The sequence below is a fragment of the Micromys minutus genome, assembly GCF_963924665.1.
Source record: "Micromys minutus genome assembly, chromosome: 13".
NCBI lineage: Eukaryota > Metazoa > Chordata > Mammalia > Rodentia > Muridae > Micromys > Micromys minutus.
Genome location: NC_137982.1, coordinates 2,081,610 through 2,152,149, shown reverse-complemented (window position 1 = coordinate 2,152,149; position 70,540 = coordinate 2,081,610). Strand labels below are relative to the sequence as shown.

At 48.3% G+C, this 70,540-nt stretch overlaps 5 protein-coding genes across 6 annotated transcripts; 2 read left to right on the top strand and 3 right to left on the bottom strand.

Moving 5' to 3' along the window:
- Nucleotides 1-1,297: 1,297 nt before the first annotated feature.
- SOHLH1 (spermatogenesis and oogenesis specific basic helix-loop-helix 1) lies at nt 1,298-5,212 on the top strand (the record flags this gene model as incomplete). Of its 2 annotated transcripts, XM_080927434.1 has the most annotated exons (8): nt 1,298-1,362; nt 1,635-1,769; nt 2,142-2,289; nt 2,713-2,837; nt 3,089-3,222; nt 3,704-3,896; nt 4,379-4,455; nt 5,010-5,212. In XM_080927434.1, 8 exons carry the CDS (start codon nt 1,298-1,300, stop codon nt 5,210-5,212), a joined length of 1,080 nt encoding a protein of 359 aa, XP_080783560.1. The 2 variants fall into 2 exon arrangements, with proteins under 2 accessions (XP_080783560.1, XP_080783561.1); XM_080927435.1 differs by lacking the exons at nt 3,704-3,896; nt 4,379-4,455.
- A 15,323-nt stretch (nt 5,213-20,535) lies between these two features.
- Nucleotides 20,536-22,207, bottom strand: LCN9 (lipocalin 9; the record flags this gene model as incomplete). The annotated part of the gene is made up of 5 exons (XM_080927360.1): nt 20,536-20,552; nt 20,949-21,059; nt 21,420-21,493; nt 21,686-21,822; nt 22,112-22,207. The coding sequence occupies 5 exons, from the start codon at nt 22,205-22,207 to the stop codon at nt 20,536-20,538; spliced, it is 435 nt and encodes a 144-aa protein (XP_080783486.1).
- Nucleotides 22,208-41,204: 18,997 nt separating this feature from the next.
- Nucleotides 41,205-49,406, top strand: GLT6D1 (glycosyltransferase 6 domain containing 1; the record flags this gene model as incomplete). The annotated part of the gene is made up of 4 exons (XM_080927359.1): nt 41,205-41,278; nt 44,712-44,759; nt 48,206-48,343; nt 48,737-49,406. The coding sequence occupies 4 exons, from the start codon at nt 41,205-41,207 to the stop codon at nt 49,404-49,406; spliced, it is 930 nt and encodes a 309-aa protein (XP_080783485.1).
- A 7,848-nt stretch (nt 49,407-57,254) lies between these two features.
- Nucleotides 57,255-61,449, bottom strand: LOC308428786 (lipocalin 1-like; the record flags this gene model as incomplete). The annotated part of the gene is given in 7 exon segments (XM_080927358.1): nt 57,255-57,280; nt 58,020-58,115; nt 59,404-59,511; nt 59,720-59,793; nt 60,524-60,642; nt 60,646-60,657; nt 61,345-61,449. Coding segments are annotated over 7 exon segments (540 nt in total).
- A 4,681-nt stretch (nt 61,450-66,130) lies between these two features.
- LOC308428784 (major urinary protein 1-like) lies at nt 66,131-68,653 on the bottom strand (the record flags this gene model as incomplete). The annotated part of the gene is made up of 6 exons (XM_080927357.1): nt 66,131-66,159; nt 66,380-66,508; nt 66,676-66,783; nt 67,449-67,522; nt 67,730-67,866; nt 68,555-68,653. The coding sequence occupies 6 exons, from the start codon at nt 68,651-68,653 to the stop codon at nt 66,131-66,133; spliced, it is 576 nt and encodes a 191-aa protein (XP_080783483.1).
- Nucleotides 68,654-70,540: the final 1,887 nt, after the last annotated feature.

Genomic DNA, 70,540 nt, shown 5'->3' with positions numbered 1-70,540 from the left:
AGAGTAACCCCTGGCTCTTTCTGCACACCTCATTCCAGAGGCGTTGCCTCCCTCCCAAGGCAGCCTGAGCCTGTGAGCCCACGTCAGCAGTACCCCTGGCTCTCACCCTGCCTGGGCCAGCCAGTGTTTTCTTCTGGTGCCTGGGCAGAGCAAGGATGAAGAGAAGGGAACGACTGCTCCACTTACAACGTCAAAGTATCACCTTTGTCCAGCTCATGCCAGAGCCTTCTTCCCTGACTCCGCCCAACCGGAAGCAGAGGGGAGAGGTACCATGATGCATCCTTTCCTCTGCGGGTCCCCAAGAGAGGTTCAGTGATCTACATCACTGCCTGCATCCCTAGCACCTCTCACCACTTCATGTGCCTTCAGGCCCTTCCCTGTTTCTCCCTCCTGGCATCCAAGAAATATTTGCCAAAGGACTCCTGCCAACTAGGATTGAGCTTTTGACGACAGGCTCCAGACGGGGGTCTCCAAACCTTGGTACGGGCCCAGACCAGGAGGAGTGCAGGTGGCTAGCACTTCTGGCTGCGGGAGCAGGACCTGGTGCTCAAGTGGCTCAAATGACTGCAGCTCCGTTGTTGGCTGCTGAGTGGAGCCAGTCACTTTGGTAGCGGTTGGCAGGCCGGCTGAGTGCTCACCAGGGAAGGCCAGGTGCTGCCTGGCTCTGGTGATCCGGTAGGGTGGGTGATAACTGTGTACTTGGGAAGAACACCCACTAGAAGGAGCAATCTGAGGGAGCGTACCTGAATACCCTATAGTCCTCAGGAGACTGGCCAGGGTCCCACGGGTGTCACTTACATCGTGGAATAGCCTTCTTCTCCCAATTAGGTTGTGAGTTTCTTGAGGGCAGGGCTGGACTCCAAAGAGCCCTGGAGTCTGTCTGCTCCAATGAGTGTAGGCAGAGGGGTGGGCAGGAACAAAAGCTCAAAGCTCGTAGGCCTGGGCACCCCGCTAGCCACGCCCCTAGAAATCCGCTAGAGACCTGTTGAGTGGAACCATGTTGCTACTTTTTGGCAAAGGGGCCAGAAACAGAGCTGCAAGCTATCACGTGGGCTGTGATCAGGTCACGTGGTCTGAAGGCCTGCACGTGAAGCAGTGAGTCAAACACGAGGAGGGGCGGGGCAAGCCCAGCACGAGGTGGGCAGGCCTGGGAGGGGGGAGCGGCGAGAGGCTTGCATGAGAGTGGGCAGCGAGGTGCTGGTTGGGTGCGGAGCTCCTGGGGGTAGGCAGAGTGTGGGTGAGAGGGCAGGCTGGTGGGCAGAAATAGGAGCTCTCTGTGGCTTCCAGCTTTGTGCCAATGGCGTCTGGTGGCCATGAGCAGGCCACTGAGGATTACGGAGCCTCCGGCATTACGGGATGCAGGTAAAATTTGGGTTGACCGGCTCTGAGAGAGTCAGATTCCAAGGCCTTTGCCCAGGGGTTACTTACATCTTCACCTTAACTGGCACAGCCGGGCAGAGCTCCCCATCTTGGCATGGGGGGAAGGGGTAGGGGGTCATGAGCTGGCCAAGTGGTATTTCTGGGTGGCCCAGGTCGGTCTTCACTTCAGACATCCACCCCAAATGCCCTAGTTCCCCATGTGCACTGGTGTCTTTTGTGGGGTTCACAGGTGGTCTTGGCTCTTTTCTCTGTAGCAAGGCTCCTCAGCCTGAGACTCAGGACAGCTTGCAGACTCCCTCACAAAGCTCAGCCCTCTGCACAGCTCCTGTGGCTTCTGCGAATTGGGGCCCCTGCCTTCGGAGGAACGTGGTCAGCGAGAGAGAGCGCAGGTTCGAGTAGCCTCAGGGTGGGCAGTATGCCAATGGAGTGGAGTTTAGGTCGGTCTGTTGTTTAATTAGTTTATATCCATCTGGACCAACCAGGATTAAAACCAGATCCCCAAGTAAGCTCAGCTTTGTTGAGTAGGCCGGGGTGTTAACTACAGCGTGACTTGGATTCACCCTTTCTCGTACCAGAACAGAGTTGCTTCAGAGCTGTGCCATCAGCCCAGAGTTATGGTGTGTCTCCTGGGTTCCTTTGGGACAGGCTGCTGCAGGGCTGAACCTGCTGTTCTAGAGGTCTTAGAGGCTACTCAGCGGTGGCTTCCAGAGTTCGTTTGCTGTCTGGTGATGGTTGGATTTTTCTTCCTTGTCTGGAAGCAGGAGGCGGATCTCCTCGAGCTGTGAGCGCTTGCGGGCTCTACTGCCTCAGTTTGATGGCCGGCGGGAGGACATGGCTTCTGTCCTGGAGATGTCTGTGTACTTCCTCCAGCTTGCCCACAACCTGGATTCGAGCTGGGAACAGCTCTCTGTGAGTCATAATCAGGCAGGCCTTGTCAGGCCTCTGCAGCATGTCTGCTATGGGATATCCTTATCTAGGGGCCCTGCACCCCTTGTCTTCTTGGGCTTCAGACTTCAGCCCAAGGTGGTCACATGTTCTGCGCCACCATGATACATTCAAACCTTATCAGCAGGTGTTCTCCTTAGAGGCAGGTGTCCACTGTGTCTTCTCAGCACTACTGATGGATTAGTTGCCTGTATGTATGTATGCCAGTGTATAGGAGTTTCAGGGTCTCCATATGTCCAGTTCTGGCCATGAACACTCAGATTTCTCCCAAGTCGTTGAGCCCCTTGTACACTTGTGCCTGGCTGGATACAGCCTGACTCAGCAGCAGGGTGGGGTGTTTGAGGAGTGAACCCTGAGTTTCTGGCTGGCTGTGTATTTAAACTTCAGGTTCCTCAGCCCCCCCAGGAGATGTGGCACATGTGGCGGGGTGATGTTCTGCAGGTGACCCTGGCGAATCAGATTGCAGACAGCAAGCCGGACTCCGGGATCGACAAAGCATCTGCCATCACTCGGTTAGTCTCCCAGGGGCCTGTTCTTGGCCCTGGGCTCTGTCTGAGCAGTAATAGCTGTGTGATAGTATGCACACACCCGTGACATAGCTCTTCATGCTCAAATGTCTTTAGATGGTCCCTCGAGAGCCTGCCGCGACAGCGCATCACAGGGTGATTCTGTCAGCAGACTTGGGACAGTGGGAAAAAGGAGGATCACTTGGCTCTTCTGCTCTCTGGGGCTCTGAACTCCTTAATGTCTTACACTTTTTCAGGGTGCAGGACCCCCCATGCTGTGGGATGCTGGATACAAACCCAAGTCAAGCTACTGAGAGAGTGTCAGAGGTCCTGGGGAGGTCTTCCTCCTGCCCTGGTAAGTGCCAGAGCACATTGTCATTCAGTGAGCCCGGTGACCTATGGCCCTGAAGTGACTGTTGATGACAGGGCTGTCTCTTATGCCTGGGAAAAATCGGGATGGCTGTGAGGCCTGTAGCTTTTCCAGCTGTTCCTCCAGTGCACCAGGTCTTGTTCCCGGTGCCGAGCCCTGGTCAGGATGTACCAGTGAGTCACCAGGGGGCTGCTTCTCATGGCAGTTTGCCTTTCTTGGATGTTTGGTCGCAGGGGTTCTAAGCAGCCACGTGTATGGGGTGGAGAGGCAGCTGGTGTGAGGGAGGAAGGAAGTCAAGGTCATGGGAGCAGTGCTGAGGGGAACTCCTGGCTGGAGCCCATGTGAGTGACTCAAGGCCTAGAAACTACCTTTTCCAGGAACCTGCCCCACCCCGTTGGACACTCTCCTGCTTGGTCACCTGTTGTCAAGTACTTGTGGCTTTCACATGCACACGCTGTACCTGGCCTAAACCATGTGGGCTAACCTATCTTCTCCCTGTTAGAGTCTTCCAGCTTGGGTCCTGGGCTCCCACCCTGGCCTCCTCACTCCCACTGGGAGCAGCCAGCCACTCCCGAGGCGAGCGACATTGTTTCTGGTGGGTCACACCAGGTGGGATCCCTGGCCGGGGACACTGAATCTCCGGGCATGCTGGCTGAGGAGGCCAACTTGGTCTTGGCATCTGTGCCTGATGCCAGGTGGGTGCTTCTGAGTATGTGTGTCTCTGGCCTGACTTCAGCCCAGTGCTTGTCTGTGCTGTTCTTTACTTCCGGAAGCTTCTGTTCCTGACTTTTATTACCACACCGAGAGGAGGCCCAGGCAGCAGGCCCAAGCCAGACTCACCATGTGGCTTTCTGATATGTGTTTCTAAAACATTTTTGTCTCCTAATTGTCTTTTGTTTGGGCTGATGGTGAAATAATTTTGTGTTTGGGGTGCACACACCAGCTGGGGTGTGGGAGGCAAGGGGAGGGAGGAGGTTGTGGCTGGATAACCCAGCACAGATCTCGTCAGCAGAACCCTGTGGCTCTGCCTGTGCCCTTTGGCTGTGACTTCTACACTTGGTTCTTTTGGAGTGGGCCCCCGTGGAATCCGGAGGGCCTCTGCAGGGCTGGGCTGGGTGTCTGCTGAGCTCTAGTGTTAGGTGCACTCGTGGCCACTAGGGCATCTTCTCATCTCCAGGTACACCACAGGGGCAGGGGCCGAAGTGGTGGATGGAGCATCCTTTCTGCTGACCACCAACCCTGATTGGTGGTTGGGTGAGTGTGGCTGTGAGCCCAGGCTGCCTTTCCCGACACCGGCCCTGGCTCTGGGGAATGTGTCCAACCTGACAGAACCAGGAGACCGTACCCAACCCCAGCTTGCTCTCTGACCCAAGGTCCCTGAATCATCTCCCCCCTGTCTGGTGATGATCAGGATGACTGGCAGGGACAGAGGTAAAGTCTGACCATGTGCAACCACCTGAACACACATGATATGTGGAAGTGGCTGAGTCCTGGATGTCTTCAGTCATGTCAGTGATGGTCAGCACCAGGACAAGTCATGTGCAGTGCATCTCCTCAGCCTTTGGATCCAGTGCTGAGTGAACACTGCGGTGGTCCTGGCATGGAAAACATCTCCTGAGTCACTAGAGGCTGTCTCCATCCTACCTCCCCGGGAGGAGAGAACAGGGTTCACATTCCCTCACAGAGGGGCAACGGGCGTCCTGAATGGACACAGTGGTAGCAGCAGGGGGCCCCTACCGCACTCTAAGCAGTCTTCTGCCAGCATCTGGGACACATACCTGCCTTACTGGTATTTCCTTTCCTTCCAGGGTCAGTGGAGGGCAGAGGAGGCTCAGCTCTTGCCAGGAGCAGCCCAGTGGATGGGGCAGAGTCAAGCTTCATCGGAGACCCTGAGCCTTGCTCCCAGGAGCTCCAGGCTGGCCCCGTAGAGCTGTGGGGCTTGGATTTTGGCAGCCCTGGCCTGGCTCTGAAGGATGAAGCAGACAGCATCTTCCCTGACTTTTTCCCCTGACAGCTTAGTTCCCCCATAGTTTAGTTCGTGGAGAGAGCTGTCCCTTGCCTGGGTGTTGTATTTTGGGTTTGGTTTGCAGCTGCAGCCTAATTTGAGGGTGGTTGGTTGGCCGGGCTGTGAGTGGAGTTTGTATTAAAAAGGAAAGTGGTTTTTCTGGCAGAAGCAAAATTTCCCTGGCTTTTGAGTAATTAATCCAATTCATTGGGCACATTGCCCCAATTCCATTCAGAGCACATGCAGCTGCCTGGATCTTTGCAGAGAGGTTCTCAGCTTGGTAGGGTCCCTGAATAGCCTACTTCTGAGCCTCATTCCCAGTGCCTTCCTCCTCCTCTTTCCTGGGGTCAGGTATTTGAGTTGCATGGGGCCTTTCTAGGGATCCCAGTGCCCTCTCCCTCAGTGTAACATGTCCTGAGGAAAGTCTGGTCCCCCATTACTGCCAATCATCCCTGTACTTGCTGTACATGGGTTTTTGGGAACCCTCTGGGTCTGGCCTATGCCCTTCCACACTGGGCTGCTATGGGACAGACTGAAGATTGGTATGTGTCTTTCTCCTGTTCTCCTCCTGGGCAGGCTGAGGGCATGTTCTGCTGTCAACATTGAGAAGACACTCCAGGTCCCTGGGACTCCTTCCCCCATGAGTTCCCTGTTTCGGGGCCAGAGCAGCCCAGCCCAGCCCAATTCTTCAAGAACCTTGAATGTGAGATCAGAGCTCCCACAAGGCTGCCCCCACATCCAGTGGAATGTTCATTAATTCCCATGAGTCACTGCACACAGAAGCTCAGGAGCAGGTGGCGTGGGATGGAGCACTTGGGGATTGTGAACACTGAGATTGTCACACAACCCCAGGAGCTGAGGGGGCATAAGGTGGCCCAAGAGTGTTGGGCACTGAGGTCCAGGTGGGTGCTGAGCAGAGGCCCCACCTCAGGTTCTCGCCGCCACCAGCTCTCGTGGTTTACAGGGCTGAAGATCTTGTTCAGAGGAGGGAGTGGCCTCCAGACTCCTGGAACACAGGAATTGTAGCCTCACTTTGGTTGTCTGATGTCTGAGCTTATCCGTCAACTCCAACTGTCTGGATTCACATATCTACCAGAAGACTACCACACCTGTATGTGTTTTTATGTTGGATTGTTGTGTGCATACTGTAATGCTAAGGCATGCAGGCATGTGTGTTTGTGCACCCATATAGGTGTGTATGGACTTGTGTCTGTGTGGCATTTGCATGCCCATGAAGGTGTGTATGTGTGCATGCATGTTAAGGTATACATGTATTGGTGTGTGCACATAGGCTATGAAGGTCTTTGGAGGCACAACATCCACACTTACCCTGCTGTGTGACTGCTCCCCTGTCCTGGAACATGTCCCACAACTGATAATCATGTGATCTTAGTCTTGGCCTGCTGCTCTTTCTGATTTTGTCAACCTGGAGGCAGGTCGTGGAAGATAAGGAGCTGTTTTGGTCTTACTCTTCCCAGCAGATAGGCTGGACATGTTTAACCATCTCTCTGGCTTCTTCCCTGAACCACTTAAATCTTAGGTATCTCTTCGGTCAGGGTGGCTTCACCTGTGGTCCTAGGGAGGGAGTCAGGGAACTGAACTTGCCTTGTAGTCATGGCTTACGTCCTACGGGGACGGAAGCAATTCCCACAGGAATGCCAGGAGGCAGGGGCAGGTGATGGGCTTGGGACATCAGAGGCCACATCCCTCAGGGTCCTGGGACTGAGGTCAGCTTTCTCAATAGTACTTCAATGCAGGAGAGTTGGGGACTTCAGACCCCACCTCTCTAGCATATGAAAAGGGCTGCCTGGCTCAGCTGTGTGGCCATGGTGTCCAGCTCTGTTAGACTCTGCGGGTGTGGTCCCTTGTGTGGCCACACTTAGCCTTTTAATTTTTATCCAAACTATTAGTCTGGCTAGCTGGGTAAGATGGTTGTGGGCCCCAGCTCGAGTGGTCTGCTCCATGATCCATTTTCTTCTACAGAACCCTAGCATCTCTCACTTGGCTCCTCCCAGACCCCATAGTGTGCACCTTGCAATCTCTGAGAGCCCCTCCCTCTGCATGATGACCACTCTGCAGGGGCAGCTGCTTGGGGAAAAGGGTCCACCCGCCTGAAAGCTGAATTCTGGGGTGTTAATGGATTTCATTCCTACCACTATTATCTCCCAATGCTCTGCAACTGCCGTACCTCCAAAGTTGGAGACACGCAGTCCGGCATGAGGGGCACACTTCAGTGCTGTCTTCTCTGTGGGTTTTCCTCAGAGTGGTGTCTCAGAGTGGGAATCCCAGTGGGGTGGCCAGGGGGCCGGCACTAGCATTATGCTTTGCAGAGGAGCTGGTAATCATCCAAAGGCGCTGTTCATGATCACCTTTCAGACCGTGCATGGTGCTCTCTCTGGAAACTTTCAGACTGCCGGATTCCTTTGGAACCTCCCATGGTTTTGAGCAGCAGCGCCTATGTGTCTTCAGCCCATTTTGAGAACTCGACAGTGCCCAGAGACTATGTCAGACACTTGGTGAGGGTTAGGACTTCTCTGTCCATGGGCCATGACATGGGTTTGAGAAAAGCCTGCATGCTTTGTGAGGGTCGCTGAGCCACATTGACAGCACTCAAGAACATCAGGGGCGCTTCCGTGGGTCTTTGCAGTTACAGGTTTCAAGGATGGCGATGGGAAGGGGCAATAGGGCAGTTAGAAGTATGCCTCATTCCACATGTGTGTATGCGCGTGTGTATGTGCATGTGTGCATTCTGGGCTATGTTTCTATGTCCTGTCTTGGCTGTTGTTTTGGGATTCAGGCATCTGAAACCACAGATGGAGAAATGTAATTCCTGATAGGTGGCCCTGGTTTAGCTCTCACTGCTGAGGTTCAGAGATTCAGTCCATTATCATTAAGGTGTGAACATGGCAGCATCCAGGCAGGCATGGTATGGGAGGATATGAGAGTTCTACATCTTCACCTGAAGGTCACTAGGAGAAGATTGGCTCCCACATGGTTAGGAGGAAGTTCTTGTTGCCCACCCCCACAGTGACATACTTCCTCCAACAAGGCCACACCTCCTAATAGCGCCACTTGCTGGGCTAAGGATACACAAATCACATTCCACTCCCTGGTTTGTTCAAACACATGAGTCTATTGGGGACCATACCTAGACAGCATCATAAAAAATATATATAGCCCAGCCTCCAAAGTCCCATAGTCTATAATAGTCTCAACAGTGTTTAAAAGTTCAAAGTCTCTTCTGAGATACATCTAATCACTCACTTAACTGTAATCCCCAAAGCAAGACAGGAAACCCGCTGGGCAAACTAAACTCTGCATCTCCATGTCTGATGTCAAAGCAGTCTTCAACCTCCAACTCCTTTTCATCTTTGTTGACTGCAACAACCTTTTTTTCTCCTGGAGGATTCCACTCTCTGCTACCAGCTTTCCTCAGCAGATATCCCACGGCTCTGACATCTCGAACATCTTGGGGTCCCCAAGTTAACTTCAGCTTCACAGCTTCTTGTTCCAGTGTCTGGGATCCACACATGATCTTCTGGGCTCCTCCAAAGGGCTGGTGTCACTTCTCCAGCTCTGGCCTCTGTAGCTCTCTACGCTCAGGTTGATCCACTCCACTGCCGCTGCTGTTCTTAGTGATCGTCCCATGGTACTGGCATCTCCAATTCACTGGAATCTTCCACTGCAATGAGGCTTCACCAATAGTCTCTCATAGGCTCCCTTCATGTTGCCTAACCTCAGCTCCTTTGCGTGACCCCTGCAGTCCTGGGCCATCAACTGCAGCTGAGGTTGCACCATCACAGGTGGCCTTCTATGGCCTCACCTGCTCTTCACGGCCCCTTCATGCCTTCAAAACCTAAGAATTACCTTGGTTCTTACTCATTATCAAGACCAGCTACAGCAAGAAGGTCAGCCTTGGCTAAATCTGGAACATAGCTTCTTTTTGAACACAGAAAACACTTCCCAGAAGATTTCACCTCAATGATTTTGGTTTCTTCTTAATCACTGTTAATTTCTTAGCTCCAGCTGACCAGCATCAGTTGTCCCAGTAGTCCCTTCTATTCCAGACTCTAAAGCCAGAACCATGTGGCCAAAGCTGTCAAGTTTTGCCTCTTGCTGGGGTTGGAACACGCCCCACCCCTTGTTCTATTACATTGCCACCAGCTTTCTGTTTTCCATCTCCCTCACTGCCTAGGCTTGGCTGTTCTGGAACTTGCTCTGTAGATTGAACTTGAACTCAGAGATCTGCATGGCTGTCTCCTGAATGCTGGTTCCTGGGCCCCACTTGTGCTTGCCTTCAGACCCTGGGCCATCCTCCAGTGACCTTGCCTAGTGCTCCCCATGTGCTGTAGGTCCTCCCATGACTTTCAGCCAGCCAGATGTGACCCTGGCATTGCTCGAAGTCCTGGGGCTTGTGGCGCTCACAGCACATCTCAGGTGACATTCCTGGCTGAAGGATGCCCTCCAGAGATTAGCAGTCACAGAGTCTCAGCGAATGACATTCCTGGCTACAGTGTGGCTTCCAGCGTGTTAGCCCTCTGAATTCTTTCTAGTTTTTTACAGATGTGGCAGTCAGGTGATGCGGGGGGCCATTAGGATGTATATGAGCATGCCACTTTTGAAGCTTTGATCTCCACTGGCAGGCCCTCCAGTCCCTGCCTGCTGCCCCTCTTGGCTTTTCCTAGTAGGTGGCATTGGCTTAGCTCTCCCTGCCGGAGGAGGCCAGCTCTAAGTGTGCCCTCAGTTGGTCTGGCCTTCTTTGTTCAGGACTCTGCTCAGGCCATGGAGCGTGAGTGTGGGAGGGAGGAGGAAGAACGTTACCCTGACAGAGGCCATGGTCATCTCATCGGCTACTCCCTGCCAAGAGCTGCACCTCAGAAGGCCCCTCCTACAAACTTGACTAGCACCCTGGCACTTACCTAAAGGGGTTTCTACACCTCCAGCTCCCAAGAACAAAATCTTACACCTGTAAGAGTCTAGCCCAGACCTAGCCAGCCAGCACCTTGAAGCTGGAACAGAAAATGGCATTGCCAATCCTGTCCTGAGAGCCCAGTGTGCTTGCTGCCCTTCACCTTCCCCACGCTTTGTGGAAACCACAGGGCAGGAGACAGAGAATCAGCATCCAGGAGCTTTAAGGATGGCAGACTTGGTTCTGTAAAGAGTCAGGTGGTCAGTGGAGGGGGGTTACCTGCTCCAGAGGCAGGTGCTCAGCTAGGGCCATCCACACCTGAGGCAGGAGGTTAACGGGTCCAGTCTGCATCATCACTAGCTCATACTTGAAAGAGGTGTTTGTTCCAGTGGCCCTGCAGTCATCTCTCGAAGCCCTGGTCCCCAAACTCCAACTTGGGCTCTTCCTGACACAACCTCACTCGTGCCCCCCTGAAGCACTTGATCTGAAGCAGGTCTGTCTGTCTTCTAGACTGAGAGGCCTGCAGGTGGCTCTTGTCTTATTCTGAATAGCGCTAGGGTTGTTCTCTCTCTTCTTCCCATTCCCCTCTGTCCTTGTGTGTGTGTGTGTGTGTGTGTGTGTGTGTGTGTGTGTGTGTGTGTGTGTGTACTTTTGTCCTAGGCAACTGCTCAACTGAGAGGAGAGCGGTGTGTGGCCTGAGCTGAGCACCAGCGGCCTGCAGGTGGCAGTCACGTTTGCACTGCAGCTGCTGCAAGAAAGACAGGCTTCAGATCTGCCCAGGCCCTCAGCGGCCAGGGCTCAGCCTGTTCACTCAGTACCGAGGCTGCCAAGTGCGATCTAGCAGTTTCTACCGGCTCCGCATCACACTCTTCCTCCCCAGTGGAATCTCATAGGAGCTACCCCCCTGCTCCTCGTGAGTCTATATAATTCGTGTTCCTTATCACGGGACTTTTCTGTTTTCGAAATTTATATAAGCATCGTATAGGCAAACTCCCCTGATACCGGGTTTTCAGTGCATTTTTTCTCATTTTCCAGACCCTCTTTCCCTCCCCCAACTTTCTCTTTCCTTTTGCCTGAATGCTTGCTTTTTCTTTTTGAGAGTGTCTTATAATTCTAGGGTGGCCTCGGGCTCACTCTGTGTGAGTAGGACCTTTGCTGACCTTTCTGCATCTACCCTCTGCAGGGCTGAGCTTACGGGTTGCCTGGGCCACACCCAGTTTATGTAATGTTGGGAATCAAGCGGAGCCTGGAGACTGCTGGTCAAGAGGCTGCCAACTGACCTGTCTCCCAGCTGACCCACACTTTTAACTTACACTTTTCTCAGAACATGCTTTGTGATTGGTGTAATGTCTCCAGGCTTCACCCATGTTGAAATTTGTGTCAGAATTTTGTTATTTTGGTTCTTAGATTTATTTTATCTTATGTGTATAAGTGTTCTGCCTGCCTGCATGTATGTGTGTGCACCACATACATACAACATACATGCAGTGGCCACAGAAAAAGGTACAGATCTGCAACTGGAGTTTCTGGTGGTTGTGAGACCATGTGAGTGATTCTGGAGAACAGCTCTTGTCAGACACAATTTGCAAATAATGTCTCCTATTCTGTGTGTGTTTTTAATAAATTTGATGTGTGTGTGTAATTTAGTGTGTGTGTGTGTGTGTGTGTGTGTGTGTGAGAGAGAGAGAGAGAGAGAGAGAGGGAGGGAGGGAGGGAGAGAGGGAGACATATCGCGCACATATGGAGGTTAGAAGAACTCATAGAAGAACTCATAGGAGTTGGTTTGGAACTCAGATTGTCAGGCTTGGCCGCAAGCTCCTTTACCCAGTGAGCCATTGTGTGGTCCCAGGCTGTTGCCTCTTTACTCCATCCTTAGGATTCTTTGAAGCCTCAAGCTTTCAGTATGTGCTGCGATTTGTCTTTCCTGTTGCCTGCACTTGTGATGTCTGTGAGGGAGACCTCTTACAGGCTCGGCACCACAAGCTCTCCCTCCATGTCCAGGCTTGACTCGTTTTGACTTTGGGGGTGTGGTGGACAACACATTTCCCTTGATTCCTCTGTAGTGGGTTTCGAGTTTCCTGAGTGTTTGTAGAGTTCCGCGTGAACTGATCTGAGCACCTTTGCTGGTTTATGTTGGCTCCTCTGCCTCAAAGGCCAGACGCGCTTCACCAGCACCACACTGTCTGACAATGATAGCTTTGTAATATGCCTTCTTTGTCTGACATGTTTTCATTTGCTTTGTTGTTGTTTTTAGACAGGGCTCTGTATGCCAGGCTGGCCTGGAACTCACCGAGGCATGTCTGCTGCCTCCTGACTGCTGGAATTAAAAGCATATACCACACAGTCCAACTTGTAATATGCTTAGATATCAGGGTAGTTTTCTTTTTTTAATTTTAATTTTTAAAGTTTTGTTTTTTCTTATGGCCAGTGCCCCTTAGAGGGCTGATATCCCCAACCTTACAATGTGATTCTGAGAAGGACTTCAGTACAGCTGCGGGTCACACTGTGTGCAGCTATAAGGACTTCAGTACAGCTGCGGGTCACACTGTGTGCAGCTATAAGGACTTCAGTACAGCTGCGGGTCACACTGTGTGCAGCTATAAGGACTTCAGTACAGCTGCGGGTCACACTGTGTGCAGCTATAAGGACTTCAGTACAGCTGCGGGTCACACTGTGTGCAGCTATAAGGACTTCAGTACAGCTGCGGGTCACACTGTGTGCAGCTATCAGCAGCATCGGTCCCAGCGGCAGAGCGGCTTCTGTTTAGCTGTACCTTGTATTCTGTCTGCAGCGGTCTGTGCCTTCCTGGTTAAGTCTGTTCCCCGTCCTTTCTGCTCTGCTGCTATTGGATCTACAGCTGCACTCTAATCTCTGTCACTGCACAGTGAGTTCTGAGTGTTGGTTGCATGTCTACCAGAGCCCTCTCATTGACAGCTTCAGCAAACTTGAGACTAAAACTATCTGAGGACGTCCCAGGGGATGACCTCCATCAGATTGGCCCGTGGAACATCTGTGGTCCATTTGGTTGCTGATTGATGGAGGAGGACCCAGCCTGCTGTGGGCAGTGCCACCCCTGGACTGGTAGACCCAGGTTGTACAGGAATGCTGGCTGAGCAGGAGCTGTCATGGATAAGCCAGGAGTTTCTCCATGGTTTCTGCTCAAGATCATGCCTTCCCTCCATGATAGACAATAGTGCTGCAGGTACCGTGCTGTGCTGGAGGGATGCTGGGATACAGGTTCATGCTCAGCTGGATACAGAGATCTGTGGAGTACCTAAGGTCTGAATGGGGTACTGGATGCCCACCCCAGTGTGTTCTCTCTCAGCTTAGATTTGTGGAGAATCTGCATGTTGGGTGTTCTATATGTTTCTTCACACCTACATCTACTGACTTTGTTGTTTTGAGACAGGGATTCTCTGTGTAGCCTTCCTGTCCTGAAACTCTCTTTATAGACCATGTCTCTATAGAGGTGGTCTCGAACTCGCAGAAATCTACCCATCTCTGCCTCCCAAGTGCTGGGATAAAGGGCATCTGCTAATATAGCCTGGTATCTGACTTTTTATCGAATCCCCCTACCGTTGTCTGTATGGCTAGATAATAAAAGCAAAGATAAAGATTCTGAGTCTTGATAAATGGTGCTCTGAAAATGTAACTTTGTGTGCCAAAGTTGGCCATGGGATCTGATGGCCTGCATGGGGCCTAGATGTGACCAGAGGTGTGCTTTCAGGAAGAGGCAGGAGAGGCAGGAAGAGGCTCATAGCAAGACTGAGGGCTGTATACAGAGAGGGCCTCTGCAGTTTCAGTCTGTGAGCCTGCATTGGCATGTCTGAAGTGGAAGTTTCTGGATATGTCAAGCAATGCAGACTCATGTGGTGTTTGACAAGTATAAATAGGACTTTCTGGACGGCGCGCTTGCATAGCTGGCTTCCCAAAGCTTTGTTGGTCTTGAGTCTTCCATAATCTTTGCTTTTTTGAGAGAGGCACAGCAGAGAGCTTCTCCTGGATGGATGGTCCTGGTCGCTTCTGCTGACTTCACTGATTCAGTAGAGGCCTGGCTGTTTCTGCTGGATTGTGCCACCCACCGCTGCTGACTCCTGTTTGGCATCCTGACAGAGACCGGAACTGCCTCAAGGAACTGCCTCTATTCAGGTTCACATCCCCTGTCCCCTTTACCACCCTTTCTCCCCTACCTTTGGACAATGGGCTGGGGGGGACGTTTGAAAACCCTTATTAAAAGTAGGTTTTAAAATCTAAGCCTACAGATATCATTGTCACCCATGACTGCTGTCAATCTTGCTCTTCCTGGGTTTCCACAGATGTGTGATAATGACACACCTCTGTTCTGGTGTGATTTCAGGCTTCGAGAGGAGGGAAGAGACTAGGGTAACTGCACAGAGGACAGATGTGGCCGAGAGACTGTGACGCATAGACTAGATAAATCCACCAGGCCTACTGAGAGTAAACTGTTGGAGGCCATTGCCACCTCGTGGCAGCTCCCAGAGCTGCAGGTATCAAAAGGGACCCTGAGCTTTCCACAGGTCCTGGTCCATATCTCCTTCCACACCCATGTTGGCTCCTGTTGCTGCCTAGACTGTGACCAGGGCCACCAAGGTGTGGGCCAGATCGGTGACCATCCTTGGTCCCTTGGGTGGCCAGTGTGGACAGGGGTTCCAGGTCCCAAACTCTCCTTACTTCATCACATAGGCCACCAGCCTTTGTGACTGATCAAAAGGAATGAATTCTTTCTAAGGACACAGAAAATGCTACACCAACACATGCTGGCTGCATTTGGGGGTTCTCCTACAGCCTATGTGAAGGTTGGCTTCAGAGCTCAAGCTGATGGCCCATCTTGGGTGCCTGAAATCTGGCTCTAGTCCACCAGGGCTGTGGAGTGTATCACTCACTACCTAACATGACCACACAGACCTCACAGTACCTAGAGGGTTCATCCCTGATGGGCGTACCCAGAGAAGAGCACACGGCTCCAAGCTGAGAGAGCTCAGCCCCAAGGGGTCCAACCAGCTGGGAATACTGAGGTGTTCTACATCCTTGCCTCCTTTCATGTTGATCACCTAGGTAAGACCCATGATGCGCCACCTCCCTCACCCCACCCCCAGGCATTGGGCTTGCCCTTCCAGCCCCTGTTGAAACTCTGTCTTCTCTCCTCTGACAGCACTAACTCCAGTTGCCCAGAGGCCTTTCCTCTGTCACAGATCAATGCCTGGCCCAGCATCGGTAGAAGGAGCAACATCTCGCTGTTCCTGGTTCTGGGGAGAGTTGGGATTTACTGACCCAAGGATGCTGCCTGTGACAGCTTTTCTTGCCTGTCACTTGACCTTAAGTAAAACACCCACAAGGGAGCCTTTGCCAGTTTCTTCCTTCCTTTTTTCCTTCCTTCCTTTCTTTCGTTCTTTTTTTTTTTTCAAGACAGGGTTTCTCTGTATAGTTCTGGTTGTCCTAGAACTCACTTTATAGACCAGGTTGGCCTTGAGTTCACCTGCCTCTGCCTCCCCAATGCTGAGATTAAAGGTGTGTGCCACCACCACCAAGCTGAGTATTTTTTTTTTTCTTAAATAAATCGTTTGAAGTGGGAAAACTTTTTGTTGTTTGTCTTTCTGAGACAGGTTTTCTCTGTGTAGCCCTGGCTGTCCTGGAACTCAATAGACCAGGCTGGCCTTGAACTCAGAGATCCTGCTGCTTCTACCTCCCAAATGCTGTGATTGAAGGCATGCACCACCATCACCTCACTTTTAATCCAGATCTTTTGAGGTGAGAAGATCCACTGTTAATCTGGGCCCAATCTTCTGTTGGCACCTATGAAAAGACACAAAAGAAGGAACTGCTCTCTCTGATTACTGAATCTACTCCTCCACTGGCATGGAGGCCCACACATTTTGGAATTCTAGCATATACTAGAGAGCAGCTGAGACATCCAGCCTGCAAAAGTTAGAATCTAGGCCTGTGAATAAAATTTTAGACTTGAGCCAGTTTGCACACCTAGAACCCCTTGAGTGAAGGGTTACCCAGGTTCCCCTGGGGAAGGACCTTAGTAAATTACCTAGGAATTTTATTGCTAGCATTTTCCCAGAGGGTACTACAGCCTTTGACAAGGGTACACTGGGGTGAGGGAACAGTCAGACTCTCCAGAGTCTCACTGATACTAGGAGATCCCCAAAAACATTGTGGCCTCCAGTTAAAGTAGGAACTTATGGAGGCCAGGGGATTAATGGAGTTTTGGCTGAAGTCTGACTCACAGTAGGTCTAGTGGGTCCCTGAACTCATTCTGTGGTTATTTCCCCAGTTTCAGGATGTATATTTGAAAGAGATAGACTTAGAAGGTGGCAGAATTCTCACATTGGTTCCCTGACCTGTGGAGTGAGGGCTGTTATGGTTGGAAAGACTAGATGGAAATCTTTATAGTTTCCTCTGCCAGGGAAAATAGTGAATCAAAGCAGTGTCGCATCCCTGGGAGAACTGAAGTTCGTGCCACCATCAGGGACTTGAGAGATGCAGGGGTGGTGGATCCCAGCACATCTCCCTTTAACTCTCCTACCTGGGCAACGCAGATGACACATGGATCATGGAGGCTGACAGTTGACTATTGAAAGGTCAGTCTGGTAGTGACTCAGATTACAGCAGCTGGACAGATATGGTGTCTACTTGAGCAAATGATCACATCTCCTGGTGTGGTTCTCGGGTTTGTTGTGGGTTTTGGGATCTGCCTCTCTTTGCCTGCTGGTGGTGTCTGGACTCTGCCAGTGCACTGGCAGAGCAAAGTCTGGGGCAGGGCATCTGCAGCCCATGTTTTCCTCCCGTGGTGTGAGAATGCAGCTACACACCAAACTGGAGGAGATGAATGCTCAGGGTGCCCAGGCATGGAGAGAGGAAGTCAGGGATGGGGTGTGAGGTCTGTGTCTCCCTTTGGGGCACAAGAGTGTGGCTGCATGCCGTTTGAAGGGGAGAACAGATCAGGGAGCAAGTGCGGGGCCGGGAGGCTTTCTTCAGGAGTCTTAGTGTTGGGCTCTTTTAGACGAAGGCCTTCCCCACGGTGATCCTGAATGAAGCAGCTCTCTGAGACAACCTTAGCTTGCTCATACCTCTTTACAGGGGGTGGTTGTGAATGCATACAGTCTATTTGGGGTGAATCTGGGATTATATAATTTTGGGGAAGGGCGTGGGAATATCCAGGAAGGGAAGGTCATTGGCTGAAGGCTAAGATGGAGAGATGTTCCAGGTGCTGCATTATATGACTGACTCCCTGGGTCCCCTCAATTTGGGGTCTTTGTTACATGTTCCAGAACAGGCACAGAGGGTAGGGGGGGCAGTTCCACTCCTGCTGTCTAAGATCTCTGAGATTCCCAGATCACACCCCACCTTACCAGTTCTTATGCCTATCTGATAGCACAGCCCATGTGCCCTACAGCCTGGTACATGGTACAGAGCTATTGATCTAGCCAATGCCCTTGCCCAGTGCCTGTCTGTAAGACCCACCAGAAGTAATTCACTTTGAGTTGGCAAGACCAACAGTATTTCTTTAGTTTTATCTCAAGGATTTATTAACTCCAGCCCTGTGTCATAACTTAGAAGGAATCTTGATTATTTGTCTCTTGTATAAAATATTCCGTTGGTGCATGATATTGATGACGTTATGCTGATTAGACCAACTGAGCAGGAGTTAGCAACTGCTTTGGACTTGTTGGAAGCATGTAGGCTCTCAGAGCTTGGGACACAAACAACTAAAATTCAAGGGCTTCTACCTCAGTGACATTCTTAGGAGTCCAGTGGTGTGGGGCAGCAGATATTTATACCTGTCCTGTTTACTTATCTACAGGGGGCTGTGGGACAAGAGCCCATAAGGGTCAGTCCTAGAAGACAACATGGGAACCTGGGGACACTTGGCTATGGGATCATCTCCTTCATGAAGCCCTTTAGGAGAGGACAGAGGTCTCTCAGTGGTCTGCATCAGCTCCTTACCCCCTGCCACTCTTCAGAACAGCCATTATTCTGGTTCCCAAGTGCAATGATCAATACTGTCAATTTGACAGGATCTATAATCTTGGAAACAACCCTCAGGAGTGGCTGTGAGGGAGTTTCCAGATGGATCTCATTGAGATGGAAGACCCACCATACATATTCGAGGTCCCAGATGGAGTAAAAAAGTGAGGTAAACAAACACCACCATCCACCTCTCTGCCTCAGACTCCTGTTGGTGCTCCCTCCCCACCACAAGGAACCTTGACCTTGTGACCCAAAGTAAACTCTCTTTTTTACTCCATGACAGGCTTCAAATTGGCAGTTCAGGAGACTAGGCCTAAGTCTTTGTTTCCAAGAACTGGGCAAGTCCAAGCCTCAGAAGCTGCCCCCTTACCTGACCTGAGGCAAGGACAGTGGGTCAGCAGCAGTTTCCAGACTTCCCTAGCAACAGTTTCCAGGCCCCCTCACACCCCAGCAATGGTTCTGGAATGTTCCCTAGAGACAGAGGCAATGATTAAGATAGGGGTCACCCACCCCTCCAAGGAATTCCCCTATTGTACTTTAAATTGGGCCTGGTGTGTCTCCATCTTGGTAATGGGTGACCCCAGCATGCTGGACTTCTGCAGAATAAAATGGTCTTTGCTTTTGCTTACTGTTCGAGTCCGGCATCTCATTCTTTGGTGAATCGTGGGCTCCTAAAGCTGCAGGTACAGGAAAACTAACAGAAGCACTAATGGCTTCTCTCCTCCTCAGACGGCCTGAACATGGGTGGCTGCTGCACATCTGTCCATGCTGTGGTTGAGCTGCATTAAACGGTCCAGAGACTACCTGGGAGTGCCAGGCACTGTCCACCTGCGAATCCTGTCTGCTGGCCTGTCCTTAGAAGTGACTCAGACCCACCTAGCCCTGTGGTACCTCAGCTGGAGTGCTCCGGAGAGAGATTGCCTCCTAAGAAATGTTTTGAAGTAGGCCACTAGGCTCCTAGGTGTGTGCATGGATGAGTGTGTGTGTGTGTGTGTGTGTGTGTGTGTGTGAGAGTATGCTTGCATGTGTCCTGTGGGCATGTGTATATGTGAGTGTATGCATGTGAGCATATGAGCATGTATATGTATGTATATATGTGAGCGATCCTGTATATAAGCATACATTACACACATGTGCATATGAATGAATACATGTATGTCTGAGCAGTGTGCATGTTCATGCATGCCTGTTTTTGTGAGTGTGTTTGTGTGTGAGAACATGTGTTTGGTGCTGAGCATTTTGTCACTTGTGTACAGCTGTATCTACACCGCCTCTGTCCTTCAGAGACAACGCAGCTGGGATCATTGTGCTGCCCCTCAGGAGCCACACTCACTTCCTGACTCCACGTCCTCTAATCTGGCCCCTTTTCTACAACTTTGCCATCACGCCTTTATATGTTGCCCCAAGGCCCTGGCTTGCTGGACTGTGTCATGAGTGAAGCCGATGGGAACATCTTTGCAGACGGCTGTGTGGATACGGTGCTCACATCTCTCTGCTGCAGCCTAGGAGGGTCACCCCCAGCCCATAAAACACCATAACTCCTACCCCGTGTGTTCACCAACCCTTATCCCAGCTGGGCTGCTATCATTAGCCCCCCAGGGAATCTAGTTCCAGAAGTGGTCAAACAGGGTCTCAGCCCCACATCTGAGGACTACCAGACCTTACAGGCCCTGTCTCCATAGAACCTCATGGGCCTGTGTACAGAGTCCTTAAGAGGTGACTCTGGGGCTAGTCTCTTGGATGCTCTGAGGGTCATCTTTACTACCATGGAGGCCTGTTCCCAAAAAAGGATCTCGAAGTGCCAAGTGCTATGTCCCTAAACACATGCCTGTTTTCATTCTGGAACCAAAGGAGAAACTTTATTTGTCAAAGGTCTTCATACATGAGGTAAGATCAGTTTGGATGCCTGGGTGGCTTAAATCTAATGTCAGAGGAGGAAATGCAGACACAGAAGGTGGAGACATAGGCCGAGACTATAGAGATACAATCATGGGCCAGCATCAGACCGAGGATGCCCAGTGCTGGCTCCAAAGTGCCTAGGTCTTAGGTCTCTGGGGTGCAAAGCTGCAAGACAGGAAATCCCAAGCTCAATAGCACACAGCACCCAGGGTAGTTCCACAGGGTCAAGCTTTCCACTCTCCTCAGACACATTACAAAAGGCCCCACTACAATCCTGATTCTGGGAATACACTGCACAGTCTTTACAAAGAGCTGGGTGCTTCTTTGCTTCAGCAGGACAACCCAGAGTAGAGCAGAGTATAAACTTTGAGATGTGCAGTTCATGGTCATTCTAAGGTGGACCTTCCCAGCTTCTGACACTGGCTCTGTGCTACCCTGTTCCGTTCCCAACACCCCAGAGCTGCTTGTCCTGCACCCAAACCAAAATTCACATACCAGAAGGCCTGGCTGGCTCCTCCAATGCCTATAAGTAGCAAAAATCTGGAGAGACAAGGGGATGTCAGATGGCTTGCCGAGCCTCTCCCTGACCCCCACCCCCAACCCTCAGAGCACCTGTGCCAAGCACACCAGGCTGTGAGCTCCTCCTTTGGGCCTTTGAGTCAGAGAAGGGAACCCTACCTTTGTTTGTCATGTCGATGATGTTGTGTGAGCCCAGCCCATACTGTTTACAGATGTTTCTAAATCTTTTCTGGTAAGTCAAGTCAAGGTCTGTGAAGCGCCCTGGGGACAAATTTGGGATTGTTTTGTTGGGGGAGCAGTTCCAAGGAGCCATTCCATAATGTGTCTAGAACCCATGGGAGACGCCTTCCCAGTGGCTGGGCCTCCCACGCTGAGAGGGTTGGGTTAGCATAGAGCGCCAGCACTTGGCTAGATTACCATAGAGCGCCAGCACTTGAGTCTTGATGCCGTTCTTGATGTTCTGCATGTAGAAGATGATGTACATGGTGTAGTCGGTCTCCAAGAGCAGCACCCTGTTTTCCCCTTCATCTGCACAGAGATACAGCTTAGCACACCCTCTGCCCTGGCACTGGGATACCCCCTCACTTCTGTAACGAGTGCCATGTGACTTATGTAGCTTGTCAGAGCAAGCATCGGAGGGAGTGTGAGATTGGATGCCCAGTGTGAGCTAAGGAGACTGTGGTATGGAAGTGTAGATGGCCAGGTATTAGGGCCCCGTGTGCCACCTCCACAAGCCTGGGCAAAGTACTCTGGCTTTGTGGCAGTTCCCAGCTAGCCCTGTGCAGAGCGAGGGCCAGGCTGGGGCACTTGAGTTGTACGGCGGCTATGGGCAGGGCCTCCGCAGAAAAGACCCGTCTATCAGATCAGATAGAACAGGGCCCCACTCACAGGCAATGGAGAACTCCCCATTCTCCTTAGTCTCCTCACAGACCATGGTCACAGATACACATTCTCCTTGCACCCTGGAGGACAGCGAGGGGAGAGGCTCAGAGCAAGCACCAGCCCGTGACAGCTCCAGGGAGCACAGAGCACAGCAGCGGGTCAGGCACCCCCTGATCCCATCCCATCATCAGACCCACAGGGAAGAGCTGAAGTCCACACGCTGGCCCAAGCGTGCAGATGTGTGAGTGTGCGGAGTGTGGGACAATACGCACATGAGATGGAAATCAAACTGCAGGCTGCCGTTATTTAAAAGCTGGATGTTCCGGATGAAGAGCCTCAGGTCTCCATTTTCTTCAATGCACGTCATGTTATCTGAGGCCAGGGAAGCAAGGTGCCAGATCCCGGAAACCTGGAAGGAAAGGTGGAGTGGTGGGAGTCTTGTAACCCTGGGGCTGCTTGGCCCTCTCGGCCTCCTCACTCCTGGTGAGCCCCTAGACACTAGCTCCAAGCTGGGACCTCCTTCTGCCCCCGCAGCCCTCCCTCTGCCCCATTTCTCCCAAAGCTCCTTCTGCACCCTCTGGTTGCCGTCATGGCTGGGAATGTGAGGGACTCTCTTGTCCAGGGCAGGCCCCCCACCCAGCAAAGTGGGTCAGGTGCTCTTAACGAAGCCTGGCCTGGCCCTAGAAGGCTCGGCCCACCCTGGCCATGTTGTAGTTTCTCTGCACAGCAAACTGCAAGTTGAACTCGGCACTGGCCAGGCCCAGTGCCAGGCCCAGCACTAGTAGCAGTACCATTCTCTCTGGTGGAGACCTTGGCTGGCAGCTCCCTTATGCCCCTTTCTGCTCTGTGTCGTCAGCCTGTCCACACATCCTGTATCCTGTTGGAAAGCAGCCAAAGGCCCCCATGTAACTGCTCACATTCTAGAGCTGGCCACAGAACCCACTGGAATTGACGTGTAGGTGGATCAGAAAGTGACAGGGGAAGTCGGGACCAGAAGGGTTTGGCCATCAGTTCCCTGGACGCAGGCCAGCCTACTGGGACCGTGTGAGAGACTCTGGGCCCTTGCTCTGTCTCTAAGCTCAGGAGTTAAAGCTTAGAGCCTCAGTGATTGGGTCTTCTCATCTGACCTCCAAGTTTCTGTTCGAGGTCATCTGCATGGCTTGCAGCTCAAGCTGGCAACAGAGCCAGCCACCCTGTCTGGAAGATCTCACTGAATTTAGAGTGTGGCTACAAAACTCCAGGAAAGACCCTGAGAGAGGGGGTACTCATGGCCTCAGCCCCTGAGTTGAGGGGTCCTGAGAGATCAATGTTCTGGAGTTTGAGGGTACAGTTGTTCAGGAACACAGACACAGGATCAAACATAGTCCTTTCCTGGCTGGAGACCGACTGTGGGAGGTGGTGGTGAAATGTGTTCTGGAAATGTCTGCATAGCTCCACCAGGCGTGTCAGAGGACTGTGGCCCCCACGCCTCCGAGCACTGGTGCATTGGTGGCATTGAAGGAGAGACTATTCCTCTGAATGAATAAGGCTAAGCTTGGCAAGCAGCCAGGGCTGGAAGAGCTCAGCACCCCAGCAATCCAAACGGCAGACACCCACTGGCTGCCATTTCCCTGCGTGGGTAGTTCTGCCATTGATCTGTCCAGACGGATGTGGTTATGAGATAAAGGATGGGAACCCAGCAGTCCCCAGGGACCAGGCAGGCATCAGGCATTGTTAACACCACACACAGTTAATACCAATGATGGGCTGTTTGACATCTAAGCATCCTTTCTGTGGATAATCTTTCTCTGAAGGGGTTAGGGCAGGGCAGTATAACACTGCTGTCTGTTGAAGTCTCCACTGCTTTTCCAACTGCTTTGAGCAAAAGAACTGTCAGTCCGACCACGTTATATGACTCCACACAGGCTCTTGAGCCCTTTCTGGCTCTAGTCACTAAGCTTTAGTTCAACCCAGGACTGTTTGTGCTGGACTTATCCCGGTGAGTTCACAAGCTCCGGAGGCTTAGCGGATGGACGTCTGTGGAGCACGGAAAATAAACAGTGCTGTGATTGGTACAAACAGAAACCTTAATTTGCATAACAACTCTGCTATGACCGGAACAAAGCGCCCCAATCCATGGCTTGATGACTGTGTGGCACACAACCTCCTTTGCCGTCCACCCTGGTATGACAGCATTCAGCTGAATAAAAACCGTAAGTTTGTTTGAGACAAGGTTTCGTGTAGCCAAAGCTGACCTTGAACTCTTGACCACCTTGCCTCTGTTCCCCAACTTCTGGCATTTCGGGCATATGCCACCATGTTGTGTGGTTGTTCTTGCCCATACTCAGTGAGGGTTGAGCTCAGTCACACAAAAAGAGAAGCAGGAGAGACAATGGAACATTGGTGGCATCAGACACAGCAGGGCTGACACACCACACTGTAGAGGTGGCCGAGCAGCCAGCTGCTTCACAATGACAGTGACCGCTGCTGAGCAGTGGGCAGGCCAAGCCTCTGGCTGCATAGACACAAGAGAAGAGACGGAAACCAGGGGAGGATGAAAGGGCGAAGCAGAAGCAGAAAGCTGTAAGGATTTCAGGGTCTGGCTACCTAAAGCTACCCAAGATCTGAGACACTAGAGGGCGCCACTTGCTGTGGCTCCTAGCTAACATTTCCTTTCACTGCTGTGGAATTCTGAGAAACAGAGTTGCCAAGGCTAGCCCTCGAAAGACACAGTAAAGCAAACGGACCCCAAGTGGATGACGCACAGCAGAGTTAGGAGTGTCATAAAACGTGCCGCCATGGCCCATCCTGAGGGGAGGAGGGTGAGTGGGGCCGGGTAATGGTCCGTTCCCTGTGTTAGATGCTCCCGGAGTGTGCAGGAACCCGCGCCCCGCTCTGTGAGGCTCTGTGGCCCTTTCGCAAGCAAACTCGGGTTTTCTGTCAGAAGATGGAGCAGGTCAGTCACATGGGTCCCAGAGGGACTTTCTAAAAGGACAAGAATCATGCTTCAGGCAAGTAATGTGTAAACATCTCTCTTCACAGGAGGAAAATGTCTAAGCTTTCTTTCCAGGTCTTGTGAGAAGTCTCTCCACTGTGGAGAGTCCAGCCGTTGGTGGGTACAGGGAGATGTTTTATGCACGGGAGGGTATGGTGTGCCGAGCATTCATGTGGGTGAGCCATTCCCTTCATATTGTCACAGAGGCTCCACCATGGCTTCCGTCAGACGGTCCTGCCACATCCCAACTCATCTAACCCTAAGGAGCACAGTGCTCTGCTTGCTTCAGGCTGAGAGCAGGTAGGGACAGGCTCAGCGCAGGGTCGGAGCTCCTGCGGTGAGGCGTATAGAGGAATGAAGGAGGTCAGGGGATGTGAGCTTCCAAGGAAGGTGTCAGCGCACTTCTGTTTGCAGACGACATGAAAGGACACATAAGTGACCCAAAGTTCTACCAGTGAACTCCAGCTGATAAACACCTTCAGCAAAGTGGCTGCAAACAAGATTAACTTAGAAAAAACCAGTACTCGGCCTGTAAACCAATGAGAAAAGGACAGAAAGGGAAATCAGAGAAAGAACATTCTTTGCAATAGCTGAAAACAATATAAAATATGTCCATGTAACTCTAACCATGCAAGAGAAAGACTTATAAGGCAAAAACTTCAAGTCCCCAAAGGAAAGAAAATGAAGATCTCAGAAGGTGGAAATGTCTCCCCTGCTCATGGATAGGTAGAATTAACATAGTGAGACTGGCCATTGTACCAAAAGCAATCTAGAGATTCAATGCACTACTCCTCAAAATTCCTACACAATCCTTTACAGACCTTTAAAAGACAATTCTCACTTTGTATGGAAAAACAAAATCCCAGGATAGCCAAAACAATAAAAGAACTAGAGGTATTGCCATCCCTGACTTCAAGCTGTACTATAGAGTAACAGTAATAAAAAATGGCATGATATTGGTACAGAGACAGACATGTTGATCAATGGAATAGAATCAAAGGCCCAGAAATAAATCCACACACCAACGGATACTTGAATTTTTATTTTTATAAGGAAGTTAAAGCCATATAATGGAAAAGGGACAGGATCCAGCAAATGGTGCTGATCTAACAGGATGTCTGCTGTAGAAAAATGCAAATAGATCCATATTTATCACCCTGTCCAGTGCTCAAGACCAATGGACCAAAGACCTCATGTAAAACTGGATCCAGTAAACCTGAAAGAAGAGAAAATGGGGAGTAGCTTAGAATGCATTGCAACAGGAAACAACTTCTTGAGCAGGGCATCCACAACACAGACACCCACAGCACAGACACCCACAGCACAGACACCCACAGCACAGACACCCACAGCACAGACACCCACAGCACAGACACCCACAGCACAGACACCCACAGCACAGACACCCACAGCACAGACACCCACAGCACAGACACCCACAGCAGAGGTGGTAAGATAAAAAATCAATACATAATCGAATTTATGAAACTGCAAAGCTTCTATAAGGCAAAGGTCACTGTCAACAGGACAAAAGGTCACCGTCAATAGGCCAAAGATGGCAGCATACAAAATGGGAAAAGAGCTTCACCCAGTCCACATCTGACAGACGTCTGATACCCAAAATTACATAGAACTCAAGAAACTAGACAGCAACAAGCCAATAACCCAACTTTAAAAATGGGGTACAAATCTAAACATAATTCTCAACAGAGGAACCCAAGTGGCTGAGAAACATTTAAGGAAATGTTGGATATCCTTAGCCATTAGAGAGTTGCAAATCTAAACTCCTGTGAGATTCCATCTTAGACCTGTCAGAATGGGTATAAAGTCAGTGCCACACGTGGCAGCTCATGCTGGGAAGGATGTGGAGCAAGAGGAACACCCTGCTATCGATAGTGGAACTATAGACTTGTACAGCCACCATAGACATCCAAACGGAGGCTCCTCAAAACACCGAGAATCGATCTACCTCAAAGCCAGCTATACCCAAAGGAAGCTCCGTCCTACCACAAGGACACTTGCCCAACTATGTTCATAGCAGCTTTATTCATAATAGTCCGAAACTGAAAACAGCCTAGATGTCCCTTAACTGAAGGATGGAGAGGAAAATCTGGACAATACATACAGTGGAGTATTACTCAGCTGTTAAAAATGACGTCATAAAATTTACAGGCAAATGAAAAAAATGATTCTGAACAAAGCAATCCAGACTCAGAAAGACAAGCATGATGTGTGCTCACGTCTAACTGTTAGGTGAAGGCCCATCACGCCGTAGTCCACAGATCCAGGGAGGCTGAGTGACAAGGAGGGCTCAGGGAGGAGGGTGCACGGATCCCCCTGTGAAGGGGAATAGACTGGGGGTCGCGGTGGGGATGGCAACAGGGGGTCAGGCAGGAGAGGAAGGTGCAGAGGGAGAGCGTTCTGGAACTGAGGGCTTTGGGGGAGCTGTGAAAACCTCCTGGGACCCGTGAGGGTGACCTTAGTAATGAGGACTGTGGAGCCCGAGCTGTCCATCTCTGTAACCAGGCTTTCGGTGGAGGGACTGGGACTCCAAGCCAGTCACCAAAGCTTAGACCCATATCTGTCCTGCCTGAGGGATGTGCTGGGGCAATGGCCCCTCGGAGCTTGTGGGAGCGGCCAACCAATGACTGGTCTAATCCTGAATGGTCAGGTGATGGCCCAGAGACCGGCAGAGGAAACAAACACAACACACAGTGAAATGCCTCCTGTGCTACTCAGTACTCAGAGTGGTCACTAACCCACTCATGGTAAGGCTTCTTCCTCCAGCAGGGATGGGAGACCCACAACCAAACATCAGGCGAAGCTCAGGGGACGCTGTGGAAGAGAAGGAGGAGTGTAGGATCCAGAGGAATCTAAGACATGAGGAGAGCAGAACCCACAGAACAAGGTAAGTAGGGCTCACGGGGGCTCATGGGGGCTCACGGGGGCTCACGGGGGCTCACGGGGGCTCAAGTGTACCACAGAACTTATGTGGGTCTTCACTGGGTCCTCTGCATTCACATTGTGATTGTTAGCGTGGGGTTTCTATGGGACTCAAAACAGTGGGAATCGGGGAAGTGTCTGACTCTTTGACCTGTTCTTGGGTCCCTTTTCCTCTTACGAAGGAGGTTGCTTCGTTCAGCCCAGATAGGAGAATTTTGTGTCTAGTCTTATTGTATCTTATTACTCTGTGTTTGGTTGACATCCTGGGAGGCCTGTTCTCTCCTGAAGGGAAACTGAGGGAGGAGTCATGGATCTGGTGGAGAAGGGAGGTGGAGGGATGGGGATGGGAGGGGACTGGAGGAAGGGGAGGCTGCGGTTGGGGTGCATTGTGTGAGATGATGATGATGGTGATGTGTGTGTGTGTGTGTGTGTGTGTGTGTGTGTGTTCATTTCTAGGCTGAGCACAGTGCTTGTTGTTCCTATTGGGGTCCAAGAGTCTCCCCACCAACCACATGAACACGGTTCTCAGTTAAACAGGGATGGTTTATTGAATACACACCCCAAGACTGATTGGTCAGGCTGACAGCTCGGGCTGGAGAGCTGAGCACTGGACATTTCTCATGGCAGTTTCTAAAGGCTTAAACTGCAAACCCACAATGAGCTCATACACAGGCGCTGGAAGTGCTGCCTAGTGATCGGCCCTGACTCAAGTCATTTCGGACATAAAATTTATATTGACCTTTAACTTGATGGGTCCTGAGTGACACTTACTTATGGTTGTGCAATTTCTTAAAACGAACAAACCTCATACAGAACATCATAGAGACGTGGTTAGCAGGACTTTGCTCTGAGTCGAGTTACTTTTCTGTGTGACTGACTGGCAGGCATGTTCCAGCAACACTATGGACTAGCTGGGGGCATGGAACAAAATGGCTGCAGCTCTGCTGTGAGGGCAGACCTCAACAGTTCCTGCTTCTCAGGTTAAAGTGGAATAATCTCTTGTATTCGGGAGTTTGAGATTAGCTTTGGCAGCTTAAAATGACAAACCTGAAGTAAAACAAGAAAGGTCCCTGGGAGCCTGGGTTATGGCTCAGTTGGTTGCTTACTTGCCTGGATCCTATGCCCAGTGTGCTACACAGAGTGGGTATTGTGGAGTATTGTGTAATCCCAGCACTTGGGAAGTGGGCACAGGATATTCAGCAGTTCAAAACCATCCTCCGATACATAGCAATTTTGATAACAGCCTGGGCAACACAGAGAAATAATTTAAAACAGTTCAGACACAGACCTGCACCCTAATGACCAACCTAATCTCATCACCTCTCTCAGGCCACTAAGAATACCATAGTTGGGCTGGTTTCACCTTTAGGTAATGCCTGCCTGCCTGCTGCCTGCTGCCCGCTGCCCGCTGCCCGCTGCCTGCTGCCTGCTGCCTGCTGCCTGACTCGCTGCCTGACTCCCTGCCTGCTGCCTGCCTGCTGCCTGCCTGACTCCCTGCCTGCTGCCTGACTCCCTGCCTGCTGCCTGCTGCCTGCCTGCTGCCTGCCTGCTGCCTGCCTGCCTGCCTGCCTGCTGCCTGCCTGCCTGCTGCCTGCCTGCCTGCCTGCCTGCCTGCCTGCTGACTACCTGCCTGCCTGCTGCCTGCCTGCTGCCTGCTGCCTGCCTGCTGCCTGCTGCCTGCCTGCTGCCTGCCTGCCTGCTGCCTGCTGCCTGCCTGCCTCCCTGCCTGCTGCCTGCTGCCTGCCTGCCTGCTGCCTGCTGCCTGCCTGCTGCCTGCTGCCTGCCTGCTGCCTGCTGCCTGCCTTGGAAATTAACTTCCATTGTGAGTCTGGAAAATGCATTAATTCCCCAGTAGATAATGGACAGTAAAGCCACAATGGGTGGATACAGTCGGGCAGGATAGTATCAGTGCTGCTGCTGTTGGAAGCAGCTGGGAGTGTCACTGTGGCTGGGGGTGTGGGGTGAGCAGCCTGTGTAGGAGGCTGTGGACCTCAGTATTCCTGCTAGAAGAGTGTCCAGGTGGAGGGGAGAAAGAGTGAGGGATGCCAAGGCTACATGAGGTAGTGAGGGACAGGCACGTACTGGCATGGGAGTGCCAGCCTCCTGAGGATGGAGTATTGAGTGGGGATACTAGCATTCACCTCTGTTTCTTGACCTCAGACACAAAGGTAAAGAATAGAATCCAAGCAGTGCGTGGTGGCACATGACTTTAGGACCAACACATCAGAGGCAGAGACAGGCAGACATATCTGAGTTCAGGGCTAGCCTGATCTACAGATTGAGTTCCAGGGCCACCAGGGTTAGAAAGTAATCCTGTTTCAAAAAACCAAAACCAAAACAAAACAAAAAAAAAAAAACAGGTGTGTTACATCTGATAGAGGGCTAATATCCAATACATACAAAGAACTCAAGAAGTTAGACTCCAGAGAATCAAATAACTCTATTTAAAAAATAGGATAGAGCTAAACAAAGAATTCTCAACTGAGGAATCTCAAATGGCCGACAAGCACCTAAAGAAATGTTCAACATCCTTAGTCATCAGGGAAATGCAAATCAAAACAATCCTGAGATTCCACCTCACACCAGTCAGAATGGCTAAGATCAAAAATTCAGGTGACAGCAGATGCTGGCGAGGATGTGGAGAAAGAGGAATACTCCTCCATTGCTGGTGGGATAGCAAGCTGGTACAAGCAACTAGAAATTAGTCTGGCGGTTCCTCAGAAAATTGGATCTAGTACAACCTGAGGACCCAGATATAGCACTCCTGGGCACATATCCAAAAGATGCTCCAACATACAACAGGACACATGCTCCACCATGTTCATAGCAGCCTTATTTATAATAGCCAGAAGCTGGAAAGAACCCAGCTGTCCTTCAACAGAGGAATGGATACGGAAATTGTGGTAAATTTACACAGTGGAGTACTATTCAGCTGTTAAAAACAATGACTTCATGAAATTCTTAGGTAAATAAATGAAACTAGAAAATATCCTGAGTGAGGTAACTCAGTCACAAAAGAACACGCATGGTATGCATTCACTGATAAGTGAATATTGGGCAAAGAGCTTGGATTATCCATGATACAACTCACAAACCACATGAAGCTCACCAAACAGTGAATGCTTCAGTCCCTACTTAAGAGGAACAAAAAAAGCAAGGGAAGTTGAGAGTGGGAGGGGCTTGGGAGGAAGAGATGAGGGGGAGGGGAAATGGAGGGGCAGAATCAAGAATGAGAGGAGATGGAGGAGATGTACAGAGGGTCAGAAAATTGAACAGAGGCGTGTAGCAAGGGGGAATGGGGATCTGGGGATAGCAACCAGAAAGTCCCAGATGCCCCAGAAAAGCAAAAGCCTCTTAGGACCCTACAGGAATGACATTAGCTGAAATATCCCACAAATGAGAGGGAGAACCTGTAGAGACCATATCCAGGGGTTAGGCATGGTCCCCTGGTTGACGGACAAAGTCACCCACTCATCTCCAAATTTTTAACCCAGAATTGCTCCTGTCTAAAGAAAATACAGGGACAAAGTGAAGAACAGAGACTGAAGAGGCCATTCAGAGAGACTTCCTCACCTGGGGATCCATCCCACATGCGGACAACAAACCCAGTCTTGCTGATGTCAAGACATGTTTGCTGACAGGAGCCTGATACAGCTGTCTCCCGAGAGGCTCTGCCAGATCCTAGCCATACAGATGCAGTTGCTCCAAGCCTACTATTGGACTGATCACAGGGACCCCAATGGAAGAATTAGGAGAAGAACTGAAGGAGCTGAAGGGACCTTATCTTGCATCAACGAGAGGGGAGACCCTTGGTCCTGTGAAGGCTTGATGCTCTGGTGTAGAGGAATGCTAGGGCGGTGAGGCAGGAGTGAGTGGGTGGGGGAGCTCCCTCATAGAAGCAGAATAAGGGGGTGGAATAGGGGGGTTGCAGAGGGGAAGCCAGGAAAGGGGATAACATTTGAAATTTAAATAAGTAAAATATCCAATTTAATAATAAAAAAGACTCTCATCCTAGCTGCCTGGAAGCCAGTCTTCTGCTAGCAGCCTTCAGATGAAGATGTAGAACTCTCAGCTCCTCCTGCACCATGCCTGCCTGGATGCTGCCATGCTCCTGTCTTGATGATAATAGACTGAACCTCTGAACCTGTAAGCCAGCCCCAATTAAATGTTGTCCTTATAAGAGTTGCCTTGGTCATGGTGTCTGTTCACATCAGTAAAACCCTAGCTAAAACAGAGGTTTAAAAACATTCAGGCAGCATCCACAAGAAAAGAAAAGAAAAAAGAAAAGAGAATTGTTATATCTTCCCAAGTCTGGACTTAGAAGGGTAGGCAGACCCTAGCAGGAAAGAATTCTGGGGAAAAAAAGTATGACATTCTAAGATGAGCCCACATTCCTAGGGATGGTTCCCTGAGACAGGTCCCTGACCTGTCCACAAAAATCAAATCTTAAAGGAGAAAACCAGGGTGTGTCTCCACCTAGTGGTGAAGTCCATTCTCCCTCTCTAGAGCTTCCCATACCTGGTATATATATATGTATTATTGGATATTTTCTTTCCTTACATTTCAATCCTATCTCTTTTCCTGGTTTCCCCTCCAGAATACCCCCATCCCACTCTCCCCCCCCTGCCTCTATAAGAGTGCTCCCGACCCACCCATCCACTCCCTCCCACTTCCCCACCCTGACATTACCCTATACTGAGGCATCGAGCCTTCCCAGGTCCAAGGGCCTCTGTTCCCATTGATGCCAGACAAGGCCGTCCTCTGCTACGCATGTGGCTGGAGCCATAGATTTCTCCATGTGTACTAAACCATGATTGGTGGTTTAGTCTCTGGGAGCTCTGGGGGGGGGAGGGCATCTGGTTGTTTGATATTGTTGTTCTTCCTGTGGGGTTGCAAACCCCTTCAGCTCCTTCAGTCCTTTCTTTGCATTGGGGACAGTTCAATGGTTGGCTGAGAGCATCTGCCTCTGTATTTGTCAGGCTCTGGCAGAGCCTCTCAGGAGACAGCTACATCAGGCTCCTGTCAGCTTGCACCTCTTGGCATCCACAATATTGTCTGGTTTGGTGGCTGTATATGGGCTGGATCCCCAGGTGGGGCAGTCTCTGGATGGCCTTTCCTTCAGTCTCTGATCCACACTTTGTCTCCGTATTTCCACCTGTGAGTATTTTGCTCCCCCTTCTAAGAAGGACTGAAGCACCCACACTTTGGTCTTCCTTCTATTGAGCTTCATGTGGTCTGTGAATTATATACCTTGGGTATTCCAAGATTTGGGGCTAATATCGCCTTATCAGTGAGTACATACCATGCGTGTGGTTTTGTGACTGAGTTACCTCACTCAGGATATTTTCTAGTTCCATCCATTTGCCTAAGAATTTCATGAAGTCATTGTTTTTAATAGCTGAGTAGTACTCCACTGTGTAAATTTACCACAATTTCCGTATCCATTCCTCTGTTGAAGGACATCTGGGTTCTTTCCAGCTTCTGGCTATTATAAATAAGGCTGCTATGAACATGGTGGAGCATGTGTCCTGTTGTATGTTGGAGCATCTTTTGGATATGTGCCCAGGAGTGGTATAGCTGGGTCCTCAGGTTGTACTAGATCCAATTTTCTGAGGAACCACTAGACTAATTTCTAGTTGCTTGTACCAGCTTGCCATCCACCAACAGTGGAGGAGTGTTCCTCTTTCTCCACATCCTCACCAGCATCTGCTGTCACCTGAATTTTTGATCTTAGCCATTCTGACTGGTGTGAGGTGGAATCTCAGGATTGTTTTGATTTGCATTTCCCTGATGACTAAGGATGTTGAACATTTCTTTAGGTGCTTGTCGGCCATTTGAGATTCCTCAGTTGAGAATTTGTTTAGCTCTGTCCTATTTTTAAATAGAATCATCTGATTCTCTGGAATCTAACTTCTTGTGTTCTTTGCATATATAGGATACTAACCCTCTATTAGATGTTGGATTGGATGTAGATCTTTTCCCAATCTGTTGGTTGCTGTTTTGTCCTATTGATAGTGTCCTTTTCCTTACAGAAGCTTTTTAATTTCATGAGGTTCCATTTGTCAATTCTTGATCTTAGAGCATAAGCCACTGGTGTTCTGTTCAGGAAATTTTCACCTGTGCCCATGTGTTCGAGGCTTTCCCCCACTTTCTCTTCTATTAGATTTGGTGTATCTGGTTTTATGTGGAGGTCCTTGATCCACTTGGACTTGAGCTTTGTACAAGGAGATAAGAATTGATGGATTTGCATTCTTCTGCATGCTGACTGCCAGTTAAACCAGCACCATTCACTGAAAATGTCTTTTTTCCCATTGAATGTTTTTAGCTTCTTTGTCAAAAATCAAGGGACCATGTGTGGAGGTTCTTTTCTGGGTCTTCAATTCTGTTTCGTTGATCTACCTGCCTGTCTTTGTACCAATACCATGCAGATTTTCTCACTATTGCTCTGTAATACAGCTTGAGGTCAGGGATGGTGATTCCCCCAGAAGTTCTTTTATTGTTGACAATAGTTTTAGATATCCTGGGTTTTTTGTTATTCCAACTGAACTTGAGATTTGCTCTTTCTAACTCTATGAAGAATTGAGTTACAATGTTGATTGGGATTGCACTGAATCTGCAGGTTGCTTTTGGCAAGACGACCATTTTTACTATATTAATCCTGCCAATCCATGAGCATGGGAAATCTTTCCATCTTCTGAGATCTTCGATTTCTTTCTTCGGAGACTTGAAGTTCTTGTCATACAGATATTTCACTTGTTTGGTTAGGGTCACACTAAAGTGTTTTATATTGTTTGTGACTATTGTAAAGGGTGTCGTTTCTCTACTTTCTTTCTCGGCCCATTTATCTCTTGAGTAGAGAAGGGCTAATTTTAAAATTGAGTTAATTTTATATTCAGTCACTTTGCTGAAGTTATCAGCTGTAGGAGTTCTCTGATGGAACTTTTGGGATCACTTAAGTATACTATTATATAATTTGCAAATAGCAATATTTTGACTTCCTCCTTTCCAATTTGTATCCCTTTGACCTCCTTTTGTTGTATGAGAGTGGGCAACCTTGTCTAGTCCCTGATTTTAGTGTGATTTCTTCAAGTTTCTCTCTAGTTTGATGTTGGCTACTGGTTTGCTGTATACTGCCTTCTCTATGTTTAAGTATGGGCCTTGGATTCCTGGTCTTTTCAAAACTTTTAACATGAAGGGGTGTTGAATTTTGTCAAATGTTTTGTCAGCATTTAATGAAATGGTTATTTTTTTTCATTGAGTTTATTTATATAGTGGATTACATTGATGGATTTCCATATGTTGAACTATCCCTGCATCCCTGGGATGAAGCCTACTTGATCATGATGGATGATAGTTTTGATGTGTTCTTGAATTTGGTTTGCAAGAATTTTATTGCGTATTTTCACATAGATATTCATAAGGAAAATTGGTCTCAAGTTCTCTTTCCTTTTTGGGTCTTTGTGTGGTTTTGGTATCAGTGTAACAGTGACTTCATAGAATGAATTGGGTGGTGTTCCTTCTGTTTCCATTTCGTGGAATAGTTTGGAGAGTATTGCTATTAGGTATTCTTTGAAGGTTTGATAGAATTCTGTACTAAACCCATCTGTTCCTGTTTTTTGTTGTTGTTATTTTCTTTTTGTTGGGAGACTTTTAATGACTGCTTCTTCTATTTCTTTAGGGGTTATGGGATTGTTTAGATGGTTTACCTGATTCTGATTTAACTTTGGTACCTGGTATCTGTCTAGAAAATCATTTATTTCATATAGATTTTTACAGTTTTGTTGAGTATAGGCTTTTGCAGTAGAAGCTGATATATATATATATATATATATATATATATATATATATATGTATGTATATATTTTAATTTCTTAACTTTCTGTTGTTATGTCTCCCTTTTCATTTCTAAGTCTGTTAATCTGGGTATTGTCTCTGTGCACTCTTGTAAGTCTGGCTTTATCTATCTTGTTGGTTTTCTCAAAGAACCAGCTCCTGGTTTTATTGATTCTTTGTATAGTTCTTTTTGTTTCTACTTGGTTGATTTCAGCTCTGAGTTTGATTGTTTTCTGCTGTCTATTTTTCTTGGGTGTACCTGATACTTTTGTTCTAGAGCTTTCAGGTGTGTTGTCAAGCTGCTAGTGTATGCTCTCTCCAGTTTCTTTTTGGCGGCACTCAGAGCTATGAATTTTCCTCTTAGCACTGCTTTCATTGTATTTCATAATTTTGGGTATGTTGTACCTTCATTTTCATTAAATTCTAAAAGGTCTTTAATTTCTTTTTTAATTTCTTCCTTGACCAAGTTATCATTGAGTAGAGGTTTGTTCAGCTTCCATGTGTATATGGCCTTCCTGTTGTTTTTGTTGTTATTGAAGACCAGTCTTAGCCAGTGGTGATCTGATAGGATGCATTGGAATATTTCATTCTTCTTATATCTGTTGAGACCTGTTTTGTTACTGATTATATGGTCAATCTTGGAGAAGGTACCATGAGGTGCTGAGAAGAAGGTTTATTCTTTTGTTTTAGGATGAAATGTTCTATAGATATCTGTCAAATCTATTTGGTTCATAACTTCCATTAATTTTACTGTGTCTCTGCTTATTTTCTGTTTCATTGACATGTCCATAGATGAAAGTGGGATGTTGAGGTGCAGTGTGTGCTTTGAGCTTTAGTAAAGTTTATTTTATGAATATGGGCATCCTTGTATTTGGAGCATAGATGTTCAGAATTGAGAATTCATCTTGGTAGATTTTTCCATTGATGTGTATGAAAGTGTCCTTTCTTATCTTTTTTGATAAGTTTCTGTTGAAAATTGATTTTATTTGATATTAGAATAACTGCTCAAGCTTGTTTCTTGGAACTATTTGCTTGGAAAAAAAATTATAGCCTTTTATTTTGAGGTAGTGTCTGTCTTTGTCATTGAAGTGTGTTTCCTGTACGCCACAAAATGCTGGATCCTGTTTACATATCTAGTCTGTTAGTCTGTATCTTTTTATTGGGGAATTGAGTCCATTGATGTTAAAAGATATTAAGGAATAGTGATTGTTGCTTCCTGTTATTTTTGTTGTTAGTGGTGGAATTATGTTTGTGTGGCCATCTTCTTTTGGGTTAGTTGAAAGAACTATTTTTTAGGGTGTAGTTTCACTCCTTGTGTTGGAGTTTTCCATCTATTATCCTTTGTAGGGATATATTTGTGGAAAGATGTTGTGTAAATTTAGTTTTGTCATGGAATATCTTGGTTTCTTCATCTATGGTAATTGAGAATTTTGCTGGGTATAGTAGCCAGGGCTGGCATTTGTGTTCTCTTAGGGTCTGCATGAAGTCTGCCCAGGATATTCTAGCTTTCATAGTCTCTGTTGAGAATCTGGTGTAGTTCTGATAGGTATGTGTACTGGTTGGTTTTGTGTCAACTTGACACAAGCTGGAGTTATCACAGAGAAAGACACTCCCCTTGAGGAAATGCCTCCATGAGATCCAGCTGTAAGACATTTTCTCAACTAGTGATCAAGGGGGGAGGGCCCAGCCCATTGTGGGTGGTGCCATCCCTGGGCTGGTAGACCTGGGTTCTATAAGAAAGCAGACTGAACAAGCCAGGGGAAGCAAGCCAGTAAGCAACATCCCTTCACGGCTTCTGCATCAGCTCCTGCTTCCTGACCTGCTTGATTTCCAGTCCTGACTTCCTTTGGTGATGAATAGCAATGTGGAAGTGTAAGCTGGATAAACCCTTTCCTCCCTAACTTGCTTCTTGGTCATGATGTTTTGTGCAGGGACAGAAACCCTGACTAAGACAGTATGCTTTTATATGTTACTTAGCCTTTTTACTTTTAATATTCTTTCTTTGTTTTGTGCATTTGGTGGTTTGACTATTATGTAATAGGAGGAATTTATTTTCTGGTCCAATCTATTTGGAGTTCTGTAGACTTCTTGTATGTTCATGGGCATCTCTTTTGTTAGTTTAGGGAAATTTTCTTCTATAATTTCATTGGAGATATTTACTGGTCCTTTATGCTGGGAATCTTAATTCTTTTCTATACCTATTATCCTTAGGTTTGGTCTTCTTGTGTTCTGAATTTCCTGGATGTTTTGGGTTAGGAGCTTTTTGCATTTTGCATTTTCTTTGACTTTTGTGTCAATGTTTTTATGGTATCTTATGCACCTGAAATTCTCTCTTCTATCTCTTATATTCTGTTGGTGATGGTTGCGTCTACGACTCCTGATCTCTTTCCTAGGTTTTCAATCTCCAGGATTGTCTCCCTTTGTGATTTCTTTATTATTTCTATTTCCATTTTTAGATCCTGGGTGGTTTTGTTCAATTCTTTCACCTATTTGGTTGTGTTTTCCTGTAATTTGTTGAGATTTTTGTGCTGCCTCTTTAATGGCTTCTACCTTTTTACTTGTGTTCTCCTGTACTTCTTTAAGGGAGTTATGTCCTTCTGAAAGTCCTTTGTCATCATAAGACATGATTTTTAAATCAGAATCCTGCTTTTCTGATTTGTTGGGGGGGTATCCAGGGTTTGCTATGGTGGGAGAACTGGGTTCTGATGATACCAAATAACCTTGGTTTCTGTTGTTTATGTTCTTCCCCTTTCATCTTGCCATCTGGTTATCTCATGTGTTGGCTGGTCTTGCAGTTTCTGACTGTGCCTTGTGCCTCCTGTAAGCCTGTGTGTCAGCAGTCCTGGGAGACCAGCTCTCTCTGGGTGGAATTTGGGTATAGAGAGCTGTGGCACAGGGTCAGCTCCAGGCACAGATGGAAACCTAAAGGCTAGGATGAGGGTCTTAAAGCCCAGACCCAGAGTGACACACCTACTCCAACAGGGCCACACCTTCTAATAGTGCCACTCCCTGGGCCAAGCATATGAAAAGCATCACATTTCCTAACTCATACTTTGGGTTTCCTTATTGTTCAAGGATAGAACCAACCAACCAACAAACACAGGGTCATGTTATGATCTAACCATGTGGTGATAGTGGGCTCATGTGAGGCTTACAGAGAACACCTGTGCTACTGTCTGTGTGCAGAGAACACATAAACACAAGTCTGAGAAAGTATAAGGGATTCACTCTTTAGGGTAGTGTTCATGATAGGAAGGGAGAGGGAGGGCACCTCTCTGTCATACAAGACATGTGGTACACACGCACCACCCAAAAACTTCTGCACAAGGAAGAATCCTGAGAAGAAATGACACAATAAAAGAAGCAAGAACAACAGAATATTCTAAAAAGTCCTTTCGTGTTTCCAGTGGGACCAAGCCATGTCATCTTGCAATCAAGAGAGCTAACCAGAGAGGTGCCTTTGTGATGCTGCTGACATCACCATTAACACTGGGCACCACCAGGTACATCTTGGCTAAGTCCTAGAGCTTTACTCCCTGGAAAACACATCTCCTCCAGAGACAATTTTGGCTGTCTCCAAATACCACCCTGATCCAAGGTAAGGAGCCTTTGAAGGAGAGTTGTTGGGAATGTAGACACTTAGGTCTTCGAGCCTGGCTTGCCAGTGCACAGCTGTAATCCCAGTATGGGAAGCTGAGACAGGACGATTGTTTTGAGTTAAAGATGACTCTGGGCAACAGAATGAGACTCTGTTTCAGTTAACAAAACAAAACTAAACATTGTGTGTAGGCATCTTATCCTGACCTTGGCCTCTGAATTTGTTGTCGCTGCCCCAAGATATCAGAGACTCAGCAGCTCACTGGCTGGCCCACAGCTGACCCATTTATGTATTCCCAGGGCTAGTGAGTTTAAAAGATCTTCAAATTGCAGGGGCATCTGAGTAGGGAAGTGTTTCATGAGGAATTCAATGAGGGGTCGGGATATGAGCCATCTGTAATGCCCCATTTCCTGTAGCCCTGTGGCAAAGGGCAAAAGAAACAGGTGAGTTTAGTTTACACATTTGTTTCCTGAGTTTCCACATCTAGACCATGGCACCCAGACTGAGTCACATCAGAGAATAAGCAATGCAAGTTTACAAGAGGGTTACAAGAGACCCTGTGTTGTCAGGCTGTGCCTGTCTTCCTCAGCTGGTGTGTTCTGTGCACTTCAAGCTGAGCCCAGTTCAACTCAGGGCCAGCCCCACCCTCCCGCCAACCTCTCCCTTGGGAGCTTATTGGGTGAGTCTTAGCTGCAAGTCATCAGAACCATACTTCAAGCTGGCATGTGGCACATGATTCAAACAGATCCATGTGGAACCTCTGAACCTCTGGTGACTGAAGCCCAAATTCGGCTCTGGAGCCTCCTTCCTGCCTTCAATGTGGGCACTGACCCTCTTGGCAGTCCCTGGTTACTTGGGCCCAGTCGGTCTGTCTCACTATGCCTGCCAGGGAGAAATGACAAGGTCAACTTTGAGGGCAGAGTTTATCAGCTCAGCTTAGGAAGACACTGTTCTGATCTCACCTTGTTTCCATGACTGCACAGTAGGTATTCATGGCGGTTAGTTCTCGGGAGCAACCTGGAGCAGGCTGAGGACTAGGCTCAGTGGCTACTGTGAAAGCATGTGACTCTGGGTTTGATTCCCGGCACCCACGTACAAGCTGGGTGTGGCACATGGCTGGAGTTCCGGCACTAAAGTGGCTGAGATGGGTGGATTCTAGAGCTTTCTAACCAGCTGGCTTACATCAAATGAGGAGCTCCAGGCTCAGAGAAACCCTGTCTCAAAACATAAGGTGGACACCCAACATCAACCTCTCTGTACAGATGCACTTGCATCCCCAAGCAAACGCAAGAGGGTCAGCAAGTTCTACATCTTTGAGGATCTCTCCAAAGGCACTTTAATCAGGATAGAGATAACCTTAATCTTTCCCTCTGAAATACCGTAGGAGAGGCTGTGTTGTGTGTAATTACTAGAAAAAGCAGTCCACGCTAATGCTGGCTATGCGCGGGCAATGCAGTCTTCTCTCCCCCATTGGGAGCTGTAAGCCTTGGTCTTTCCAGGTTCCTGTGGTTAGCTTGCCTCCAAACTGCTCCACACTCCCAAGCCATTGGTCCCCTGCAGCTAGCCTGCTGAGACTGGCTACCCCTGGCTCTAAACCCCTAGTCCCATACAATGAAAACTCCAGAGGCTTGTAATGTACCAGTCAGATTTATAACAGTAAATTTTCAGCCTCCAAAATGCCCACACAACACAAAACTCATAAGCTGCTTACCAAGACTGGACAAACGTGCTGCCACTGTTGCCTTTCTATGATGGCCTTAGCCACCTGCAACTATTTCAGGCCATGTGGATCTGGTTCATCCTCTTCCTCCATCTTCTCTCTGTCCTCTCTCTCAAACTTTCAGCCCTGTCTTCTTTGTCCACTGCCCGCAGGCTCTAGCCTTACATTTCAACTGACATCACCTGCATACAGACAGTAATCCACAAAGCTGTTGAATTGGTGTCTGTCTCCCTCAGGGTTTCTATTCCTGCACAAACATCATGACCAAGAAGCAAATTGGGGAGGAAAGGGTTAATCAGCTTACACTTCCACATTGCTGTTCATCACCAAAGGAAGTCAGGACTGGAGCTCAAGCAGGTCAGGAAGCAGGAGCTGGTGCAGAGGCCATGGAGGGATGTTACTAGCTTTCTTCCCTGGCTGCTCAGCTTGCTTTCTTATAGAACCCAGGTCTACCAGCCCAGGGATGGCTCCACCCACAATGGGCTGGCCCCTCCCCCTTGATCACTAGTTGAGAAAATGCCTTACAGCTGGATCTCATGGAGGCATTTCCTCAGGGGAGGCTCCTCTCTCTGAGATAACTCCAGCTTGTGTCAAGGTGACACAGAACCAACCTGTACTGTGTCTGAGTGTGTACAGATGCTTACCCTTTGTCAGGGGTGTTGGGGTACATGGGTTCAACCCAGACTTCGGACCTCTTCTTTTTTTCTCTACCCAAAGGAAGGAATGAAGACTAAAAGAAAGATTTTATGGCTGACTTCCTGCCTTTTCCTGCTGCTCCTGGCTAAGATCCACTTCAGGTAAATACCAATGAACCCCAACCATTGGAAAGGCCAGTGCCTTGGATCAAATCCAAGATGCCACTGACACATGAGCAAACCAGAAGTTACCTCCTTGCTGGGGGACACCGAATGCACATCTTAATGCTTCCTGTTCCAGATGCCAGACAGACATTTGTTGAGTATTGTGTCCCAGACTCCATTCCAGATGCTGAAAATTAGCAGCCCTGCCTGCAGGGGTATCTCAGGCACAATGGAATTTCATGTGTTAAGTGACACACTGTTATGAAAATGGAATCAGGCAGAGGACAGTGCTCGGTCATTATTATTGTCCTGGGTATAGAACCCGGGCTTCCAGCATGCCAGCCCACTGCTCAGCCACCAGGCCACAGCCGAACTATAATTATATCAATTATAAACCACCTAAAATTCCAGATTTGTGGGCTGGCGATATAGCCAGATTAAGAGCACTGGCTGCTTTTCCAGAGGTCCTGAGTTGAACTCCCAGCAACCACATGGTACCTTGCAACCATCTCTATAATGAGATCTGGTGCCCTCTTCTGGCCTGCAGGCATACATGCAGGCAGAATGCTGTATACATAATAAATCCTAAACAAAAAGTTCCAGATTTGTGTCTTATATATACATGATTAAAGTTGACCTGCTAGAGTAATCTCAGTTAACCTGCCAACATTGTTTTCCTACAAATTCCTAATCTCTATCTCTTCTATGCCTGTTCCAGGATCTATTTATTTACTACTAATGGTGTTTGTAAGTGCCCTGGGAGAGCAGGAAGCTCACAGCCAGGGATGCTGGCAGATGTGTTAGCCCCAGAACATAGGGGGCAAAGGTTGGCCTGGACTACATAGAAAGTTCCAGGCTAGTTAGAGATGCACAGTGAGACTCAGTCTTCCTCCCTCTCTCCCTCCTTCATTCTCTCCTTCCCTCCCTCTCTTACTCTCCCCTCTCCTCCCCCCCACCTCTAAGGAGACAGGGTTTCTCTGTGTAGTCCTGGCAGTCTTAGAACTAACTCTGTAAGTCAGGCTGTCCTTGAACTCACAGAGATCTGCCTGCCTCTGCCTCCTGAGTGCTGGGATTAAAATCACATGCCACCACTGTCCAGGAAGAAAGGAAAGAAGGAAGGAAGTGCTATCATGAGAAAATGTCTTAAACTGAATTCTCTCCCCAGCTCCAAGTATTTAACGTCTGTATATCTTTTATGACAGAATAGACATTTTACCACTTTGCCCATATCATTTTTAATCAGACTGTTGTATTTTAGGTGTAAATCCTTTACTATATATTTACTGGAAGAGTTGATGTATTTAGGGGACAAAAGCAGAGGCTTCACAGATGCATGTCTGAGAAATGGCTGATCATTATTGCAGGAGTGAACCTCATGAAGAACTGAGACCTAGACACTTGACATGTGGAGTGCTTACCCTGGACTGTTTTTGTTCCATGTGTTTGCTTACATGGATGTCTGTACACCACATGCATGCCTGGTGCCAGAAGAGGAGAGAAGGTGGCCCCAGGTCCCTGCTGTGGGAGTTAAGTCTATGTGGGTGCTGGGAATTGAGTCCAGGTCCTCAGGAAGAGCAATAGGCTCTGCTAACTGCCGAGTTGCCTGCCCAGGCTCCATGCACTGGTTTCCTTAAACTCTCATTCTATGGCTATCCTGTATTTTCTCTGACACACACTCTCAGAAAAGATGCTGTCTTAAGGCATCACTAAAGAACACTTTATAAATTGGAGGGCAAAATTGTCGGGAACAGCGGTTCTTATGATGACAGAGGCTGGGGACAAAAAATTAAACAAGTCTGTAGAGGTGGCCAAATCTACCTACCTATGTGTAGGTTGGTAGGTATGTAGTATGTATGTGACCATGCACACGTGTGTGTGTGTGTGTGTGTGTGTGTGTGTGTGTGTGTGTGTGTGTGTATGACTATCTATGGATATGGGTATGTAAGTACAGGTGTCTGTGACTCTGGTCTTGGGTGCCCTGAAGTCACAGACAATTGTGAGCCACCTGACATGGATTCTGGGAAGTGAACTCTGGTTCTCTAGAAGACCAGGATGGCTTAGAGGTTAAGAGCACCAACTGGTCTTCCAGAGGTCCTGATGTTCTTACCCACTAAGCCTTCTCCCCAGCACCCCAAACTTGATGGGTTTTTAGCAAGTTCCCCACTTGCCATGTGTTGTCCGATAAGGGTCTCTTCATGGACTTTTGACTGTCCTGGGAAGCAGTCTATTTGGTGATGGGATATCTGTGCCAAGGCCACGCCAGATGCCATCAGAAAAGGATGAGCTCCAGAAGTGAGTTCTGTTACAGAACAGCCGTGGTGGTACACAGGAAGTGGCCAGGCTGGTGATTAAACAGTTAATATGAGTGACAGCCCTGACTCATAACCTATGGTAGGAAATTGGCAGCCATTCCCCTCCCTCCAGTTCCTTGATGCTGATCTAGAAGATGGAAGCCCTGAATCCTTTATCACTTTCTAACATGGCAGGCTGAGACTTTGCTCAATTGTGGGCATCTGACTGCTCTGAGCTTATTGAAGGTGGGCTAAGCTAAGCCATTATCTTTGGGTTATACTGCTTTTCAAACAGACAGTATCTTACAGTGTGTTTGTCTGGCTGTCACGCTGAAGTAAGCAAGAAACAGCTGCTCTTAAAAGGATCAAGGTAAATCTTTACACACCAAGAAAACTTTGACTATTTCCAGGTTGCATCTTGTTTTACATGTACTTTATGCTCATTGTTACTGGTGGGATCTTTATCACACTATCAAACCTTAAAAAAAAAAGTACTGACAAAAATGTATTGTATAATTTTATGCAAAAAAATGCTTAAAATCTGTACATTTATCTTTGTTTTGTAAAATAAAGTTGTTTAAAAAAAAGAAAAGAAAATTTCTTTTTATAAGCCTAAAAAAAAAAAAAAAAAAAAAAAAAAAAGGATCAAGGTAGCTGAGTGTAGTGGCACACACAGTCAATCCCAGCATCCCATACTGCCTGAAGGCACAGGCAGATGGATCTCTGTGAGTCTGAGGCCAGCTTAGTCTACATGGTGAGTTCTAGGACAGCCAGGGTTAGTTATATAGTAAGACCTGATCTCATAGCAAAAGGAGTGGGAATCAAATGCTCCTCCCAATGTCCTTCCACTACATAAACAACCCTTTTGAATTTACCCCTTTTTCCTCCCACCAAGTACCTTCTTCATTCTGCTGTTGTCTGTGGCCTCTCCCCCAGCCCCCTTATCTGTTCCCAGGAAGCTTGTCCCCTTCCTGACCAGGAGACACTGCATCTTCCAGCTGTGTCCTCTGCCCCAATCTGTCTGCCCTGGAGGCTGAGGCGGCAAGGGTGAAGAGCCACGAAGCTGAGACGGCCTTGTGTGGGCTGTGTGGGCTTTGTGGGCTCGGGATGCCATAGTAACCTGTTGCTCTTTGTTCTAGGAACCACCAGGAAGAGGAACTTCCACTCTCAGACTGGTTTAACCCCAGGTAAGGGCAATGACACAGGTCACTTAGAAGTGATAGGTTTTGCACAATCAAAGACTGTGGTTCTACTAGCACATCTAGAGTTTAGGAGTTTGTTCTCACTATTCTGACACAAGCCTGAAGAGTTTCCTGAGAAGGCTATCCTGATGCCATAGAGAAAGTGGGGTGCCTTGGCCAGGGCTCATGGTTAACCTTCCTGACTCTTCAGGGGAAGACATACGAGGCAAGCAGGAGTGTGTTCAGTGGCATTGTTGTGTGGTGATGAAGAGCAAGTCCGTCTCAGAACTTCCCCTTCTGCTCAGGGTTTATGGGTCCTTGTGGCTGACAGTGGGGAATAACTGGGAAGGTTGTGAAGCCTCTGGAGTCTCAATATGCCTGGCCAAACCTGACTACATGTCTACAACGCCAGCACTTGTGCCTTAAACTAATGGTGGGTGAAATAGTCAGGACCAAGGTTTCTTTGGAAGCAAGAGAAAAAATCAACTACTGACTCACTGGATCTGGATGTCACTGATTGGCTAGGTTGGCTGGCTGGTGAGCTTGAGGGGTTCACCACCCAGGTGTTAGGATTTATAGAAGAGCTACACTACACCTACTGCTGTTGTTTTCTTTTGCATTTATTTATTGTGGTGTGTGTGTGTGTGTGTGTGTGTGCACTTGTGTATCTGAGCTATGGCGTACATGTAGGTCAGAGGTCAGCTGCAGCTGTCACTCTCGCCTTCCACCCTGTAGCTCTGGGAATCAAACTCATCAGGTGTGAGGACAAAGTCTACCAAACAGCAATAGCACTAAGCACACGGACACCACGAAACAATCTAGAGAGCCAGAGCTGAAAGTGTGCTAAGTAGAAGAGGAAATCCAGAGAGCTCCTCCACTGCAAGAGCCAGCAGATTGGAGACCAGGGATCTCCGTGGACAGCATCACCCCACACAGTATTGGTGGAACTGAAAACAAAAACAAATATAATCATCTTAGTATATGCAGAAAAATTTGTCAAAATTCAACACCTTTTTATAGTATGGGCACCCAATGCTCTAGGAGGGGAGGAATTTTCTTAGTCTTGTACACACAGAAGGAAATACAGATCATTTGGGTTTAATCTGAACTAAAAATGCTGTAGACTATATGAAGATGTGAAGCCAGGAGAAGCCCTGTCTCAAAAAACAAAACAAAACAAAACAAGACAAAAGCTGAAGAGACAATCTGTACAAGAGGAAAAGTATTTTCAAGTAACTTATTTGATTAAAAACCCAGTATTCTGGACTGATAAACAACTCTTAGCAAGAAACAACAAAAAGCAAAAAAAAAAAAAAAAAAAAAAAAAAAAAAAAAAAAAAAAAGGCAAAGATCTGAACAGATATTTCCTCAAGGAGGATAAATTAATGCCCAAGAAAGACACAGAATACACTTAACAACATTCGACATCAGGGGAATAAAAATCAAAACCACACTGAGCCACCAATTCCAATGTCATGTGAAGAATGTGAGATGTCACCAGTGTACCTCTAATGTCATGGGAAGAGTGTGAGATGTCACCAGTCCACCTCCAACATCATGGGCAGTGTATGAGATGTCACCAGTCCACCTCCAATGTCATGGGAAGAGTGTGAGATGTCACCAGTCCACCTCCAATGTCATGGGAAGAGTGTGAGATGTCACCAGTCCACCTCCAATGTCATGAGATGAATAGAATGTAAAAACTAGACAAGAAAAAAAATGTTAGGACATAGAGACATTTGGACGTACAGGTCCAACTGTGGCATTATGAATTCGAGAATTACAACAGGACACAGCAGTTCCACCTCTAGACCCATCCCCCAAGACAACAAAAGCATGTTCACAAAATATTTTCATTGGAGCATCATCCCTAGTGTATCTAGGGAATAAATTAACTCAATGTTCTTCTACTAATGGATGAGCAAGCAAAATGTCATCTAGGAACAGGATGGGATAGCATTCAGAAATACCTCCATAGCAGAGGTGGCAAGGAGGCAGTTAACTGCTCTCTGGTACAGTGACATGTCACAGTATTTTATTTTCTTTGGAAATATATATATAATTATATGCACACACATGCCATATGGCAAGTGTGTGTGTGTGTGTGTAGAGGGCAGAAGAGGGTGTTGGATAACCTACAGCTGTAGTGACAGCAGCTTGTGAGCAGCTGTGATGTTGGGAATTAAACTTGTATCCTAGCAAGCACGTTTTGTGGTTCTAAGTCCAGTTTCTTTATACTCATTAATATGAAGACAGAGGCTTAATGTTTTGGAATTATCTGGTAAATTTCACTCCCTCTAATAAACTTATCAATCCTAGGTGATTTTTCTTCTCAGGGATTTTGAGGTGTGTGATTACATCTAAATGATTGTATTATGGTCAGTATTTTTTTTCTCACTTGTGATTTTATTCTTTGATTTTTTTTCTCACTGCAATTGTGATGCTTCTGTTACCATGGAAGAGCAGGATAAGGTACAGACATCCTTGTCATGTTCTTGATCTCTGGGGGGAAACCTGCCTTTCATTATTAAACATGGAGCTGTAGAACTAGCATAGATTTTCATTTCACTGTGTAGTCTTGGCTAGCTGGGAAACAAGCCATGTAGACCAGGTTACCCTCAAACTCAAAGAAATCCATCTTGTGTCTGCCTCCTGAGAATAAAAGTGTGCCCCACACCACAGGCTATGTGTATGTTTTTAGAAGTCAGATGAAGTGATTCCCATCCCTTTCTAGAAGTTTCTTTTTAAATCATGAATGGATATTAGGTTCTATGATGTCCTGTGTTGAGTGATTTGGACATTTGGTTTTTGTTTAGTTTCTTTTATAGTAATGGCTTACTTCCATCCATTGATTTTTATATGGCTTACCTTCTCGGCATGTCCTAACCCTTCTGTCTCCTTAGGATCGAATGCAAGTCTGACTTACTCTTACTGAATAGCACAGATGGCTCAAACCGTGTAGTTAGAATACCACAGGGTGCACAGAGCCAGGAAAGGGCAGGCACAGAAGGGAGGCCATAATCCTGCCCACAGTGCTAGCTTCGGATGAAACTAAGATATGCCAAGCTTCTGACCCAAGGCTGTTTTCTTTTGTTTTAACTGATTAAACTGTAATCAGAGTTCAAGACAAGTAGTTGCATGTTTGTGAGGAAGAGAACACACAATCTGAGGCTTGACTGGCTGTGGTGTGGTGGCTTTGCCAGCTCACTAGTTGTGTGCCCAGATGAAGAACAAGAAGAAAACTAGAAGTCATCCGGGGAGGGGCATCACCAGGGTCATGTGAGCAAGGGAAGGTTCCGCACAGCTGACTGCTCAGCGCCGTCTCAGGTTCGCTGCTCCCGTGCAATGATACACAACATGTAGCTAGCTGTTCGGCTTGTGAAATGGTGGCTTGTGTCAATTTTGATGACTGAACCAACCTATCACATCTTATTTCTGCTTTTGTCCCGTAGGAGGCGCTTGGACGTCATCACAATCACAGACTGGCTGGCCCCAGTCATATGGGAAGGCACCTTTGACAGAAAGGCCCTGGAGGACTATTACAGGAAGCGGAACATAACCGTGGGCTTGGCCGTGTTTGCTGTCGGCAGGTACATGCTGTGAGGCGGTTCCCTTTTTATTTTGGGAATGTGGGTCAGCATCCCTTAATGTTTTGCCCACAAAGAGTGTCATGTCCTCTTTTGTAGTCAGTACTTCTGAGCATACCAAATAGACGTTTGCCATGAGTCCCTGGGCTGAGGCTAGGTTCATAAGGCTACTGGGAATTCTTAATTACTATCCTACTCAGCTCGGACTCAGTACTTCTAAATTGCCATGGCCATTGCCAGGCCTGTGGGCTTACTAACCAGTCTGGTGGATCTTCAGACCCAACATCTCTCTCCTGACCTCTTGAGTGTCTTAATATCAAGGACACTTTCTTTGACAGCGCATCTACGGGCACTCATTTAATTTAGAAATGTGTTTCTTGCTCTGTGTGTTCCCAGACTCACTGACAAGTACCTGGACCCATTCTTGCAATCAGCCAGCAAGTTCTTCATGCCTGGCTATCGAGTGATCTTCTACATCATGGTGGATAAGTACCCACAGCTACCTGACATAGAGTACAACCCTCTGCAATCCTACCAAGTAGTCATAATAGGCAAGGAAAGGTGGTGGAGCAACTTTGACCTAATGCGCATGAGAATCTTGTCTGAGCACATCCTGGATCACATTAGACATGAAGTAGATTTCCTCTTCAGCATGAGTGTCAACATGGTCTTCCAGAATGAGTTTGGGGTGGAGACTCTGAGCACCTCCGTTGCTCAGCTCCACGCTTGGTGGTATTTCCAAAAAACGACATATCTCCCCTATGAGAGGAGACCTACATCGGCAGCCTACATTCCCTTTGGACTGGGGGAGTTCTATTATGCTGGCGTCATTATAGGTGGGGTGCCCTTTTGGGTCTTGGACTTCACTCAGAAATACTTGAAAGGTGTTACCTTGGATACAGAAAATGGAATTAACAGTACCTACGAAAAGTACCTCAACAAATATTTTTTCCTTAACAAACCCACCAAGCTCCTATCCCCAGAATACAGCTGGGACCCCACCTTCAATGTCCCCCAGCAAGTGCGGAACATCAAGATTGCTCATTATCCCATAGACAGAGTATAATTCAGCAGTGTTTATGGACTACAGAAAAAAACACACACTAGGGCCTCAGAGACACAGACCATCCGTCCTGTTAAAAACCCACATTTCAGAGGCCCAATAATGTATATTGTTTCCAAAACCAATTGTTCTTTCTTGTGATTTTAAATTGTCTAATTTGACTGAATCTAGGATGAATAAAATGTGATACTTTATGTCCATACACATACTGCTGTTAGCTCCATGTTGCAGAAAGTGTGACATTAGTGAGACACAGAGCATATTTTATTTAAATGGAGAAAGACTTATTCACAGAATGAAAATGGCCTAATATTAATACATAGAAGAAAAGATAAATGTCCATCTACACAGTTGTCAAGTATGTGGTGTGTTGTTGAGATGCTGACTTGTGACCAGCTTCCTCCTCCCACAGTCCCAGTCTGTCCAGAATGTATGTACGTACGTACGTATGTATGTATGTATGTATGTATGTATGTATGTATGTGTACCTGAAGTTGTGGCACAATGTCTCTGATAGTCAGGGGAAGTGGCTTTTGATCCCAGCACTTAGGAGACAGAGGCAGGAGGATTTTTGAGTTCAAGACCAACCAGAAATACACAGTGAAATCCTGTCTTTAAATACATGAATTAAAAACTCAAGGAAAAATGGTCACAAGCAGAAAAAAATTCAAAAGCCCTGGTCCATACCACCCTATACTTGGTTCCTTATTACCAAAGCCCTGCTGGACAAATACAGTTTTGATAGTGACCCGCTTTTCTTTGTGTCATATATCCTGGTGACACCAGCTCTTCCCCCAAGTTTAGTATTCAAGTTATAAATATTTCTGGATTTCTTTTCTCTTTCTTTAAAGAAAGTAATTAAGCTTCTAGCTCCTACTGTCCTTCCTCCCCTCTTCTGTAGGATTCACTGAGCTCTGCCTACCACTTGGCTGTAGGTCTCTGCGTCAGTTGCTGGGTGGAGCTCTCTGATGGCAATTTTGCCAGGGTCCTGTCTATGAGAATAGCAGAATATCATTAGGTTTTGGTTGTTTGTTGCCAGACATGTTTGGTTTTGATCCTAGGTCTCTGGGCCACCTGACTTCTGGTTTCTGGAAGAAAAAGCACAAAATCAAGCAACCTGGACTCATGGGGCTACTGAGGCTGAACTGACAGTCAGGGAGCCTGCAGGAGTCTGGCCTAGGTTTTCTGCATGGGTGTTAAATTTGTGTAACTTGATGTTTTTATGGGACTCCTAACAGAGGGGGTGGGGGCTGTTTCTGATACTTTTGCTGCTTTTGGAACCCTTGAACTCCTACTGGGTTGCCTTGTCCAGCCTTAATATGAGGAGAGATGCTTAATCTTATTGTAACTTGATACACCATATTTGGTTGATATCTCTGAGCGGCCTGTCTTCTTCTGAAGGGAAACGGGAGAGGTGGATAAGGAACAGGGACAGGGTTTGAAGGGGAGAAGAGAGGAGAAACTGTGGTCAAGATCTGTTGAGGTGACATTTCTTTTTTTTTAAATTTTAACCACTTTATTTTAAAAAACAAAGATAAATGTACAAATTTTAAGCATTTTTGCATAAAAGTATATGCATAGATTTTTGTCAGTGCTTGTTTTTTTTTAAAGGTTTGATAGTGTGCATTAAGATCTTACTCGTTACAATGAGCATAAAGTACATGTAAAACAGGATGTAACCTGGAATTAGTCAAAGTTTTCTTGGTGTGTAAGGATTGAGCATAATGGTTTTTTCTTTTCTTTTTTCTTTTCTTGAACTTCATATAGTCTATGAGTTGTTTCTGGGGTGTTCAGAGCTTTCTGGGGTTAGTATCCAATTATCAGTGACTGCATATTATGTCTGTTCTTTTGTGACTGGGTTCTCACTCAGGATGATATTCTCTAGATGCATCCATTTTCTTAAGAATGTCATAAAGTCATTTTTTCTGGTAGCTGAGTAGTACTCCATTGTGTAAATGTACCACAATTTTTGTATCCATTCATCTACTGAAGGACATCTGGGTTCTTTCCAGCTTCTGGCTATTATAATAATAGAGCTGCTATGAACATTGTGGTGCATGTATCTTTGTTGTATGTTGGAGCATCTCTGGGGTAAATGCCCAGAAGTGGAATAACTGGGTCTTCAGGTAGTACTATGTCCAATTTTCTGAGGAATCGCCAGACTGATTTCCAGAGTGGTTGTACCAGTTTACAACTCCACCAACAGTGGAGAAGTGTTCCTCTTTCTCCATATCCTCACCAGCATCTGCTGTCATCTGTATTTTTGATTTTGATTAATCTGACTGGTGTGAGGTGGAATCTCAGGGTTGTTTTGATTTGCATTTCCCTGATGGCTAAGGATGTCTCACACTTCCTTAGATGCTTCTCTGCCATTCGATATTTCTCAACTGAGAACTTTTTGTTTAGCTCTTTACCCCATTTCTTAATAGCGTTGTTTGATTCTCTGGTGTCTAGCTTTTTGAGTTCTTTGTATACCTTGGATATTAGGCCTCTATCTGATGTGGGGCTGGTAAAGATCTTTTCCCACTCTGTTGGCTGCCGTTTTGTTTTCTTGACAGTGTCTTTAGCCTTACAGAAACTTTGCAATCTCATTAAGTCCCATTTGTCAATCTTTGACCTTAGAGCTTGAGCCATTGGTGTTCTGTTCAGGAAATTTTCTCCTGTGCCTAAGTTCTAAGGTTTTTCCTACTTTCTCATCTAGTAGTTTCAGTGTACCTGGTTTAACGTGGAGATCTTTGATCCACTTGCACTTGAGTTTTGTACAAGGAGATAAGAAAGGGTCTATTTTCATTCTTCTGCATGCTGAGTGCCAGTTGGATCAACACCATTTGTTAAATAGGCTGTCCTTTCTCCGTTGAATGTTTACAGCTTCTTTGTCAAAAATCAGATGACCATATATGTGAGGGCTCATTTCTGGATCTTCTATTCTATTCCTTTGATTCATGTGCCTATCTCTATCCTAGTACCATGCAGTTTTTAGCACAATTGCCTTGTAATATATCTTGAGGTCAGGGATAGTGATTCCTGCAGATGTTTTCTTGTTGTTGAGGATGGATTTCACTATTCTAGGTCTTTTGTTATTCCAGATGAAATTGCACATTGCTCTTTCCAACTCTATGAAGAACTGGGTTGGTATTTTGATGGGGATTGAATTGAATCTGTAGATTGCTTTTGGTAGGATGGCCATTTTTACAATGTTGATCCTTCCGATCCATGAGCATGGGAGATCTTTCCATTTTCTGAGATCTTCCTCGATTTCCTTCTTTAGAGGTTTGAAGTTCTTGTCATACAGGTCAAGAACTTCAAACCTCTAAAGGAGGTGACATTTCTTTACATTGTATGAAGATGAGTCTCTGTATTTTTATTTCTATTGCTGTACCAGCATCGACCTAAGTGCTGGCTGGAGTTTGGTTTTGTCCATTGTCCCGCGCAACCGTCTCGCCTGCAAGAACGACGCGGCACACGAAATAGAATCCTTCTGCGGTAAACTTTATTGCTCTGGAAAACCAGTACTTGCTTCACGTGACGAAAAGACGAAGAAGGCGGAGAAAACCAAAAGACGAACACGATGAACAAGACGGACGAGCCCACGAACCAGACCACGAACGGAAACACACGGGAGCGGGACCAACGAGCGGGGAAGAGAGGGGAAGAGAGGGGAAGAAGAGAGAGAGGGAGCTATCCAGCCCGCCCCCTTATAAAGGGATCAGTCCTTGCCTTGGACGCAGAGCCCCCTGATTGGTTGAAACTCACCAGGCCCTATGACGCCACGGAAGAGGCGGAACTCATGAAGCGGAAAAGTTACCCAGCCTGTGCGCACATGGCTTGTTTACTGCTAACTCCAGCCGGATATCAGCGCCATCTTGTAATGGCGAATGCGTGGGAATGTGTGGGCGGCGCCCCACAGCCGGATATCAGCGCCATCTTGTAATGGCGAATGCGTGGGAATGTGTGGGCGGCGCCCCACAGTCCATTTCTATAGCCCATCACTGAGTTTTCTATACTTGAGTGCTTGTTCTTCCTCGTCTGCACAAAAATTGAAGGTCAAGCGACCCCCATTGTCTAAAGGCAACCCAAACAGATGGAGGGGGAGGTGTTGTCTTGCTGTTGATTGGTTCAGACTGATTGGTTTTGTAAAATAAAGAGCTGACAACTGGACCTGGAGCAGGAGGTATGGGGACGGGACTTCCAGGCAGGGAGAAAGGAGATGTGGGAGTCTCGAAAGGCTGAGGAGGGAGACAGATGGAGCTGGCAGCAGGCAGTGAGAACCATGTGGGGAGATGGAATAGAGGATAAGTTGAGTCAAGTTGGATGGGCTAGATGGCAGATGGCCCCAGCAAAAGGCCAACAGCTTTAAACTATATAAAAGTCTCAAAAAAGGGGGGGGGGTACTGCAGTAGTGTTGTAATGTATGAGAGAATAAATTAAGAACAGAAAGTAATTTTAATATAATGTGTCCATGGAGATCACCAATTTTATCTCTCCTATGTGTTGCCTTAGTTTCTTCAGCTCTGTCTGTTGAACATATTGTGCTTCTGTTGGCTGCTACATGGCTTGTATCCCATCATCCCTGTACTCATGGCTTGTATCCCATCATCCCTGTGTGCTCATGGTTGTATCCCATCATCCCTGTACTCATGGCTTGTATCCCATCATCCCTGTACTCATGGCTTGTATCCCATCATCCCTGTGTGCTCATGGTTGTATCCCATCATCCCTGTGTGCTCATGGTTGTATCCCATCATCCCTGTACTCATGGCTTGTATCCCATCATCCCTGTGTGCTCATGGTTGTATCCCATCATCCCTGTGTGCTCATGGCTTGTATCCCATCATCCCTGTGTGCTCATGGTTGTATCCCATCATCCCTGTGTGCTCATGGCTTGTATCCCATCATCCCTGTGTGCTCATGGCTTGTATCCCATCATCCCTGTGTGCTCATGGCTTGTATCCCATCATCCCTGTGTGCTCATGGCTTGTATCCCATCATCCCTGTGTGCTCATGGTTGTATCCCATCATCCCTGTGTGCTCATGGTTGTATCCCATCATCCCTGTGTGCTCATGGTTGTATCCCATCATCCCTGTGTGCTCATGGTTGTATCCCATCATCCCTGTGTGCTCATGGTTGTATCCCATCATCCCTGTGTGCTCATGGCTTGTTTCCCATCATCCCTGTGTGCTCATGGCTTGGCATCCTGTTTGTTCCATTGGTCTTTCTTCTGTCCTGAGCTCACATGTGATTCTCTCTACATTAGGTTGGAAGAGTAGATCTCTGTGCACTGCTTTACTTTTTAAAACTTCAAAATGTTTATGCCTTCATGTGAGCTTCAAATTGAATTTTCAGTTAAGGGAGAATTCCTTACTGGAAATGTTGTAGAGTAAGAGTAAGGTCCCCTGGGCAAAACAGCTGCCATTTTCATCAAATCAGCTGTGCCTGCCTACAAGGGTTCTTCACGGTTGGTCTTGGTGACTATTGACATTTGTTCATAGACAGACTTTTTAAAGTGTGTGTGTGTGTGTGTGTGTGTGTGTGTGTGTGTGTGTGTGTGTGTGTATGTGTGATTGGACCCACACTTGATAATTCAGCTGCCCCTTCAAAGAATTTGCATTCAGTACTGTCCTACTTGTATGAGGATTGTATGACTGTATGACCTCTTAGGGTCTTGAGAGGTACTGGAGTGTACGGGGAGGGAGTTAACTGAGAGAAGGAACTTAACACTATAGGAAGCATCATCCACACCGCATAAAGATTTTCTGGTGAAGATGCTTTGGGGTCACCCATGCTTGTTAAAGTAACTTTATCAGTTCTCATCTGGTCTTCGATGGTGCAGCATGTGCTCATGCACTACCTACCTACCTACCTACTTACCTACTTACCTACCTACCTATCTACCTATCTACCTACTTACCTACCTACCTACCTACCTACCTACCTACTTACCTACCTACCTATCTACCTACTTACCTACCTACCTACCTATCTACTTACCTACCTACCTATCTACCTATCTACCTACTTACCTACCTACCTATCTACCTATCTACCTACTTACCTACCTACCTACCTACCTACTTACCTACCTACCTGTCTACCTACCTGTCTACCTACCTATCTACCTACCTACCTACATACCTACCTATCTACCTATCTACCTACCTACCTACCTACTTACCTACCTACCTACCTACCTACCTACTTACCTACCTACCTATCTACCTATCTACCTGTCCCGCGCAACCGTCTCGCCTGCAAGAACGACGCGGCACACAAAATAGAATCCTTCTGCGGTAAACTTTATTAATCTGGAAAAACCGGTACTTGCTACACGTAACGAAAAAGACGGAGAAAACCAAGAGATCCAAGGAGACGAACAGGACGAACAAGCTCCACGAGACGGCCGAAAAACCAACGGGAGAAAGAGAGGAAGAAGAGAGGAAGAGAGAGAGAGCTGTCCAGCTCGCCCCCTTATAAAGGGATCAGTCCTTGCCTTGGACGCGGAGCCCCCTGATTGGTTGAAACTCACCAGGCCCTATGACGCCACGGGAAGAGGCGGAACTCATGAAGCGGAAGTTACCCAGCCTGTGCGCACATGGCTTGTTTACTGCTAACTCCAGCCAGATATCAGCGCCATCTTGTAATGGCGAATGCGTGGGAATGTGTGGGCGGCGCCCCACATCTACCTACTTACCTACCTACCTACCTACCTACTTATCTACCTATCTACCTATTTACTACCTACCTATCTACCTACCTACCTATCTATCTATCTATCTATCTATCTATCTATCTATCTATATCACACGCACGCACGCACACACACACTTTAAAAACAAAACCTAGAAGAAAACCCAAACTGCCCCCTATTCCAGCTATGGTGGCTTGAATAAGGCTGGCCCACAGAGGCTCACATATTTGAATGTTTAGCAGGCAGTGGAACTGCTAAGGATTAGAAAGATAAGAGGTCCAGCCTTGGAGGAAGTATGTCTCTCAGGGTCCTTTTTAAGGTTTCAAAAGCCCACATCATGTCCAGCTTCTCTCTCTGCCTCTCTCCTTGCAGATCAAAATGTAGCTCCAGCTATCAGTCTAATGCCTGATTCCCACCATGATGATAAAGAACCGAGCCTCTGAAACTATAAGCCAGGCCCAGTTAAATGATTGCTTTTCTAAGCATCGCCTTGGTCATGGTGTCTCTTCACAGTGAGAGAACAGTAACCAAGACACCAACTACACCTTTTTGGCCCCTTTCTCCATGCTAGAGCCCCTCTTTGTAGAATAGTATATTAAATACTATGTCACTTTTACCGCTCTGTTTTATTTATTACACACCGAGGGCCATGCCTCCTGAGACATTGCGGGCTACAAAGGAATGACACATCTCTATGTATTCAAATTACTTTTTACTTACTACCAAAGATAGATGGAAAGGTCTGGAGTGTGCCAGGCAAGCATCCTGCCCTGGGCCATTCCTCATCCCTCTAGAATCATTTCTGTGTGCAAGAATCTGTGTGCAAGAAATTGGAAGCTTTCTGAACATATAGACTTGCTCACCTTCTTTCAAACTCATAGCTCATAAGCCTCCCGAATGTTCCTTCAGCCACAGGCCAAGCTGGGAGCCTTGGGTGTCTATTTGTGTTGTTTGATGGGATTGATCACCACAGAGAGAAAGTAGGTGAGGAAAGGCAAAGCTGGCAGGGGTCAGCTCTGGTCTCCTGGCCAGTTTCAGGTTCCAGGCTCTGGGTTCTGTACCCATAGGAGGAACACAGCTGCTGGCCAGTGCTGAGAAGATGGAAGGAGGCGGAAGCAGCAGAAAGTGGAGGGGCTCTTGTGAAAGCCTCGAGCAGTAGCCTCATCTAGGCTTTATCTGGGGGACACTGGTCTGTGGAGAAGAGAAATGGTGGGATTAAAGTCTTCACTTGATTGCTTTCAAATCCATCAGACAAGAAACCAATCACAGTATGAAGATGTTGCTTCCCCAAGACTGCCCTTCCTCCTGCCTGTTGGCCCCCATGATGGCCACATAGCCTGTGGTGTGGTAATGGCTCCCCTCATATCCCAGCATGGTCCCTCTTCAGGGAACCTTGAGTTTCTCTTAGGACATCCTTCCTGACCTCCGCATATAGAAGGAGGCCCTCGCAGCCTGTGTTCCTGACAAATCGCTCAGTCACAACCCGCTCATCTGCTGCTGTCTGATGAGGTGTGACCTGAAGTTTTGTAAGTCCATCTTCTCCCATGTGTTGCCAAATTCTCAGAACAGACATGGCTGTGTGCATGTTGATTAATTAAATGACACCCTGAATGGTGGAGCACGGGGGTTCCACGATTGGGTCATGGGACCCTAAGATCTTGGTCACACACAGGCCCTCTTCCTAGCTGTGCCCCTCTCCCTTACTTGGGACTGTCTCTTAGGCACATTCATGGCATGGAGCCAGCATGTGCTTTATCACTGTGTCTCAAGGCACCATGGGAAGCCTGGCAGGGGAGCTGCCTAGCACAGGTCTGCCCCAAAAAGCAACATGGTAAAGGCCGTTCCTGTGTTATTGCATAATGTAGTGGATGAGAAAGGGAGGTCTAAAGCTCTTTAGACCGCTGGGAAGCAGCTAGAGGGCCACTCTTACCAGCTATGTTGAAGACGAGGGACTTTTGAAGGTAGAATTTCTTTACAAATCTCAGGTATTTGCCCAGCCACATGGGATACTCAAGCATTCTTCTTGCTGAAATTAGAGAACTGGAAGTGAGGGTAAAGCCCTCTAAGCTGTCAGCTCTTCTTCTGGGTAAACAAGAAAGAAACAGAGCCCAGGCAGTGTGTACAGAGCCCCTGACTGTCAGTTGCCTGATGCTGGTTTCCTTCTGAGGTGCAGGGCGTATGTTGGGGTCAGTTGGATGACAGTACCATCTCCCCAGTTACCTCCCTTTGCCAGTAGTTACAACAGTCCCTTTGTTGTCTCCTCTAAAAGCATGTCTGGGGCCACCAGTGTGGCCCAATTGGTAGAGAACTGTAGAGAGAATATCTTATTATTGATAGGATGTGGCACCTGTCAATAATAAATCTGATGGCCTATGGCTTAAGCAGGAAATAGAGGTGGGACATCTGGGAGGCAGAAAGAATTCTGGGATAGAAGGAAGATTTGCCTCAGGAATATGAGTCAAGATGGATACATGGTATTGAGTGTAGGTAACCACCCACATGGCAGAATGTAGGTTAAAATAAAGGGGTTATTTTAAGTTATGATCTAGTCAGAGAAGAGTCTAGCTATGTGGCTGAGGTATTTGTAAATATATTTTAAGTCTGAGTCTTATTTCTGGGAGCATGGAAGGAAGAACCAGACCTAACGTCTACAGAGAACTTGCCCGTCTGATTTCTATTCCCAACACAGGAGAAAGGTAAAGGGGACAGGGGCAGGTCGGGTTCTAGCACAGGTAATGTCTCTCTAACAAGCAAGTGAGGTCCTTGCCGAGAAGACCCCAGAGAGCCCAACCTCACCCCTGAACTCACATCTGCACTACCCCATGCTCATCCTTCTCACATCTATCTGCACTACCCCACCCCTCCCCCACCCCCATCCTTCTCAGAGCTCAAGACTCTTGGCTGTCCTCAGTGTCACCCTGGACCCTGGCTGTGGCCAACCCCATGTACCTCCAGGTTTCAAGATGCAACAGCTGCTTGGCACCTCCTCATAAGCCCCTCAGGCCCTTCCTCCCCACACCATCCTTTTGGGGATCCTGAAAGGACCCGGTTTCTACTAATCCCAACCCCCAGCACAGCAGCAGACTGTAAGACCAAACGTTTGTGCTTGTGAGGTGAGCAAGGGTGAGTGCATGTGTGAGAATCCTTGTGCCCTACAGTGGAATGACTGCTTGCAGCTTAGAGCTGCCCACACCCTCAGAACAGCCACCGTGAGACTCCCCTTACAGATAGTCTCTGGTTAGAATAGGGAGTGACCAAGACCTACCCACAGGACCTAGACAAAGAAGCCACTGCTGGGAAAAGCCATCACCTACCCAGAAGTGCCCACAGGTTGATGACTACATTGTCCTCAAAACGCACATAAAGAATGAGGTTGTTGTAGTCAGTGCTGACGAAATGTACATGCACTCTGCCCCCGTCAACTGTGGAGAACCAGGCGTGACACATAATGCTCTGCCCTTTGTCCCCAGGTCTCCACCTCCCCACAGAGAACATGGTATTGCGAAAAGGAAGTGTGGCCTGCCCACAGCTGGCAGCTCCTCCAGGTGTTTGCCTCTGTGAAGCATCTCTGGCTCCCCAGCTGACCCTCCCTCTTCCACAGGGGGCCCAGGTTTCCCATGAAGTACTCACAGGTTCCTTGGTACTGGCCTTGGAGTCCAGTTGGATGGACAGTAACATTAAATCCTGAGCACAACCCCTCTCCTCTAGAAAGAAGTGGCATTTATATACCTCTGCCGGAGAATGTAGCTGGTTCAGGATAGAGAAGTGTTGGTGCTGATCTGGCTGAGAGCACTGAAGACCTCCGCAGAGCTCTCAGCTCCCAGTGTTTGGGAACAGCCTTTGTTGGGGTTAGACAGATGGAGAGAGAGGTTGGTAGCCACAGGTGCGGCTCACAGGAAGTAGTGGAATGGGGTCTTATTCACAGTTGGATGAAGCCAGACCTCCCAGAAGATGCTGAGACCAAACTGTTCTCTGAATGTTGGGTGTTGGGATCAGGACCCGGACCTGTTTGTCTCTGGCTGTTCCTGCTCTATATAGACACTGTAATTCCTGGGGCCCAGTGTGGTCTTGGACTCATTATATAGCTAAGGATGACCTTAGATTTCAGATCATCCAGCTTCTACTTCACAGATGCTGGGATTAAAGACATGTGCCACTGACCTCAGGTAACTTCACCACTAAAATAGCAAGGATCACATAAAGAACCAAACTTGAGGTTCCCTCCATGGCCAGAGGCAGACCCTGTGGGCTATACCTAAGGTAGTGTCAGTCAAGCTAGGCAGCTGGCTATGTGCCTTTTTCTGCTAGCCTTTTCTCTGAAGTCTTGGGTCCTGCTCTTTGCAAGCCATAGCCTTCACCCCGGAGGCACAGGACAGCCTTCCTCTGGCCCCTTAGGGCTCTGGGCAGGGGATAGGAGTTACCATGCAGACTCACTTCTCAAACAGCACAAAGTTCACATCACTGTCTCTAGTCCAGATGGAATGGAGGGAAAGTCTCAGGGGGTCAGTGGGCAAGACCAGGTCTCTGAGGCTAGTGGCCAGCTGGATGGTAAACTAACGTCCTTCCACCTGTGTGTGGGCATGGGGACCAAAGAGGCAGCTAGTTCTGAGCTTTCAGTCTCAATGTACAGACAGGGTACCTCTAAGCCTAGCCAGTAGGTGAGCACAGGTCCCCAGAATGTATACTGGCCAACCCTACCCCCAAGGTCGGCGAATGGCTAGGGGTCCCAGATCAGAGGATAAGTGGTGGCTTCCTACTTGGAAACAGACATCTCTGCCCTCTTTTAGCCTCCCTTCCCTCTCTGTTCCCTTAGCCCTTCCCCCACCCTTCCATCCCTCCTACCTCTGCTCTGAGCTCTTCTCCCCAGCAGCAGTATGGCTTGGAATTGCTCCCACTCATCCTCCCAGCCTGGCACCATCCACAGTTCTCACATCTAAGAACAAGACCCAGGGATGGACAGGCAGACTGACAGGAGACAGACTTACTTTGTACTTGCTGCATGCCATCCTAGTGGGGACTGTCACCCTAGCTGTGGCTCTGCTTCAATAGTCAAGACTCTACAGCCTCTGAGACTGCTCTTGGACCATAAGATTCAATTACCCGGGAAAGGACCTCAGAGTCAATGCTCCTTGTGTCTGCCAGCGCTCCTGAAGGCCAGGCTGCCCAAGCCTCTGCCCCCGGCTGGAGCACATCCTTGGTGTGACCTGCACCCAGTCCTGATCCCAGCACTGGGTCAGCTTGGCCATGGTACTCACCTTATGCGCATCAAAGTCCGGCTGTATTGGCACCTCTTCCAGATTCTTCTGGGCCAGGTCTATACTGAAGAACAGCATCAGCAGCCACACCCTCACCAGTACCATGGCTCCTGGGGCCAAGAGCAGCAGGTTCCAGCAGCTCCTTGTCTCTCAGAACACCCAAGCATCCCACTTCCCCTAAGCTGTTGCTGGCCAACCTAGGTGACCTCCAAATCCTGCACATGCCAGTCTTCCCTAGGACTGACAGAGCCCAGTGACACTCAAGTTAGTGAGTCACAAACATGGTGAGCCTGTTGGGGCAGCGTAACCACATTTCAAGTCTGTCCTATGAGCCCAGGGAGAGGCTGGTGGCTAGGCTACTAAAGACCTTAGGCATGTCTCTTATCCCCTCAGGGTGTAGCCCCTTACCCACAGGTCTGCCAGCCTCTTGGTGTATCTTTACCACTGGCTACAAGAGGAGGAGTGAAAGGACCTTCCTACATCCTTGTTCACCTCACACCCAGATAGTTCCCTCCTTCCTTGGGGTGCAAAGTGAAGCGTGGGCACATACAGATAGTCTCTCTGGCCAGAACTTGAAGACTGTGAGTTCCCGGCCAGTGTGGGATGTTACTGTACTTGTAACTCACCAACCGTAACTCCCAGCCACATGACCACTGTGTCCCATGGATCCAGGACAATATGAGCTGACCACTTTTCTAGTGTCTCCCTTTGCTTTAGAGTCAGACCCACGTTGGCTCACTCCTTGATGCTATCCACTTTATGGGATATCCACTTTCCAAGCACCTCTTTCAGATTTTTCTGGCCCAAGTCTATATTGAAGGCCAACTGGGGGGTTGTGAAATATGAGCCTAGTCCTCAGTTGAGCTAAAGAAGCTCCAGAGACTCTGAAGAGACGGTAGGAGCTTTGCCTGCTCCTGGGCACCAGGCCCCTGTCATGTAGCCCCTCCCCCTGCCATAGATCTGTGGCCGTCAGTCATGTAAGGGCAATGCCCCAAGCTCTTCCACATGTAGATGAAACATTCCTAACATCTCAGACCAAGAAAATAGGAAAAGAGATATATAGTAGTCATATAGGCTCAACACAGAGATCTCCATGCTAATGAAGTACCTAGAGTTCCTGAGGGTGCTGCCAACAAGATTCCCTTCCCAGACATTCCTCCTTGCAAAAGGTATTTAATCTTAGGCCCACCCTGAGAAGTGGGATATGGTTTTCTGCATCCACTTTCCACCATGACAGTAAATGGTTTGGAACCACGAACTGTCTCTTTGTGGGGAGCCATGGAGAAGGCCTTTGCCTACAGAGCTGCTGTCTAATCTCCTGTTGAAGCCTCTCTGTGCTCCCAGCCAAAACTGACACCAAGCCATCAAGTCAAGGCCTACCAAAGGGACTAGTGAAGGACCCTAGGGGCTTTTGCCACCTTACTACATCCACCTCAGGTCAAGACTAGGCCAAGTTCCAATCTCCACCCACAGTTCTCAGGAGTAGAAACACTTTTGAAAAACTGCAAAATGTACTGACTGATAGTCACCTGACCCTCTGGTCCCAGATAGAGTTCAAATGTGTGTCTCAATCTGCCTGTGCTTGTTAGCCAATAGATTCAATATGCTTAGCCAATAAGTTTAAACTGTACCCCTAAAAAGTATAAAAACTGCTTGTTACAGCCCTTTGGGGTTGCCTTCTAGTCACTCGCTATGAGGGACTGATTGAGGGGCGACCCAGTGCACCAGAAAATAAGCCTTTTGCGTTTGTATTGAACTTCATTTTCCTGTTTCATTTGGGGGGAGGTCTCCCGGGAGTTACGACTCACTTTGAGTCTTACACTAGCAGGAGCTCCCCTTTCCCATCCCAGTCCACAGGCTCCACCCCATTCTCAGTTCTTCTGAGACTCTGAGAAGCGCCTGGATGTCCAAGAATCTGTGAACCTCACAACCCCAACCTCATCACAGACCTGGGGGCTCCCAAGCCAGCTCCAGCTTTCCTGTGTCTCAGACTGCACTTCTCCACCCCTGAGCGGTGTCTGGGCGCTCCTTCACAGCCCAGCACCCCTGCCCTGGTGGCAATGTGGGGTAAGTGTAGTCAAACTCCCCAAGTCCCACCTCCCCAAGCAGCCCTGTGGTAGAGCAGACATGAGACCCATAACCCAGTAACTGACAACAACCCCTACCAGTCTCGGCACCTGAGGCCAAGAGCAGCAGGTCCCAGCAGCTCTCCACGTAGCTCATGCCAAATACAAGACCTTCCTCTGCACTGTCTGCTTCTCTGGCCCTTTCCCCGGGCTCTGACCTCTTTTGTTCTGCAGGGACCTGGTTCAGGGATACTCTAGAGATCTGCACACAGGGGTTGGCTCCATCTTTAGATTTGGTGAAGGAATAGCTTGTTATGGGGTGACAAAAGTCCAGATTCCCACTGGCTGAGTTCGCTGACATTAGCCAGGTACTTGTCTGCTCCTTAACTTCATAGTTAAGTTGACTTCTGAGGCAGGAAATGGTCACTCATCAGGAAAAGCCAGAAGCTATCCAGGGAGTGCCTGGCCTTACCTGCAGATCTTTCTTTGTATGCATAGAGCTCTGGGGATGTCCTATCCTCTGCTCCTGGCCAAAATAACTCAGGCTTTGAGAGACCCCATGATGTGTGCCTGTGTTCTAGAGGACAGAACATCCCTGCACATGACTGACATGGTTGTGGCTGATCTGAAAAGAGCTGGTCCAGGTTCTGGGAAGGGAGGGTGGTCAAGGACCCTAGTGAGGTAGCAATGACCCCTAACTCATACACACACCCCTTGGGTCATTCACGTTTGCTTGCTCAGATATACACCAATGGGTCCTCTCTAGATCTGTCCTGGGATGCCCAGCCTCCAGAATCCCAAACTCCCTGTGACTCCTCAGAGCCCAGCTGCTACCCTGGACTTCTACCTGGGGACACCTTCCCTTCCCACCTTATCAGAAGCTAGGTGAGTACCACCCCTCCCTGGGGGAGCTCCTTCTGAGCAGAGGATCCCTGTGGCCTTTGGGTACAGCCAAGAAAGCACAGGAGGTGCAAGTACTGCCCGGCCACCTTCTACAGCTCCCCGGGCACATCGACAAGTGCCACCGTCTGAGAATAGACAGGTGATCCTCCTTCAGGTGCCGGTGCGTCCAGCCTGCTAGAGTGTGCCCTCGGTCCGGGCCCCCAGAACTGTGCCTTCACTTGGAGACCCACAAAGAGAACGTGCCAGCCGTGCCTGATCTGGTGGGGGTGACCCTAACCCCATTCCAGAGTGAAAGTGTCTTTGCTTCTCTTGGTGTGGCGTGTCAGTAACCCTGGTCTTCTCGCTGTGACTCCTTTGGGCCCCACCCCCCCTTGCGTTGTGTCCCCCACCCCCATGGCGCAACAGGAGTCTTCTCTTTCTGTATCTCACAGGAAACTTGGTTTGATCATCTTTGTTGAGGTAGGACTATTGAGTTCCTTTTACATGTATATGTTGATTTATGCATGATTATTATTTATTCTTTATTTATTTATATTAATTATGAAGATTATGATATTATTTGAATGCAGATTCTTTTCTCTCTCTCTCTCTTTCTTTTTTTTTTTTTTTTTTTTTTTGGTGTGAGCATCCCCCCCCCAACCCCCACCACGTTTGACATTTCACTGTGCATTTTAGGAAAGAACCTTTTTTCTAGAGGGGTCTGCTGAAAGTTTTAACTTTTCTATCTATCGAGGGAATTACAGACAACGTACCATTTATTCTGCTTGAGGAGCCCCAAGGCCCTTGTACAACTGACAGTTCTTACTTTTAAATGCAATCTCTTTTCTACATACATCATTTTCTTAATTGTTAGCTATTTATAGAAAGCTTCCATAGAACTGTCTCAACTGTATAAATATTTACTATTCAAATAAAATATTTTCAAAGTCCAAAAAAGAAAGAAAGAGAGAAGAAAGAAAGAAAGCATAGGAGGCCTTGAGCAGATACTGAGTTTATTTATTACACTCAGAGAAGGGTGGGTCAGCGTTGGATGTCAGAAGCTTCAAGAGATGTAAGTCATGGAAACGCTGACTAGTATGTGTCACACCGACCTGGGGAAGGCAGATGCTCTGTGACTGACCTCTAACCAGTTCTAGGAACTTACACAATCTAGGGAGCTCACGGCCCCAGGTCAGTGCCCTGGAGTTTCTGTTTCTTCCTCCCATGGCCCAGCCTCATTCCTGCCATCATCACCCTGCTGGTCTTATCTCCTAGGCCTTGTATACACAGGAGAGCAACATGGTCAACCAAGTCAGCCACCAGGGCCATAATTCCCCAAATCCACCAACCCCTGAGCCCTTGTCCCCACCTCAGAGTGTGACTCTTAGGGAGAGGGTTTTAAGGGACCCGTGAAAGCTTTGCACGCTTGTGCTGCTTTGGAGGACATGGGATAATAGGGCTCACACTGACTTCCTGAGAAGTCAGGAGACAGAAATGAGGGGAGAGCCTGGACCAGGAGGCCCTAGGAAAGAGAACTACTGTTTTGGTCTGCAGATCCATGAAGAATATATGCAGAGCAGGGGTTCCAAGCAAAGCACCACGGTGAACATGGCTGACAGAGGAGTGGCCAGGAGTACAGGTTGTGCACACACACAAGCTTTGTGCAGAGGTACATGTGCGTGCACACACAAGGAACATGCAAGGGTATGTATGTATCCATGCACCCCGATGTCCTGGAGAGAACCCGAGTCTTCCTGACCCCCTACCCACAATGTTCTTACTCAGGCTGGGCCCTGGGTGCAACACCATTTAAAAGCCCTGGCTATTATACTGTGGGGTTATACTTTGCAGATGCTCCCTGCAAAATCTGCCAGAAAATAGGGGATGAAGACTGGAAGGAGTCGAGTCACCTACAGACCTCAAGAGCTACATCTTGCTGCAGACCAAAGTGGATGCAGAAGTCAGAGTTCATCACTTCAGTCTCCTTTTCTTCCAGTGGCCCCCCTTCCGATCAGGCCCAGCTCTGCTAAGTCCCAGACAGACCCCTCCTCCCGCCATCCTCCCAGCTACTGTGGCTCCATCCCCACGGAGAGGCTGTAAGAAGGGAAGCTTACGAGACAGGCGGAGGTCCACAATGTTCTCCGGTGCAATGCCTCTTCTGGATGTGTGCATCTTATAATGTTCCAATACTAGCTCATCTGTGAACAGACTCCTGCCTACAGCCAATAGGATTGGATGCATGTGGAAAACAGAGATCAGTGGGGAGGGTACTTGGGGTAGGGAGAGTGGCTCCAGCCCCCAGCCTCCCTGCCCTCCCCACCCTCCTCTTTAACTCAAGATCCCGGAAATTTTCTGCAGCCTTCTGGGTTCGAACAGCACCCACCATGAAGCTCAGACACAATGAAGGTGCCTCCTTCTGTCTGTTTTTCCAGATCCATGATGATGAACTCGTCAGTAACATCCGCAAACGTCAGATAATTTCTGCCTTGGTCTGTGACAAGAAACCAAAGGGTCACAGAGTCTGTTGGGTCCCTGTGCGTCCTGGTACCTTGCACCACCCCGGCTGGCATAGCCTGACTCCACCTCACATAGTCAGCTCACAGGCTCTGGCAGATCAGGAAAGCCTACCAGGCAGCTGCTGTTTTCTGCCTCAGCCTTTCTCTTGCTCTGCTTCCCCAACCCTTTCTCCTCTAGACTCTTGAACTGGGTCTTTTTCTGGGCCAGAGAGAAGGAAGGGCATGTCCAGCAAAGAGGAAGGGTTCAAGGGTCTCCCACTCTTTCTTCTGCTGTCTGGACTCCTGACCCTCACTTACCAACACTGAGCAATATCTGCCTCAAAGGGAAACCCTTACACAGTACTCCAGAGCCTCAGCTGGGTGAGCCTCCGGGGTCTCTCCTCCCTGACAGCCTCCCTACCACTGCCTGACATTCGACAATGGGTAAACTGTGCTGCATTTCGGAGGATTGCGGGAAGGCCTGGGGACCCAGATTGAAGCCACATGTTTTGGATTTTGAATTTCTGAAGATATAGCTGCAAGCTCTGTGGGGCTACCATCCCTGTCCTTTCTGCTCGGTCACATTTGCAGTGCAGCAAGTGTCACAACTGCATGAGCCACTGTGCCACCCGGGGAGGGAGCGGCAGCTTTCTTCACTCACACTCAAAGGTGTATAGTCCAGGTGTGTCCGTCTCCTCTGCAATGTAGAATTCCTCCACACACACTCCATCTTCTCTACAGGGAAAACAGCCCTTCTGAGCCATGCCTGTGGGAGCTGGGTCCTTCCAGGCTCTCCCAGAGGGAGCTCCAGAGGCTTCCCACAGGATCAGTATTACCAGGGTCTTCTCAGGATCTGAGCCCTGAGTAGGTGGGGAGCTGGAAGGTAGTGAGAAGAATGTGGCCCTTCAGAACCTCACCAGAGGTCCTGGCCTGCCAAAATACCTGTGGAAGTAGGAGACATTCAGGTTGCCATTGTCCAGGAGGAAAATGCCAGTCATGAAGCACCGATAGGGACCTCCTTCCTCAATAGCAGACCGGTCAGTGGAAGCCAGGTTGAGAGTGTACCAAGATCCTGACACCTGCAGACAGAGGAAAGTTTTATCCTGGTCACAGAGCCTGGAGAGCCTTCGCCTGGTGGATCACAGTGGATCACAGTGGTTCACAGTGGATCGCAGCGGATCGCAGCGGATCACAGCAGATCGCAGCGGATCGCAGTGGATCACAGTGGTTCACAGTGGTTCACAGCAGATCACAGCGGATCACAGTGGATCACAGCAGGAGGAGCCGGGCATGTCCTGCAGAGGAAGAGAGTACAGGCCTCAGCTCATCCTTACTGTATACTGAGAAGGAACCTTTTGGACTACTGTTTCACTACCACCCCAACCACAGGCCAGCACAGTATAGCACTGACCATGGAGAACACTGTTAGAATGTGGTGGCTCTCTGTTCTCCAGATCTCTAAAGAGTGCTAATGTCTTCTACCATATGGGAGCCTCAGGGTCTCTGTGCAGCAGGACACATAGGACCTGGTTACCCTGTCTGTCCTAGGTTTAGGCTTCTCCTGGGCCTGGCCAGCCGTAGTGTGGCTTTAAAGTGGCTCACCTGTAGGGGACCTGACAGAGTGTCTCTAAGTCCCTGGCCTCAAGTAGAATGCCACTCCTTAGGTCCCCATTGCTGTGAGCTGCTGTCAAGACTCTGTAAGGTAATAGAGACCTGGAAAAATAACTGGGTGAGTCCCTGCCTTATTCAGCGACCCCAGGGCATCACCTGCTCAGGGTGGAAGTTCTTCAACCCAGGAAACTGAGTTTGGTCCTGCAGGGTCCAGGCCAGGCCCAACCCCACACTCAGTAGTAGTAGAAGCTTCATTCTTCCCCTGAGCCTTCGTGGGATAAGCAATCAGAATGTGGGTGCACAGAGGCTCCTACCTGCTGTATATATACTGTTCTGAGGCAGGAAGTCCCTCCACCCCTGCCCCACCCACAGGAGCCAACATGTTTGCAAGAGCATGGGGTTCAGGGGAGGATGCTGCCAGCCCTGTGTGAAGCCAGGGTGCAGACCAGGACTGGAACACTATGTAACTTGGCTTCTGGACTGAGGTGCCTTAGTGGGTAAGCTTGGAACACATTAGACGTGGCACTTCATTGGCTTGGAGAAACAGCCGAGGGCCAAGTCCTGAAGACTCAACAAGTAAAGGGTAGGCAGGATGCACGTGTTCTTCTGGGGAGAGACCAGGGCTCTTGAGGTCAACACCCCAAAGCTGAGCTACCAAACCCCATGGGGCATGAGACCTGCATTTTTGCCCATGGGGTTTGGCCTTAACCTGATATGTGAATGTTGGCTCCCGAGGAAGCTGGGTGTTTAGGTCACTTTGTAGCGTGGTTTTGGAGCAGCTGAGCCTGTACTTAGCAGAGGGTGAGTCTCTATGGCAACCTTACTGCCAACTTTAAGCTTTAGCCTAACTCTCTTTGCAAGATGCTGCTGGCAGGGTTGGGCTCTGAGGAGGACACCCCTCAGTGTATCCTCTGCCCTTCCCACATGTTCATGGAGGCCCTGTATGCCAGAGCCTTCCTTACCTTCTCAGCCACAGCTCCAGTGTTGGGCAGGATTCAGGCTGTTCAGCCAGCAAGACTAAAAGGATTATGGCTCTAAAGGTCAGAGAATTGATCACACATGCAGAAGGGGGTTGGCAAGGAGATCTGAACAACTAGTTTCCAGACTGCAGGGCATTCCCCTCCTTAGATGACAGAAAGGCCAAGGTGGGCCAGGGACACTCTAGGGGTCTCAGTGGAAGCCCCACTGTGCTCTATGATAAAACCTGGAGCTCCAACTAGGTTGTTGCTCTGACCAGGGCTTTCTGTCACTCAGCTGCTGCTGCTCAGATCTGGTGGTGTTTGTGTGTGCATGTGCAGGTATGCATGTACACAGGCTTATTGTTCTATATACCATGCATGAGAATACATGTGTGTGCAGTATGTTTGTGAGCCTGTGAGCCTAGGCACTTCATCTGTAAGTGCGCATGCATGTGAGGGTAGGCATGCATGTCTGTGTGCACACACATGTACACGTCAAGTCTTTTCTACGTGCCGAGCATTGCCTCTGTCAGAAAATTCATGATGATTGGAATGTAGAAATTCTCACAGTCACACTGGGGTACCATGGACTTGTTCTCAGATACGCCCTGTAGTAGCCACTGAAGTAGTCTGGAGGCCTGGCAGAGCTGAGCATAGCCTGGGGTTAATGTTGGCTCTAGGAGAATAGAAATCTTTAGGGTGGGCACTGAGACAGGCCAGCAAAAGATGCTCCACAATGGGCAGTGTCCACACAAACATGGTGTCAGCACCATCTGGCCTGGCACGTGGGTCATGGAACCCACCGGGGGTACCCACAGCCTCGCTTGACAGGATCTGGGCTATATTCATTTCCTGCTTCTGGGTGAGGTGTAATGAGGTGAAGGGTCAGGACACTGTCCTCAGGGATGGGCCAGCATAGGCAAGGATTGGGGTCCAGCAAGGTAAGAACTGTCACTGCCTAAGATCACAAAGGCAGGCTGGCCAGGTCCTGTGTCCACTTGTCCACCACAGGGAGGTGTTCTGGGTCTCCTCGCATCACTACCTAAGCCACTTTCTCCTGTGACTACGAGGGGCTGTCCAGGCACATTTCATTATGTGCTTCTCTCTCATGTGTCTGAGCCTGAAGTCACATTCAAATTTCTTCAGAGAGAACACTGAAAGGACAATTGGAATGCCCTCACCT